The sequence below is a fragment of the Cavia porcellus genome, unplaced genomic scaffold (genome assembly GCF_034190915.1).
Source record: "Cavia porcellus strain 051 isolate PalLab524CR breed Dunkin Hartley unplaced genomic scaffold, mCavPor4.1 scaffold_29, whole genome shotgun sequence".
Lineage (NCBI taxonomy): Eukaryota > Metazoa > Chordata > Mammalia > Rodentia > Caviidae > Cavia > Cavia porcellus.
Window position 1 is genome coordinate 49974765 of NW_026947512.1, and position 72089 is coordinate 50046853.

General features: G+C 35.5%; 1 pseudogene; it reads right to left on the minus strand.

Moving 5' to 3' along the window:
• Nucleotides 1–14982: 14982 nt before the first annotated feature.
• On the minus strand, nt 14983–31321 carry LOC106026428 (olfactory receptor 2J3-like; annotated as a pseudogene).
• Between the last annotated feature and the right edge of the window lie 40768 nt (nt 31322–72089).

Consider the following 72089-nt stretch of genomic DNA (forward strand, 5'->3'; position numbering starts at 1 on the left):
TTTTCTTTTTAAAAAAATTTTTTTTAAAGAGAAAAAAGCAAAACAGAAAAAGGGTAGTAATAATACAGAATTTCAAATAAAACAAACATTTAGAAATCACTAGTTGATAAATTACATACTGTCATCTTAGAAATAGTTGTTCAAGTTACAAATTAAAGCATACAAAGTGGACATTCAAACAGTGAGACTGCAAACAGTTCTGTTCAGTGATCCAACAAAAACTTAGTAATATGGCCATCTATCTTACACATTTAAACATACATGCAGTTATATCCTTTAGAGCACTTTCTTTTCCTCTGTTTTTTACAATAGCAATTACACATTTTGGGTTTTATTACTCTTAAAGTTCTTATTACTTTTTTACACTAGAGACACAATTTGATATTTATAAATATGAATCTTATTTATTTCACTTATGAGAATAGTCTCAGGTTGCCTCCATTTACATACGAAGGCCTTGAGATTATCCTTTTTTATAGCTGAGTAATATTTCCTTGTATAAAAATACAACATCTGACTGGCCTCTCTGCGTGTCTGGAGGACTCTGGATATCTGCGCCCAGACTGCTGGAGTTCCCTCAGGCTTCCAGGTGCAGTGAAGGAGAGAGGTGGGTTTGAGGCTTCCACATCAGCCTCCCCATTCCCGGCTTCATTTGGAGACCTGCTGAGCTCCCCATAGGTGGGCTGGCCCACACTACCAGCCTAGCCCAGCCTGTTTAGCTGCCACGCCTGGCCATAGGCCTGCAGAGGAGGAGCTGGGCAGATCTGGGGTGCCCTCACCGGCCTCTCTGCGTGTCTGGAGGACTCTGGATATCTGCACCCAGACTGCTGGAGTTCCCTCAGGCTTCCAGGTGCAGTGAAGGGGAGAGGTGGGTTTGAGGCTTCCACATCAGCCTCCCCATTCCCGGCTTCATTTGGAGACCTGCTGAGCTCCCCATAGGTGGGCTGGCCCACACTACCAGCCTAGCCCAGCCTGTTTAGCTGCCACGCCTGGCCATTGGTCTGCAGAGGAGGAGCAGGGCAGATTTGGGGTGCCTGCATCGGCCTCTCCATGTGTCTGGAGGACTGTGGATATCTCTGCAACCAGGGAGGGTCCACAGGTTCCTGAAGCACTGCGGCCTGTGGTGAGTACCCTAACCCGGCTGTGATTGAAGAACTGTGGAGCTTCCAAGGGGCAGGTGGGTGCACAGTGTCCCTGAGGCCCAGCTTGTCTGGAACTGCGGAGTTCTGAGCAGGCAGAGGAGGGCCACTGGTTCTGTAGGCCTAATGGCTTGGGGTAGCACGGCGCCAGAGTCTCAGTAGCTCCAAACATAGAAGGGGATTTTCAACAGATCCTGAGGAAGCTTTCAAATAACACTTGAAACACAGAAATATAGGAAAATGACAAAACGAAAGACCAAATTACAACCTCAAACCTCCAGCCCATCTCAAGAAACCCTAGGAGCGATGTATATAGAAGAAAATATATCCCATCCACCTCATATATCGGACACAATAGCCACTGAAATTGACATGCAACTCCAGGAAGCTTTAAAGAAATTCAAACTCGAAATAATCTCCCAGATAAAAGAAGAAATGATAAAAGAAATGAAAGAGATTCTAAATATATCTAAAGAAAACACAGATAAAAAATTGGAGGAACTAAACAAAAAGATAGAATCCCTAGACGAGCAATATAAGAAACAAACAGAATACATAATGCAGATGCACAGAGATATACAGGAAATAAAAAACTCCACTGAAAGTTGTAAAAACCGCCTTAATGAAAGTGAAGATAGAATTTCAGACCTTGAAGACAGAATTGCAGCTAGTGAACAGGAAAGGAAAGATCTTTTGAAAATAACAAGGAACCAGGAAACAACAATTCAACAACTGCAAGACGATGCAAAGAAGAATAACGTAAGAATGATAGGGATTAATGAAAGAGAGGGAGACAACATGAAGGATGTCAGGAGGATATTTAGAGAAGTAATAGCTGAAAATTTCCCAAGCATGAGATCAGAAACTGACATCAGGATCAGTGAAGCATATAGAACTCCAAACAGTCATAACCAAAATAAAACTACACCCAGACATATAATAATCACCATCCCAGAAATCCAACACAAGAATAGATTATTAAAAGCTGTCAGAGAGAAAAGACAAATCACTTATAAAGGAAAACCTATCAGAATCACAGCAGACTTCTCAGCACAAACGATAAAGTCAAGAAGAGCATGGAGTGAAGTATTCCAGATCCTAAAGCAAAATGATTTCCAACCAAGACTGATATATCCTGCAAAACTATCATTCAAAATAGATGGTGCAATACGATACTTCCATGACAAAGAACAGCTGAAGAACTTCATGAACACCAAACCAACCCTGCAAAAAATATTGAAAGACAGTTTAGATACACAAAGGAAAAAACCACTAAGCAAAGCAAATAATTAAACAGAACAGAAAGATAAAGATGCAACAGCAGAGAGATAACATTCCTACAATTAACCAGCATTTAACAGTAATAACCATTAATGTAAATGGTCTCAATGCACCAATCAAAAGAAACAGACTAGCAGAATGGATCAAGAAACAAAATCCAACCATATGCTGTTTACAGGAAACCCATCTAACCCAGAAAGATACTCACAGACTAAAAGTCAAAGGATGGAAAACAATTCTTCATGCAGCAGGAATCCAAAAAAAGGCAGGAGTAGCCATTCTGTTTGCAGACAATGTGAACTTTAAACCAACAATGACCATAAAGGACAAAGAAGGTCACTACATACTCGTAAGGGGAAAACTCCAAGAGGAAGAGATAACTATCTTAAATATATACGCACCAAACTCCAGAGCACCCAGTTATATAAAACAATTATTAACAGAAATGAAAACTCAAATTATCAGTAACACAATTGTAACAGGAGACCTTAATACACCACTGACACCAAGGGACAGATCAACCAGACAGAAAATGAGCAAAGAAATAACAGAACTGAATCACACCTGTGAACAAATGGGTTTGATAGACATATACAGAATGTTCCACCCAACAACATCAGAATACACATTCTTCTCAGCAGTACATGGATCATTTTCTAAAATAGACCATATATTAGCTCACAGAACATATTTAAGCAAATGCAAAAGAGTTGAAATCATCCCTTGCATATTATCGGATCATAGCACTCTGAAATTAGAAATTAATGACAAAGGATACTGCAAAAATTCCGCAAACACATGGAAACTAAATAACACCCTCTTGAGTAATCAGTGGGTCACAGAAGAAATTAAAGAAGAAATTAAACAATACCTAAAAGAAAATGAAAATGCAGATACAACTTACCGGAATCTGTGGGATGCAATGAAAGCCGTTCTGAGAGGAAAATTTATTGCACTGAGATCCCACATCAGGAAAACAGAATGAATACAAATAAATAACTTGATGCTACACCTCAAACAGCTAGAAAAAGAAGAGCAAGTCAAGCCCAAAGCCAAAAGAAGAGAGGAAATTATAAAAATCAGAGCAGAAATCAATGCAATAGAGACTAAGAAAACAATCCAAAGAATCAACGAATCAAAGAGTTGGTTCTTTGAAAGAATAAATAAAATCGATAAGCCCCTAGCCAACCTTATTAAAAAAAGGAAAGAAAAAGCTCAAATTCATGCAATAAGAAATGAAAAAGGAGAAATCACTACAGACCCAATAGAAATACAGAGGATCATCAACACCTATTTCGAAAACCTCTACTCTCAAAAGTTTGATAACACAGAAGAAATAGACAGATTCTTAGAAGCATATGAAGTACCAAAGCTAGATCAAGAGGATATAAAACTGTTGAATAACCCAATCTCTGCTAATGAAATTGAGAATGTAATTGGGTCCTTGCCCACCAAGAAGAGCCCAGGCCCAGATGGATTCACTGCAGAATTCTACAAGAAATATAAAGAAGACCTAATGCCGACACTCCTCAAACTATTCAATGAAATTGAAAGGGAAGCAATCCTTCCTAAGTCATTCCTGGAAGCAAATATTACTCTAGTACCAAAACCTGAGAAAGACCCAACTATAAAAGAGAACTATAGACCGATCTCCCTAATGAACACAGATGCAAAAATCCTCAATAAAATATTGGCAAATAGGATCCAGCAAATCATCAAGAAGATTATACACCATGACCAAGTGGGATTCATCCCAGGAATGCAAGGATGGTTCAACATACGCAAATCAATAAAAGTAATCCACCATATCAATAAAGCCAAAAATAAGAATCACATGATCATCTCTATAGATGCAGAAAAAGCCTTCAATAAGGTCCAACACTTATTCATGATAAGAACTTTACAGAAAATTGGAATAAATGGTCTTTACCTCAATATAATAAAGGCCATTTATGACAAACCAACAGCCAGCATCATACTAAATGGCCAACAATTGAAAGCCTTTACTTTAAAATCGGGTACAAGACAAGGATGTCCTTTATCACCACTCCTATTTAATATAGTACTGGAAGTACTAGCCAGAGCAATTAGGCAAGAAAGAGAAATAAAAGGGGTAAAGATAGGAAAAGAAGAAGTTAAATTATCATTGTTTGCAGATGACATGATACTCTACATAGAAGACCCCCTAAACTCCATTGAAATACTCTTAGATACAATAAATAAATTCAGTAATGTGGCTGGATACAAAATCAATACTCAGAAATCAATGGCATTCCTATACACGAACAACAAAATTACAGAGAGGGAAATAAGAGAAACTGGACTATTCACATTAGCAAGCAAAAAAATGAAATATTTAGGAATTACTCTTACAAAAGAAGTGAAAGACTTATACAGTGAAAATTATAATACACTGAAAAAGGAAATTGAAGATGATCTCAGAAAATGGAAAGACATCCCTTGCTCATGGATAGGAAGAACAAACATTGTGAAAATGGCCATTCTCCAAAAACTGTTATACAGATTCAATGCAATCCCAATAGAAATACCATCAACATACATTATAGATCTAGAGAAATCACTCCTAAATTTCATCTGGAACCAGAAGAGACCTAGAATCGCAAAGGCAATTCTAAGCAGCAAAGACAAAGCAGGAGGCATCACAATCCCTGACTTGAAGTTATACTACAAAGCAACAGTAGTAAAATCAACATGGTATTGGAATCAAAACAGAGCTGAAGATCAGTGGAATAGATTAGAAGATACAACCACAACTACGAACACACTCAACCACCTTATTTTTGATAAAGGAGCCAAGCAGGTTCACTGGAAGAACGACAGTCTCTTTAATAAATGGTGCTGGAAAAACTGGCTCTCCATTTGCCGAAAACTAAAGCTAGACCCATGTCTATCACCATGTACTAAATTAAAATCTAAATGGGTCAAAGATCTGAATATTAAAACAGAAACACTAAATCTATTGGAAGACAAAATAGGTAGAAACCTTGGAGACATAGGAGTAGGTAAAGAATTCATGAACAGGACTCAAACCGCACGGGAAATACTTCCCAGAATCAATAACTGGGACCACTTCTTATTAAAAAGTTTCTGCATGTCAAAAGAAATCTCCAGAATAGTGAAAAGAAAACCCACAAACTGGGAAAAGATTTTAGTGAACTCTCTCTCAGACAAGGGCCTCTTGTCTAAAACATATAAAGAATTAAAGAAACTCAGACCTCCGAAATTCAAAGATCCAATCCAAAAATGGGCATCTGAGATGAATATGCAATTCTCAGATGAAGAAATGCAAATGGCAAATAAATACATGAAAAAATGCTCATCATCATTGGTCATTAGAGAAATGCAAATTAAAACCACACTGAGATACCATCTCACTCCTGAAAGAATGGCCAGGATCAAGAAAACTGACAACAAATGCTGGAGAGGCTGTGGGGAAAAAGGAACTCTCCTGCACTGCTGCTGGGAGTGTAGACTGGTACAGACTTTGTGGAGATCTGTCTGGAGATTTCTCAAAAAGTTGGGACTGGAAATCCCATTTATTCCAGCTATTCCACTTCTAGGCATATTCCCAGAAGAACTGAAAGCATCATACCACAGTGATATATGTGCACCTATGTTTATAGCAGCACAATTTGTAATCGCCAGATCTTGGAAACAACCCAAGTGCCCATCAACTGAGGAATGGATAAAAAAGTTGTGGTATTTCTATACAATGGAGTATTATTCAGCTATAAAGAAGGATCACATTGAGATATTTATCAATAAATGGGCGCAGCTTGAGACCATACTCATTAGTGAAATAAATCAAACTCGCATGTGTGAATACCGAATAGTTTCCCTAATGTAAATAATGATTCAAATATATAAAAATATGTGGTAATCATGATTCCCCATTAGGTGGCCTTGAAGCCTTATAAAGTTTTCACTCATTAATTAGAAAGGCTTTATTCTGGGCTTCTTGATATGAAAATATTTGAAGCTAGAGTATATGAAGTTTTATCCAAATATTTCAAGGAAAAAGACACTATGGTAACTACTATTAAGTCAGGTTATAAGGTGGTGAAGTACTAGGTTGTTGAAACAGTCATGCTGTGACCTCTATTGTTATATTGTTATGTCCTGTTTTATCTCAATCTCCCCCTTATTGTTTCAAAAAAATTATTTAGTCATTTCTTATGTTTGTCTTAATTAAAGAAAAAATTCAAAAAAATTAGGATATATAAATAGTAACTCTTTTCGATTTCCTATTAACTTGTTTTGAAGTCCTGTAGTACTCCCACGATCTTGTTTTGACTGATTAGACTCTGTTCCATTCTATATGATAGTATCAAGTTTGAAGACATAGGCAACTACTTTGAAGACAATAAGATTCACTAAGATACCCATTCTGGTTTGACTATTGTCTGCTTTGGAAGTCCTGTAATGTTTACAATGCCTAAGTTTTATTGGTCTTGTTCTCTACTGTTTTGTCCAACTTTATAATATCTAATAAGATAGACAATTCTTTTTAAGGAAACAAGGGACAACGTTGATAACCATTGTTGATGAACTTGTACTCTGTTCTACACCATGTGCTATGTCTATCCTTGGTATTGACTGACAGCTTTGTTTTGCCATATTTGACTGTATTCTTACCCCCCCCCCCAAAGAAAGTAATAAGCACTAAGGAGTAATAAAATCCAAGATGTGTAAATTTTGTTGTAAAAAAGAGAGGGGGAAAAAAAAGAAAAAGAGCTCTAACGGATATAACAGCAAGTGTGTTTGGGGGTGTTAAATAGCTGACTTTATCAATGTTTTTGGAACATTGAACACAGCTGTTTGCAGTCTCCCTGTTTGAATGTCCACCTTGTGTTCTTTGATACTGTGATTTGAGAAACTATTTTCAAGAAGATAGTGTGTAATCTACTAGCAGGTGATTTCTTACTGTTATGCTTTTTTGTTTTGTTTTGTTTTGTTTTGTTTTGTTTTGTAGTTCTGTATTGCGTGTACCCTTACGCCGCTTTGGTTTGTTTTGTGTTTTTCTCCTTTTCCTCTTAAATAAAAAAAATACAACATCTTTTTCATCCACTCTGTAGTTGATGAGCATTTTGGTTTCCAAGATGTAGCTATTACAAATTGTGCTGCTATGAAGGTGGGTGCGTGTATATCACTGTGACATGACCTTTTCGTTTTTCTGGGAAAATATCCAGGAGGGCAATAGCTGGGTTGAATGGATCTTCCAATCCTAGTCTTCTGAGAAATCTCCATACTGACTTCCATAGTGGTTGCACCAGTCTACACTCCATCAACAGTGGATCAGTGTTCGTTTTTCCCCTCATCCTCACCAACATTTGTTATCAGTTGATTTCTTGAAGGTAGCTATTCTTTCTGGAGTGAGATGAAATATCAATGCTGTTTTAATTTGCATTTCTTGAATGACCAGTGATGGTGAACATTTCTTCATGTATTTATTTGCCATAGAAATGTGTGTTCATCTCTGTCATGGTTTATGTCGGTGGCCCCCAGGCCTCATGCCTTTACATTATGCGTCTGTGATTGGTTCATTGTATAGTACTTGGATTCATGGTGTTAGTGCTACATCTGCATAAGTGGAGCCAGGATGTGATGTAACGGCAGGAAGAAGGTGTGTTTTGCTGTCTTTTGCCCATTTCCTCCTTGCTGTTTGCAGCTGCCATGAACTGCAGTCCAGCCATGCCACCCTGCCTTGGAGTGAACTGAATATGGACTGAAACTTCCCAAAACTGTAAGAAATAAACCTTTCCTTTCCCAACTTTGGGATTCAGGTATTTTGTCTCAGCAATGAGTAAAAAGTAACTAAGATAATCTTAGATGCCCATTTTTGGAAAGGGTCTTTGAATTTGGGGTGTTTGATGTTTTTCAATTCTTTATATGCTCTGGGTATAAGTCCTTTGTCTGAAGGGTTGCTGGCTAAAATTCTTTCCCATCCTATGGATTTTCTTTTCATTCTCATGGTGGTTTCTTTTTAAGTGCAGAAACTTTTTACTAATGTGAGATCCCATCTGTTGGATCTTTGAAGTGTTTACCATGCAGTTTGCATTTTGTTCATGAATTCTCTGCCTACCGTTATGTCTCTAAGACTTCTACCTGTCTTGTCTCCTGGTAGGTTTAGTGTTTCTGTTTTAATATTTAGATCTTTGATCCATTTAGACTTTAGTTTTGTACATGGTGATATGCATTGATCTAGTTTTAGTCTTTGGCATGTGGAAAGCCTATTTTTCCAACACCATTATTAAAGAGGCCATCCTTCTTCCAGTGAACATGTTTGGCCCCTTTGTCAAGTATCAGGTGGCTGAATGTCTTTGCGGTTGTGTTTATATCTTGTAATCTGTTCCATTGATCCTCAGGTCTATTTCTTTGCCATTAACATGCTGCTTTTATCACTGTGGCTTTGTAGTATAGTTTCAAGTCAGGAATTGAGATGCCTCCTGCCTTGTCTTTGTTGCCCAGAATTGCCTTTGCTATTCTAGGTTTCTTCTGTTTCCAAATGAGTTTTAGGAGTGTTTTCTCTAGATCTGTGAGATATGTCAATGGTATTTCAATTGGGATTGCATTAAATCTGTATAACAGTTTTGGGAGTATGGCCATTTTCACAATGTTGGTTCTTCCTTGCCAAGAGCAAGGGATATACTTCCATTTTCTAATATTCTCTTTAATCTCCTTTTTTAGTGTAGCACAATTTTCAGCATATAGTTCTTTTACATTCTTAGGTTGATTCCTAAGTATTTCATTTTTTTAGATGTCATTGTGAAAGGTAATATTTTCATAATTTCTCTCTTGGTGAGTTTTTTTGTCTACAGGAATGCTATTGATTTTTGAGCACTGACTTGTATCCAGCTACACTGCTGAATTTGTTTATTACCTCTAGTAGTCTTTTAATGCAGTTTTTGGGTCTTCTATGTAGAGAATCATGTCATCTGCAAATAGTACTAATTTAACTTCTTCCTTTCCTATCTTTGTTACTTTTATTTCTCTCTCTTGTCTGATTGCCCTGGCTAGTATTTCCAGAACTATATTGAATAGGAGTGGTGACAGTGTACATCCTTGTTTTATTCCTCATTCTAGAGTGAAGGCTTTCAGTTTTTGTCCATTTAGTATAATGTTGAATGTTGGTTTGTCATAGCTGGCCTTTATGAGATTCAGGTAGACACCATGTATTCTGAGTTTCTGAATTTTTTTTTTTATCATGAACAGGTGTTGTACTTTATCAAAAGCTTTTTCTGCATCTATGGAGATGATCATGTGGTTTTTGTTTTGGCTCTGTTGGTGTGGGGTATTAGATTTATTGAGTTGCAGGTGGTAAACCATCCCTGCATTTCTGGAATGAATCCCACTCGGTCATGATGTATAATCTCCTTGATGCTTTGCTGCATTCTATGTGCCAGTATTTTACTGAGAATCTTTGCATCAATGTTCACTAGTGAGATTGGCGTATAGTTCTCCTTTTTGGTTGGGTCTTTCTTTGGTTTTGGTATGAGAGTAATACTTGCCTCCAGGAATGATTTAGGGATGATTGCTTCCTTTTCAATTTCTTTGAAGATTTGAAGGAGTATTGGCATCAAATGTTCTCTAAATGTCTTGTAGAATTCAGCCGTGAATCCAACAGGACCTGGGATTTTTTTTTTGTTAGTAAGTTTTTAATTATGTTTTCAATTTCAATAGCTGATATTGGGTTATTCAAAATTGTTATAACTTCTTGGTTGAGCTTTGGTAGTTCATATGTTTCTAGAAATCTGTCCATTTCCTTTGTGTTTTCCACTCCATGTGAGTTGATATTTTCAAAGTAGGTAGGTATTCATGATCTTTTGAATTTCCATAGGATCTGTAATAATTTCCTCATTTTCAGTCCTTATTGCATGAATTTAGATTTTTTTCTTTATAAGGTTAGTTAGAAGTTTGTCATTTTTGTTTATTCTTTCAAAAAACCAGCTTTTCTGACTCAATTCTTTGTATTGTTTTTTTAGTTTCAATTGCATTGATTTGTGCTCTAATCTTTACAACATCCTCTTTGGTATGAGCTTTGGCTTTAACTTGCTCTTCTTGTTCTAGAAGCTTGAAATGAAGCATTAGGTTGTTAATTTGTTCTCGTTCTGTTTTCTTGACATGACAATTTATTGCTATATATTTCCCTCTTAAGACTATTTTCATTGTATCCCACAGATTGTAGTATGTTGTTTCTGCATTTTAATTGAATTTTAGGTATTGCTTTATTTCTGCTTTAATTTCATCTGTAGCCACTGGCTGTTCAGAAGGTTGTTATTTTTATGTATTTATGCATGCTTTGCAATTTGTTTTGCCATTAATTTCCAATTTTAGTGCAGTATGGTCAGATATTATGCATAAGATAAATTCATTATTTTTGTATTTACTTTAGAATATTTTATGGGGTAGTATATGGTCTATTTTGGAGAATATTCCATGTTCAGCTGAGAAGAATGTATATTCTGATGTGGTTGGGTGGAACATTCTATAAACACCTACTAAGTCCAATTGCTCAAGGGTATGATTCAGTTCTATTATTTCTTTGCTGACTTTTTGTCTAGTTGATACCTTTCTTTGTGAAAATAGGGTATTAAAGTCCCCTATTATAATTGTGTTCTTGTATATTTGGGTTTTCATGTTCATTAGTATTTGTCTTGTATAGTTGGGTTCTCCTGTATTTGGTGCATATATATTTATAATTGTAGTTCTTCTTCTCGGAATTTTTCTACTAATGAGTATGTAGTGACCTTCCTTATCTCTTAATCATTTTAGGTTTGAAGTTCAAATTGTCTGCACATAGAATAGTTACCCCTGCTTTTTTTCTGGGTTCCTGTTGCATGGAATACTGTTTTCCATCCTTTGACTTTTAATTTGTGAGTTTCATTTTGGGTCAGATGTGCTTCTTGCATACAGTACATTGTGGGATCATGTTTCTTGATCCGTTCTGTTACCTATTTCTTTTGATAGGTGAATTGAGGCCATTTACATTTATGGATATAACTGATATGTACTGGCTCGACTTTGCCATGCAATGTTCCAGTTGTTTGCTTTCTGCTCTTCCCCCTTTGTTTAATTGCTTTTCCTACCTGGTGTTTCTTTCTGTTGTTGTTCTGGGGATTATGGTCATTTTTATCTCTATGTAGTATGCCTTTCAACACTCGTTCTGGTGTTGGTATGGTGGACATGAATTTCTTCAGCTGTTCATTGTCATGGAAGTATCTTGTTTCTCCATTAAATTTGAATGAAAATTTTGCTGGGTACATCAATCTAGGTTGAAAGCTGTTTTCTTTTAGGACTGTAAATACCTTATTCCAAGCTCATCTTTACTTGAGGGTTTGTGCTGAAAAGTCTGCCATGATTCTAATGGAATTTCCTTGATAGGTGAGTTGTGTCTTTTCTCTGGCAACTTTTAGTATTTTTTTTTTTTGCATCATGTCTGGGTTCTTAATTATTATATGTCTGGTTGTAGATTTATTCTGGTTGTGATTGTTTGGTGTTCTATATGCCTCACTTATCTCCATATCAGATATCAAGTTTTTTCCCCATGTTTGGGAAATTTTCTGCTATTAATTCTGTAAATACTTTAGTTGTGTCATTCACATTGACTCCTGCATCTTCACTGATGTGTATGAGTCTTATATTGTTTCTCTTGGCATCATCTTGAAGCTGCTGGATTGTCATTTCATGCTACTTTGTTTTTTAAAAAAAAATTCTATCCTTTCATGATTGCTAATTGTGATCCTGTCCTCAAGGTCCAAAATTCTATTCTCAGCTTCATTTAAATGGTTATGTCAGCTTTCAATAGAAATTTTTGTTTCTTGTCTGTCTCTTTGGCTTTGTTTCATGAATTCTGCTTGTTTTTTTATATTTCATCCAAGGTTTCAATCAGTTTCCCATGCTCCTGTACTTTTTAAAAAATTTATTTCTTCTCTAGCTGTGCTGAGCAACTCCTTTACTAAGGTTATCTCTGTCTTTACATGGGATAGTACTTGTAATTTGATTTCCTCTATAGCCTCATGGAGTTGTTTTTTTTTTTTAATTTCACTTCCTACCTTTTGAGATTTCCAGTGGTGGACTAATGGACTAAATGTTTCAGATTGCATTTTGCTTTTTTGTTTTGCCATTTTACCCTTTTGGGTTAATATTTGGTCCTTGAATCCCACTAGTGTCAACTGTTGGTAGTGTGTAATTTGGAGTCCTACTGTAAGGTTGATGTTTGTGCAATTGTTGGATCCCATAATGAAAAGGTGGGCCAGTCACCTGAATTCCCCCTGCAGGGCCTGTTGGGTGAGTCCTATGTTCTTCCTAGGCTTACAAGTCTAGGAGTACTGATGGAAATCAACCCCTAGTTCCTGCTGTTATTATGTCTTCAGGTTGTTCAGAGTCACAAGATCTCCCTGTTTATAGTGTTTGTCTCAGCTTGGACCCTACTGTGTCTCTGGGTGTCCCATAGGCCCTCTGGATTTTCTCCAGGTTGGGGGAAGCCTTGTTGGCACCCTCCTCAACCTACCTGATATTCTCTGTGTAGAGGAACGATTCACTCACCCACTTTCCAAACTTGCCTATGGCCTACTTCTGGAGGGGGCTTCTCTATTGCTCCTGTTTACCCACTGAAGGTGGCAAACTCTATTTCTGTTACAGGGGCAAACTCACCTCACTTATGGAAGTCTGCTGAGTTCTTCTTATGAGTCTCCCCTTGAAACTGCATGGTTAATCCACTGCAGCACAAGGTTATGGAGGGAGATGTGGGAGCTGAAGATCAACAGCAATGCTAGGTCCAGGAGCTGCGGGGGAGGAGGTCCCTGATGGCAGTGGTGGAACTGCGGGGGTGTGCATCACTGGTTGGAGTTCCTAGGTCCTGAGGTGGGTGGCCAGGACTGTGGGACACTTGAGGGGCCCAGTTCTGGCCCAGCCCCATGTGCACAACTGGCTGGAGTTCCTGGGTCCCATGAGGTTGTCTGCAGGGATGACAGGAGTTGCAGGAGAGCTTCGGATCTGGCATGACCCTATGCACACCACTGGCTGGAGTTCCTGGGTTCTACGAGGTCATCTGTGGGAACAGCAGGAGTCGCCCAGGTCTAGCCTGGCACCATGTGTGCCACTGGCTGGAGTTCCTGGGTACCGTGAGGTCATCTGTGGAGATGGTGGGAGTCACAGGAGGGGCCCCTACTCTTGAAATTTGACTAACAAGAAAAATTCAAACATTATTAAGATTTTACTTTATGTTGAATTTTCTTTGGTCATTATTTCACTCCTGTTGATAGCAGTGTCAAATATGAGATGAAATTGAGTTCACTTACCTCAGATGGAGAGAGACAACAAAAAAGATAAGTAGGAAAATATTTTTTAATAAAAATGTTTCTTTATTTGAAAATATGTTAATTGACTTTCATGAGTGTATTTAGTGACCATGAATATTCACACTAGATCAAAAAGAAAAGTAACATTTTTTATATAACAGAATTTATCCTAAGTTATATCCAGCATAGTATTTTCAGATACATTGGCTCATTGATGCTCAGCATTCATTGGTACCAGGAGGTGGATGCTACCAAACACCATGAGCAGAAAAATGAATGCCTGTCAGAAGAGGACAAAAAGCAATCGACTCTAACAGGAACTACCATGAGAGCTTACAACCAAGCAAACCACCAGCATCATGATGAAATATTCCTGTCAAAATAGCTCAGGTACCAATTTGGAGGACTCTCAAAGCAGTCAACTGCAAAGCTATGACTATAAATTTAAGATCTGCTAGCTTCAAGTCACTTTTGGATCCAGCTCTCCACCTGTCTTTCAAAATCCCACAGTCTGTAGGCTGTAGAGGTACTGTATACATCTACCCACTTGCACAAGTTGCCTGTCAGTGTCATCAAGTAGAAGATAGAGACTATCACAAGCTCCCTATCAGATTCCTGCATTATCTTTACTTTCCATCTTCAGATCTCTCATTGCCCTGAAAAAACACAGGAATGGTTGGTACACTGCTGCACAATGCAAAAGAGTTTTTCAATACAAACCAAAAAGTTTTATATAGACAAAATTCCTCACCAGTATTTATGATTAAACAAAGAAGTGTTAGAGAACAGTATCTCAGTTTCTCCTCATCTTTATATAAGAAGCCAAAGATGAAACAAGGGCATTCTGTCTAAAAGTAAATTAAAGAAGCATTTTAGAGATTTTTAAAATCTATCATATCATATTTCTATAGTGAATATAGACTTCTGTTTTATCAGTATTTACACAAATCCTATACCTCATTCTAAATCAAGGAAAGGTTTCAGATTCATTAAAATTATGATATGGAAAAAGTTGCCATAATGTTTTATCTTCCTTTTAAATGGCTGTGTTCTCCTAAAGTGAATGACATTTAGTACCCTATAGTGTTATCTATTTCTATCTAAAGGAAAGATCTATGGCCTTGTGAAAAGATTTACTCTGTTACCGCTGAATGAGTGAGAAGCTGGCTACTGAATAGATGGATGGAGGGTGGAACAGGTGGAGAGATAAACCATTTCACTGTCAACATTATCAGTAGAGGCTACTCTTGTCCTATCAGTCTCTTTACTGCACCTCTTACATCTTTGTTTCTTAGAGTGTAGATTAGAGAGCTGAGGCTGGGTATGACCACATTGTAAAAGAGGGCAATGAACTTGCCTTGTTCTTGAGAACTTTCTGTTAAAGGCTGAAGATATATGCCCATGACTGGGATGAAAAACAGGAACATAACCATAAGGTGAGCTCCACATGATCCAAAGATTTTCTGAAGTCCAGTGGTTGATGGCATCTTCAACACAGCCTGGGTGATAGCATATAAGAGGTCAGGATGACAAGGAGTGGAATTACAACAAAAATAGATCTTGTGACCAGAAGGGTAAGCTCATTAGCATGAATATCCATACAGTATAATCTCAAGAGTGCTGGACTTCATATAAGAAGTGATCTAGTAAGTGATGGTCACATAAGGGTACCCAGAAGATAAAGAGGAAATAAAGTGCTGAGTTAGTAAAGCCACTTATCCAACAGGCCACAGCCAACAGGTGGCACAAATGAGGGTGCATGAGCAAAGTGTAGTGCAAGGGTCTGCACACAGCTACGTAACAGTCATAAGACATTACCACCAACAGGACACACTCTGTAGTTCCAAGGGCCAGGACAAAGTAGAGTTGAATCATGCAACCAGCATAAGAGATGGTCTTCTCCAGACCCCAGAGGTTGACCAGCAACTAGGGGATAGAGCTGGTGGTGTAGCAGAGATCCAAGAAGGAGAGGTTTAAGAGGAATAAGTACATGGTAGTGTGGAGACAGGCATCCAAGAGTGACAGTACAATAATGAACAGGTTGCCTGTCAGTGTCATCAAGTAGAAGATAGAGACTACCATAAAGAGGGCAGCTCCCAGGAGAGGCTGGCTGGAGAGGCCCAGAAAGATGAAGTAACCTTCAGAAGTGGCATTGATGTGGCCAATAATATGGATGTTACTCAAGAAAAAAATTACATCAGCTCAAAAAAGTAAGGATAGTCTCCAAAATTTATACAGATGTTTGTAAAAGATATAAACACTGGTCTTGGAACCCTGTCTTTTTCAAACCTAGGAAGATTTGAGCACTAAGAGAAAATGTTTGACTAATGCACTGGACATCAAAAGAGCCTGCAAGCCCATGATATAAAAAAGTGAATAAATTAACAATGAAATTAATACTGTTCCTTACACTAAATGCATCATAAACTGTAAAGGGAATGATGGAGTTAGACATAAATGAATATAAAATAGTGAATAAAGTTTTGGTGAGAAATTGGTTGTTTATCCAAAATATCTCCCTTGAGTTACTTCCTAATTGCAAGTGGAAAGTAGCAAACTTTACCATTGAAGAACCTAAGGACACAGCCATTGCCACATGGTGGTGAATGTTAACATCCCAGACTTGAGAAAAACCAGCACTGTGTGACTGCTGAGCTGAAGCTCTCCACAGAAATGAGGCCACGTTAGTGCTATTATAACTACAATTCACAGCCTCATTGGAAAAACTTGGAAGCCTGAAACAAATGCAAATGTGACAAGATGGCTTCCTTGTAGGTTTTTAAATTGTTGAGATCCTTGAAACAATGAAGACTGGGGAACTGATCCATACTAATGGGGCAAACCACACAGTATTAAGGGAAGCTATTAAGAAATGATTGAGACATGTAAAGAAACCTGAATATAGATTGTTGATGATCTAACAATATTGTATCCATATTAACTTTTCTGAATTTGATAGCTTTATGGTATATTTAAAACACTGTTCTTATTTTTAAATATAAACACAGAAGTTTTCAAGAGTGACAAAACACAGTGTCTAACTTACTCTGCAGTGCTCTAGAAAAATTATGTATTATAAAAGATGGACAGGCAAGTGGCATGTAGTGCAGAGAGACATGGGGAGATGGAAATTCAGGTGAAAGGCGGGAATGCAATACAGGGAGAAATGTACACTGATGCACATTCTGCATAAAGGGTGAACAGGAGCTCTTTGTACTACTGTTTTGTAACTGATATACAAATTTGAAAATTTTCCATAATAAAATTACCAATATAAAGTATGAGATAATTTTATATTTCATCCAGAGTTTTACATTTTTACTCTTTACTATCAAGTTTTCATTCATCCTACGTTGACATTGTCATAACGGACAACTGAAAAATGCCTGGCCCAGCCACAGAAACCTCAATCTAGGGAACAATCTTTATTCAATATGAGTGAATTCTGTTCTCTTCTTTGCTCTTTCAAACAATTACCTCTTGTAGAAGGGATAAAAATTGCAATCTCAGTTACTTTTCACGTGTGTGAAAAAATCAAGAAAAATCAAATTTGGTAAGTGATTTGAAAATATGTAAGGTGAAATGCATTTAGATTCAATGAGACGTGTTCACAGAAAGATCATTATTTTCTCTTGTGTTTACTAAGTTTTTTTCTATCTAAGAGTGAAATGTAGAGATATTAACAAAAATACACACATTTATATGCCAATCAATTTATAAAAGTTAACAGAATGAAAAGCTGGAAATATGGAAAGAAAATTAATTCTCAAATATGTGCCAACAAAATAGAGTTAGAACAAATTTTAAGAAAAAGATGACAATGTAGTGAAGGAGCCAAGAAGGAAGGAGCTGTGCGGGGACAGACAGAGAAGAGGACCTGGGGCAGACATGGTGGTCATCAGAGCACAGCCTACACCAGAGCCTGAGTGTGGAGTCATGCCACATAGTTCTTGGGGACATTAACTTACTCTCCATGAAAATCTTAATCATCAGTCGTAAATACTACAAATTTTTAATTCCAGAGCTTAGAGAAGCATTCTGGATATTCAATCAAATAATTAAATTGGTTTTATCATTGATGTTTTATTGATGGTGAGTCTTAAAATAACTTTGTGTTTCACAAACTGTTTTGCTTCAGATATTCTTTTTTCTTGTGTGTTTTCAACTTTCCATTGGAAGGATTATATTTCCTTTTGTGATACTGTTACTGTGGCCATGCACAGTGACCCACCAGTTTAATACCCCCTTTCACTGAATTCTTTGCTTCCCTGTGTTTGCAATATCTTCTTCTCCTACCCCCTCACATGGGCAATGCCTTTGACCACACCGCTTCCCAATTAGCAATGGCACAGGAAGAAGTAAAACGGTAGAGAGGCCTGTGCTTTCCTCTTTGGGAGTCTTTTGCTTTTCTATGTTTTGCAAATGTAGCACCTATAAAAGATGGCAGGAGTAGGGAATTGGGTGATATCAGCAAGAGAATTGAACTACTCAGCTTAGCTTCAACACTTTAGGACAGACTTAGGCCCGATAACTTTAAGTACATTAGCAATGTGAACAGTCATTAACCAGGCATTACACAAATGTAGATTGTTTTCTGCAAGTCAGAAGACATCTAGGATAATAATTCCATATATTCTTATACAAGATCTCTCTTGAAATTGATACCTGAACTCAAAACATAACACTTGAGAATAGCAAAGTAGGAATATTCCTTTATTAGAGGTCACTACTAGTTGAAGGATAATGGTAATTTTCCATAAGATGCTAAAAATAATTCTTAGCATGGGAAACAGTAAGTCTTAGGAAATATGGACACAAAGGCTGTCAACCTCAACCATTTATTGTGGTGATTCAGTCAATAAAATAAATTGGCCACTGTGAGGTTCCCTGTGATGGACCTTGGACCATCTTTAGCATTTATAGAAAGAAAACTCAAAAGGATCTGAGATAATGACCAAAACATCACAGCCAAGGAGAAACCAGAAAGTGGTTTATAGATTAATTTCATTCTTACAGAAGAGGGTCAGAAATAAGGTTATCTATGTGGGCCCTGGGTAAATGCTTCTCTTTAAGCTCAGAAGCCAGCATATTGGGGTGGAGTTGTCACTCTTCCTCACCTCTCATCCCTGGCCACAACTTTCTGATTTTGACCATGTTACTCTTTTCACACTCTAACCTGTTGCCTAAACTAAGCTTTTACCCCTCCTTTGCCTTCTGAATCTCCTGTTTGTCCCCACTCACAGGTGGTGTCTTCTTATCTGGCCCACACCCTGTGGGTACATCCTGATGGCTGGGGTGAGTCCCCTTGAAGTCACCAGCCTAACTCTATATTTAATCTGCTATATCCAGTAGGGAATGTCGAGTTTCAAAGCACCTGTGATCATTACCGCTACAGAACAGAGGTCCCAAGTCTGTTAAATGCATTTGTTTGTTGCTGGAATGAGAAGCTCACTGGAGTATTCTGTGTATCAAGGGATGTCCCTTACCTCAGATCAAACAGAGCCTTTGTGGAAACAAAGAAGAATGGGACGTGGTTTTCTTTACTGGGTCCATGGGGAAGGCAAATTCCAAAGTGAGAATTGGTGCCCTTCAAAGACTTGTCCTGGCTACAACTGCTGTCCCAAAAGCCTAATGGAAAACACTGATATAATGAATGTTCCTGCATTATCACTCTGCCCATCAAGGAACAAGATGCTTGGAGAGGAAGACTTCTGTGCTTATACAGAAGGATTTGTCCAGTTATCTGGATATTTCTTTCCCAACTTCCCACTTTACTCTGATTTTGGGGTGGGAGAAGCCATATAAACCATTTTTGTTTTTTTCCTTTTTATTGGTACCGGGGATCGAACTCATGACTGCCTGCTTGCAAGGCAGGGTCTTATGCCGCTGAGCTAAATCCCCAGCCCTTATATAAACCATTTTTGCTTGTTTGCTTTGTGTTTTCTTTTTGTTCCACATGTTACACCTAAAGCCCAAGGCAAATTTATTCATACAGGTATGTTGAAAGTGCACTCTGAAAACTATTCAAAGTATTTATTCAGAAGGTCATTACCAATACCCAAAAAGCCCTCAATGAAACTATTCAATAATTCTAAACATTTTAATCTTCAGTGACTATTGAAGTACACTGAACTGTTTGTTAAAATATGTGAAGTGAACTTAACTGTGATTGCTCAGCCTAACTTCAATAAATGCCTCATTTGTGCAAAAAGTGATGATATGTGTTTATAAATCAATAAACATTTAAAACTACTTGCATTGGTTAAGCTAATGGATTCCATCTATACCAAAGATTATGAAATAAAAATCAGTTGCACCTGGGAATTTAGCTCAGTGGCATAAGCACCTGCCTGACAAGCGTGAGGTCAAGAATTTGATCTCTGGGAGTGGGGAGATATCACTTGTATATGATTACATTTTAAATTTATGAATTCTAAGAAGCTGATCTCTTGCTTTTCTTTCTATTAAGAGAATTAATGGAGAGTGGTCTTTGGCTGCTGGATTCTTGGTTAACAGGAACAGTCGATATATTTATGTTTTCTAGCTTCCACCCATGATGGACATGCTTTTTAGAGTTGGAATAGTACTGCAGAATGGGCAGGTGGGAGGCAAGCTGGGTAAAAGGAAGTTGCATGTGATCATGCACACTATGCACATGTCTAAAATCCCAACAGGTCATCCCACTGACCTGTGAGATTAACCTATGTCAATCAAACTCAAAAAAATTGTTTATTAAAAATATGAAAGAAGTGTATGCATTCTTCACAGCACCTAAACTAAATTCACTTAATTCATGTTACTCCTATTAACAATGTAGTAAATATTAATCTGACTGATATTTGAACAAATAACTCTATCCAATCTCTTTATGTTTTAAAATTTCAATAGCACAAGCTTTCAGTACCTACTCTTTACATTTTTTGCTTGGAGGGGACACATGAACATTACACATATTAAGTCCTTTTTCTTCCCCTTTCCCTGCCTTCTATCCCTTCTTCCTCCATCTCTTGACCCCATTGACATTTGAGAAAACTCCTTTTCCCTACTTCTTATTATCTTTTTTATTTTGCTCTTTATAATTGGATTTCTCATATAAGAGCAACCTTGTGATAATTATGGTTCTATGTTTGATTATTTCATTTTACACTCTCAAAGTTATATACATTTTCCTACAAATGACAGAAGTTTACCCACCTTTATGGAAAACTACTCCATTGTATGTAAACAATTTTCTTTACTATCCATTGTATGTAAACACATTCATCTGTTAGTTAACATATAGATGCTTCCAAGTTTCAACTATTATGAAATAAACACCTATCTTCCTATCTTCAGAATTGTTAATAAAGTATTTATCTCATAATTTTAGTGTGCAAATGTCACAGGTACATTTTATGCCACTTTCACCCACCACTATCTTTTATTTATTTATTTTTAATTTTTAATTTTAAAAAGATTAAGATAAAAGAGGACCTAACAAAACAGATCAGAACAGAACAATTTAAGCAAAATAGTGTTTCACCACAAGACAACCCTACATAACAGTAATTACCACAGTTTCTCTTTCTTTGAAATATGTGAGTATACCTTCATACACTATAGTAAAAACATAACAAAATAGAATAAAGCCATTCAAAAGAATGAAAGTATTATAGGGCATTCAGAATCAACTAACAGAAAACAAACCATGGTTACTATATTATCTCCTTGTCCATAAAAAATTTTGTTTATACTATCACACATAATAGAATCCAATAAGATACAACATGATAGAACCGATAGAGACAGAAGAACAAAAGCATGGTAGGACTTAAAAACATGATAATATTAAATCAGCACTAGCTATTATAATGTCTTGTGTTCTTCAAAATAGCTGGTCATACCATCACAGACAATAAAATCAACCCACAATAAAACCATTCCAACTAATGAATGAAAACATCATAAGCCTTCAAAGCAATATAATGAGGAAACATGATTATCATATAGTTTTATGTATTCTTACTATTTCTTACACTAGGGAAACTGGTAATTTATATATGTGAGTTTGATGTATTTCGCTTATATGAGTATGGTCTAAAACTGCATCGATTTATTTATAAGTATCTCAATGTGATCATTCTTTATAGCTGAGTAGGTCTCCATTGTATGAAAATATCATAACTTTTTTATCCATTCCTCAATTGATGGACACTTCAGGTTGTTTCCAAGATCTGCCTATTATAAATTGGGCTGCTATAAACGTGGGTGTACATATATCACTGTGGTACGATGTTTTCAGTTCTTCTGGGAATATGCCTAGAAGTGGAATAGCTGGATCAAATGGGACTTCCAGTCCCAGGTTTGTATTCCAGTACCATATTAATTTATACAGTTGCTTTGTAGTATAAATTCAAGTCAGGGATTGTGATACCTCCTGCCTTGGCTTTGCTGCTTAGAACTGTCTTTGCTATTCTAGGTCTCTTCTGGTTCCAGATGAATTTTAGGAGTTATTTTTCTAGATCTATAAGGTACATTGATTGCATTTTTATTGGGATTGCATTGAATGTGTATAACAGTTTTGGGAGGATGGTCATTTTCACAATATTTATTCTTCTTATCAATGAACAAGGGATGTCTTTCCATTTTCTGAGGTCCTCTTCAATTTCCTAATTTCCTTTTTCAGTGTATTACATTTTTCCTTATCCAGGTCTTTCACTTCTTTTGTGAGAATAAGTCCTAAATATTTCATTTTTTTTGGTTGCTAGTGTGAAGAGTGTGTCTTCACTTATTTCTCTCTCTGTGATTTTATTGTTAGTGTATAGGAATGCTATTGATTTTTGAGTATTAACTTTGTGTCCAGCTACATTGCTAAATTTATCTATTATGTCTAGGAGACATTCAACAGAGTTTCAAGGATCTTCTGTGTAGAGTATCAAGTCATTCGCAAATAATGATAATTTAACTTATTCTTTTCCTATTTTTACCCCTTTTATTTCTCTCTCTTGTCTAATTGCTCTGGCTAGTGTTTCCAGTATTATATTAAATAGGAGCAGTGATAAGGAACATCCTTGTCTTGTGCCTGATTTTAACATAAAGGTCTTCAGTGTTTGGCCATTCAGTATGATATTGGCTGCTGGTTTGTCATAGATGGCCTATATCATATTGAGGTAAAGACAATGTATTTCAAATTTCTGTAAAGTTCTTATCATGAATGAGTGTTGGATTTACCAAAAGCTTTTTCCGCCTCTGTAGAAATGATCATATGATTCTTATTTTTGGCTTTATTCATATGGTGAATTATGTTTATTCATTTATGTATGTTGAACCATCTCTTCATGCCTGGGGTGAATCCCACATGGTCATGGTGTATATTCTTCTTGGTGATTTGTTGCATCCTGTTTGCCAATACTTTATTGAGGATTATGGTATCTCTGTTCATTATTGAGACTGACCTGTAGTTCTCTCTTTAGTGGGGTCTCTCTCATGTTTTGGTACTAGAGTAATATTTGGTTCCAGGAATGACTTAGGAAGGATTGCTTCCCGTTCAATTTCACTGAAGAGTTTGAGGAGTGTCAGCATTAGGTCTTCTTTGTATTTCTTGTAGAATTCCACAGTGAATCCATCTGGGCCTGGGCTCTTCCTCGTAGGTAAGGGCTTAATTACATTTTCAATGAAATTGACAGCAATTTATTCAGCAGTTTTACATCTTCCTGATGTAGCTTTGGTACTTCATATATTTCTAGGAATCTGTCTATTTTTCTGTATTACCAAACCTATGAGAGTAAAAGTTTTCAAAATAGGTGTTGATGATCTTCTGTATTTCTACAGAGTCTGTAGTGATTTTGCCTTTTTATTCCTTATTTCATGAATTTGATCTTGTTCTTCCCATTTTAAATAAGGTTGACTAGGGGCTTATCAATTTTATTTATTCTTTCAAAAAACCAACTCTTTGATTCATTGATTATTTGGATTGTTTTCTTAGTCTCTATTGCATTGATTCCTGCTCTGATTTTTATAATTTCCTGCCTTCTTTTGGCTTTGGGTTTGACTTGCTCTTCTTCTTCTAGATGTTTGAGGCGTAGCATCAGGTTATTTATTTGTATTCCTTCTTTTCCTGATGTGGGAACTCAGTGCAATACATTTTCCTGAGGACAGCTTTCATTGCATCCCACAGATTTCGATAAATTGTGTTTGTATTTTGGTTTGCTTGTAGGTATTGTTTAATTTCTTCTTTAATTTCCGCTGTGACCCAATTTTCATGTGCGTGTGGGATTTTTGCAGTATCTTTTATCATTAATTTCTAGTTTCATGGCGCTATGATCCGATAACATGCATGGGATAATTTCAACCCTTTTACATTTATTTCAATATGTTCTGTGGGCCAGTACATGGTCTATTTTAGGGAATGTCCCATGTACTACTGAGAAGAATGTGTATGCTGGTGTTGTTGGATGGAACACTCCGTATATGTCTATCAAATGCATTTGTTCACAGATGTGATTCAGTTCTGTTATATCTTTGCAGATTTTCTGTCTGGTTGATCTGTCCTTTGGTGTCAATGGTGTGTTATGGTCTCCTGTTATAATTGTGTTATTGCTAATTTGGTTTTTCATTTCTATTAATGCTTGCTTTATATAAGTGGGTGCTCTGGAATTTGGTGCATATATATTTAAGATTGTTATCTCTTCCTTTTGGAGTTTTCCCCTCACCAGTATGTAATGACCCTTTTTATCTCTTCTGTTTGTTCTTGGATTGAAGTTCATATTGTCTGCAAACAGAATAGCTACCTCCCACATTTTTTTGTCCCTGCTGCATGAAGTATTGTTTTTCATCCTTTGACTTTTGGTCTCTGAGTATCCTTTTAGGTTAGATGGGTTTCTTTTAGACAGGATATGGTTGGATGTTGTTTCTTGATCCATTCTGCAAGTCTGTTTCTTTTTTAAAATTTTATTTAAAGGAGTAAAAATACAAAACAGTATAAGGGTACAAGTAATACAGAATTTCAAAAAACCAGTTCGAAATAACTAGGTAATAGATTACATATTGTCATCTTAGAAATAGTTGTTCAAGTTAGAGGATTAAAGCATACAAAGTGGACATTCAAACAGTGAGACTGCAAACAGTTGTCTTCAATGATCTAACAAAAACTTAGTAATATGGTTATATATCTTAAAACACCTAAACACACTTGCAGTTGCATCCTTTGGAGCACTTTTTCCCCTCTCTTTTTTACAACAACATTTACACATTTTGATTTTTATTACTCCCATAGTCCTTATTACTTTTTTTTTTGGAAAGAATAAAACTAAATATGACAAAACAAAGCAGTCAGTCAAAACAAAGGATGGACTATTACATGATGTAAAAACAGAATACCAGAGGGGTGTATGATTTAGCTCAGCAGCATAAGTACCTGCCTTGGAAGCAGGCAGTCGTGGGTTCGATCCCTGGTACCAATAAAAAGGAAAAATACAAAAAAAAAAGTAAAACAGAATACTAGGCAATCAACAATGGTTACTATAGTGCCTCTTACTACCTTAAAAAGAATTGCCTATATCATTAGGTATAACAAAATTGAACAAAACAGTACAGAACAAAACAATAAAACCTAATCTCTGGAGACATTACTGAACTTCAAAAGAAGATAATGGTCAAACCAGAATGGGTGTGATAGTGACTCTTATTGCCTTCAAAGTAGTTGCCTGTACCCTCAAATTTGATACTATCAAACAGAACAGAACAAAGTAAAATTAGTCAAAACATGATGGTGAGAGCTATACAGGGCTTCAAATCAAGTTAATAGGAAATCAAAAAATTTACTATAATATATCCTACTAATTTTTTTGATTTTTTCCCTTAATTAAAAAAAATAATAAAATATAATTTTTTTTAAAAAAGGGGGAGATTGAGATAAAAGAAGGCATAACAACATAACAACACAGGTCAAAGCATAACAATTTCAGCAACCTAGTGCTTCACCATAGGATAACCTGACTTAATAGTAGTTACCATAGTGTCTCTTTCTTTGAAATGTCTGAGTATAAATTTGTGTACTATGGCATCAAACATATCAAGGCAGTGTGAAACCATTCAAGAGGATGAAAGTATTACAGGGTATTTAGAACCAGCTAATGGAAAGCGAACAATGGTTTCTATACTATCTCTTTGCCTATAAAAATTTTTGTTTATACTATCACATATAATAAAATCCAGTAAGATACAACATGATAAAACCAATGGAGACAGAAGAACAACAGTTTGGGGGGACTTCAAAACAATATGATATTAAGTCAGCACTAGCTATTATGATGTCTTCTTTTCTTCAAAATATTTGTTCGTATCATCATAGACAATAATATCAAACAGCCCATAATAAAACCATTTTAATTAATGAGTTAAAACTTTATAAGTCTTCAAAGCCACATAATGAGGAATCATAATTACCACATACTTTTATATATTTGAATCATTTCTTACAATAGGGAAACTATTCAGTATTCATACATGTGAGGTTGATTTATTTCACTTATGAGTATGGTCTCAAGCTGTGTCCATTTTTTATAAGCATCTAAATGTGATCCTTCTTTATAGCTGAGTAGTACTCCATTGTATAAAAATACCACAACTTTTTTATCCATTCCTCAGTTGATGGACATTTAGGTTGTTTCCAATTCCACAATTATAAATTGTGCTGCTATAAACATGGGCTCACATATATCACTGTGGTATGATGCTTTCAGTTCTTCTAGGAATATGCCTACAAATGGGATTGCAGGAGCAAATGAGACTTCAAATCCCAGATTTTTGAGGCATCTCCAAACTGACCTCCACAATGGTTGCACCAGTCTACACTCCCACCAACAGTGTAGGAGAGTTCCTTTTTCCCCACAGCCTCTCCAGCATTTGTTGTTGTTGGTTTTCTTGATCCTGGCCATGCTTTCAGGAGTGAGATGGAATCTCAGTGTGGTTTCAATTTGCATTTGTCTAATGACTAATGATGATGAACATTTTTTCATGTATTTATTTGCAAATTGTATTTCTTCATCTAAGAAGTGTGTATTCACCTCAGATTTCCATTTTTGGATTGGATCTTTGAATTTTGGGGTCTTATTTTTTTAATTGTTTATATCTTTTAGACAGAAGTCCTCTGTCTGAGGGAGGGTTCACCAAGACTTTTTTCCAGTTTGTGGATTTTCTTTTCACTATTCACGAGATTTCTTTTGATGTGCAGAAATTTTTTAATAAGACATGGTCCCAGTTATTGATTCTTAGAAGTATTTCCCATGCGGTTTGAGTCCTGTTCATGAATTTTCTACCTACCACTATGTCTTCAAGGTTTCTATCCAATTTGTCTTCCAATAGATTTAGTGTTTCTGTTTTAATATTCAGAACTTTGATCCATTTAGATTTTAATTTAGTACATGGTGATAGGCATGGGTTTAGTCTTAGGTTTTGCCATATGGAGAGCCAGTTTTTCCAACACCATTTATTAAAGAGACTGTCATTCTTCCAGGGAACCTGTTTGGCTCCTTTATCGAAGATAAGGTAGTTGAGTGTGTTTGTAGTTGTGGTTGTATCTTGTAATCTATTCCACTGATCATGGCTCTGTTTTGATTTCAGTACCATGTTGATTTTTCTACAGTTGCTTTATAGTATAACTTCAAGTCAGGGATTGTGATGCCTCCTGCCTTGCCTTTGCTGCTTAGAACTGTCTTTGGTATTCTAGGTCTTTTCTCTCTCCAGATGAATTTTAGGAGTGATTTCTCTAGATCTATGACATACGTTTGTGGTATATTTATTGGAATTGCATTGAATCTGTATAAGAGTTTTTTGAGAATGGCCTTTTTCACAATATTTATTCTTCCTATCCATGAGCAAGGGATGTCTTTCGATTTTCTGAGATAATCTTCAATTTATTTTTATTTATTTTTACTATAATTTTTGCTATATAGGTCTTTCATTTCTTTTGTAAGAGTAATTCCTAGATATTTCATTTATTTTTGTTGCTAGTGTGAAGGGTGTGGCTTCTCTTATTTCTCTCTCTGTGATTTTGTTAATTTATAGGAATGTTATTGATTTTGAGTATTGATTGTGTATCCAGCTATATTACTGAATTCATTTATTATATCCAAGAGTCTTTCAATAGGGTTTAGGGGGTCTTCTATGTAGAGTATCATGTCATCTGCAAATTATGATAATTTAACTTCTTTTTCTGTTTTTATGCATTTTATTTCTCTCTCTTGTCTAATTGCTCTGGCTAGTATTTCCAGTACTATATTAAATAGGAGCAGTGACAGGGGACATCCTTGTATTGTGCCTGATTTTAAAGTAACAGCCTTCAATTTTTGGCCATTTAGTATGATACTGGCTATTGGTTTGTCCTAGGTGGTCTTTATTATATTGAGGTAAAGACCATTTATTCCAATTTTCTGCAAATTTCTTATCATGAATCAATGTTGAAACTTATCAAAAGCTTTTTCTGCATCTATAGAAATGACAATGTGATTCTTCCTTTTGGCTTTATTCATGTGGTGGTTTACATTTATTGATTTATGTATGTTGAGCCCTCATTGCATGCCTGGAATGAATCCCACTTGGTCATGATGTGTAATCTTCTTGAAGATTTGTGACATCCTATTTACCAAAATTTTATTGAAGATTTTTGCATCTGAGTTCATTAGGGAGATTTGTCTATAGTTCTCTTTTTTCATTGGGTCTTTCTGAGCTTTTGGTACTAGAGTAATATTTGTTTCCAGGAATGGCTTAGGAAGGATTGCTTCCCGTTCAATTTCACTGAAGAGTTTGAGGAGTGTCAGCATTAGGTCTTCTTTGTATTTCTTGTAGAATTCCACAGTGAATCCATCTGGGCCTGGGCTCTTCCTCGTAGGTAAGGGCTTAATTACATTTTCAATGAAATTGACAGCAATTTATTCAGCAGTTTTACATCTTCCTGATGTAGCTTTGGTACTTCATATATTTCTAGGAATCTGTCTATTTTTCTGTATTACCAAACCTATGAGAGTAAAAGTTTTCAAAATAGGTGTTGATGATCTTCTGTATTTCTACAGAGTCTATAGTGATTTTGCCTTTTTATTCCTTATTTCATGAATTTGATCTTGTTCTTCCCATTTTAAATAAGGTTGACTAGGGGCTTATCAATTTTATTTATTCTTTCAAAAAACCAACTCTTTGATTCATTGATTATTTGGATTGTTTTCTTAGTCTCTATTGCATTGATTCCTGCTCTGATTTTTATAATTTCCTGCCTTCTTTTGGCTTTGGGCTTGACTTGCTCTTCTTCTTCTAGATGTTTGAGGCGTAGCATCAGGTTATTTATTTGTATTCCTTCTTTTCCTGATGTGGGAACTCAGTGCAATACATTTTCCTGAGGACAGCTTTCATTGCATCCCACAGATTTCGATAAATTGTGTTTGTATTTTGGTTTGCTTGTAGGTATTGTTTAATTTCTTCTTTAATTTCCGCTGTGACCCAATTTCCATGTGCGTGTGGGATTTTTGCAGTATCTTTTATCATTAATTTCTAGTTTCATGGCGCTATGATCCGATAACATGCATGGGATAATTTCAACCCTTTTACATTTATTTCAATATGTTCTGTGGGCCAGTACATGGTCTATTTTAGGGAATGTCCCATGTACTACTGAGAAGAATGTGTATGCTGGTGTTGTTGGATGGAACACTCCGTATATGTCTATCAAATGCATTTGTTCACAGATGTGATTCAGTTCTGTTATATCTTTGCAGATTTTCTGTCTGGTTGATCTGTCCTTTGGTGTCAATGGTGTGTTATGGTGTTATGGTCTCCTGTTATAATTGTGTTATTGCTAATTTGGTTTTTCATTTCTATTAATGCTTGCTTTATATAAGTGGGTGCTCTGGAATTTGGTGCATATATATTTAAGATTGTTATCTCTTCCTTTTGGAGTTTTCTCCTTACAGTATATAATGACCTTCTTTATCTCTTCTGTTTGTTCTTGGATTGAAGTTCACATTGTCTGCAAACAGAATAGCTTCCCCCCACTTTTATTTTTTTAGTTCCTGTTGCATGAAGTATTTTTTTTCCATCCTTTGACTTTCAGCCTCTGAGTATCCTTTTAGGTTAGATGCGTTTCTTCTAAACCACATATGGTTGGATGTTGTTTCTTTATCCATTCTGCCTGTCTGTTTCTTTAAGTTGGTGCATTGAAACCATTTCCATTAATGGTTATAAATGTTATGTATTGGTTTATTGTTGACATGTTATCTTTCTGCTGTTGCAACTTTGTCTTTGCATTCTGTTTAATTGTCTGCTTTGCTTAGTGGTTTTTCCTAAGTGAATCTAAACTGTCTTTCAGTATTCTTTGCAGGGTTGGCTTGGTGATCATGAAGTTCTTCAGCTGTTCTTTGTCATGGAAGTATCTCATTTCTCCGTCCATTTTGAAGGGCCGTTTTGTAGGGTATATTAGTGTAGGGTGGAAATTCTTTTCCTTTAGGATCAGAAATACTTCCCTCCATGCTCTTCTTGACTTTGTTGTTTGTGCTGAGTAGTCTACTGTGTTTCTAATAGGTTTTCCTTTATAGGTGATCTGCCTTTCCTCTCTGACATCTTTTAATATTCTATTCTTATGTTGGATATCTGAGATGGTGATTATTATGTCTGCATGTAGTTTTATTTTGGTCATGGCTATTTGGATTTCTATATGCTTCACTGATCCTGATGTCAGTTTCCATTCTCATGCTTGAAACATTTTCAGTTATTACTTCTCTAAATATCCTCTTAACATCCTTTATGTTGTCCCCTTCTTTTTTATTTATCCTTATCAATCTTTTGTTGTTTTTTGAATCATCTTGCAGCTGTTGAGTTGATATTTCCTGATTCCTTGTTATTTTTAAAGATCTTTCCTTTGCTGTTCGCTAGCTGTAATGTTGTCTTGAAGATCTGAAATTCTATCTTCACTTTTATTGAGGTTGTTTTTTGCAACTTTCAATGGAATTTTTGATTTCCTGTATATCTTTTTGCCTCTGATTTATGTATTCTATTTGTTTCTTATTTTTTTGTTCATCCAGGGATTCTTTTTGTTTAGTTCCTCCAATTTTTTTTATCTGTGTCTTCTTTAGATATGCTCAACATCTCTTTCATTTCTTTTATCATTTCTTCATTTACCTGGGAGATTATTTCTAGTTTGAATTCCTTTAAAGCTTCCCGGAGTTGCTTGTTTATATCTGTTGCTATTATGTCCAATATTTCAGGTGTATGGCATATATTTTCTTCTATGTACGTAGCTTGTATGTTTTCTTGGGTAGGGCTGTAGGCTTGAGATTGTATTTTGGTCTTTTATTTTTATCATTTGCCTATATTTCTGCATTTCAAGTGTTATTCTAAGGCTCCCCCAGGGCCTTTTGGAAAGCCTCTTCTATGCCCTCAGCTTTGGGACTGTGGCCACCCATTTGCAATGATTGCGACAGGACCCTGGATGTGAGATAGGAAGGTCCAAGCTCTGAGGCTCCAGTCGAGCATGACAGGAACACGTAAAGTTCCTTGGCTGATGGCAGCAATGATCACAAACTCCAGTGCTCGGGAAGGTGCAGGGACACTCATCTCATGCTGCCCAGTTTCCAGAATTGAGGACGCAGGCAGTCCCAAATCTCCAGAGCTGGCCGACCATGGCAGGAAGCCTGGAAGTTGGTGCAGGTAGGCTCAACATTTGCTGAGCTGGTCCAGTGCAGCAAGAAGCCATTAAGTTCCCTGGCCAGTAGGAGCAAGGATGTTAAACTCCCAGGGCTCAGGTGGTGGTGCAGGGACATCACCCCAGGATCCCCAGTCTACAGAATTGAGTGCACTGGCAGGCCCAAATCCCCAGTTGGCCAAGCATGGCAGGAAGCTGGGGGGGTGGTGCAGGCAGGCTAAAGACCTGTTGAGCTGGTCCAGTGCAGCAGGAAGCTGTGAGTACCCTGGCCAGGGGGAGCAAGGATGTTAAACTCCCAGGGGTCAGGGGATGGTACAGGGACACTTACCCCAGACCACCCAGTCTCCATAACTGAGGGTGCCAACAGGTCCAAATCCCCCAGTTGGCCGAGCAAGGCATGAAGCCGGGAAGTTGGTGCATACCGGCCCAAGATCTGCTGAGCTGGTTCAGTGCAGCAGGAAGCCATGAAGTTCCCTGGCCAGTTGGAGCAAGGATGTTAAACTCCAGAGGTTCAGGGGATGGTGAAGGGACACTGACCGCAGGCCTCCCAGTCTCCAGAATTTGATGTGGTATTTTTATACAATGGAGTACTACTCAGCCATAAAGAATAATCACTTTGAGATATTTATAAATAATTGGACACAGCTTGAGACCATACTCATAAGTGAAATAAGTCAAACTCACATGTGTAAATACCAAATAGTTTCCCTATTGTAAGAAATGGTAAGAATACATAAAAGTATATGGGAGTCATGATTTCCCATTATATTGCTTTGAAGTCTTATAATGTTTTAATTCATTAGTTGGAGTGGTTTTATTCTGGGTTGTTTGATTTTTTTGTCTGTGATGGTATGAACAGCTATTTTGCAGAAAACAAGAAATTATAATAGCTAGTGCTGATTTAATATTATCATGTTTTTAAGTCCCACCAAGCTTTTGTCTTTCTGTCTTGATCATTTTTATCATGTTGTATCTTATTGGATTTTATCACATGTGATAGTATAAACAAAAATTTTGTGGACAAAAAGCTAATATAGTAACCACTGTTCATTTAGTGTTAGTTGATTCTGAATATCCTGTAATACTTTCATTCTCTTGAGTGATTTTACACTGTCTTTTTATGTTTGATACTATAGTGTATGGAAGTATATTCAAATATTTCAGGGAAAGAGACACTATGGTAACTACTGTTATGTCAGGTTATCTTGTGGTGAAACACTGTTGTATTGCTTAAACTGCTCTGTTCTGACTTGATTTGTTATGTCCTCTTTTATCTTAATCTTTTGTTAAAATAAAAATCAATTAGAGGACTAAAACAAAAATATAGAATCCCTGGGTGAACAATATAAGAAACAAACAATATATAAAGCATATTCTAAGAGATATACAGGAAATCAAAAATTCCATTAAAAGTTCTAAAAACCACTGCAATGAAAGTGAAGATAGAATTTCAGACCTTGAAGACAAGATTGCAGCTAGTGAACAGGAAAGGAAAGATCTTTTAAAAATAACAAGGAATAAGGAAATAACAATTCAACAGCTGCAAGATGATGCAAAGAAAAACAACAAAAGATTGATAGGGGTAAATGAAGAAGGGGATAAAACAAATGATATCAAGATGTTATTTAAAGAGCAAATAGCTGAAAATTCCCAAACATGAGAATAGAAATTGACATATGGATTAGTGAAGCATATAGAACTCCAAATAGCCATAACCAAATAAAACCACACCCATATATACAACAATCGCCATCCCAGAAATCCAACAGAAGAGCAAAATAGTAAAAGCTGTTAGAGACAAAACACAGATAACCTATAAAGGAAAACCTATCAGAATCACAGCAGACTTCTCAGCACAAACAATAAAGAAGAGCAGCGAGTGAAATATTTCTGATGTTAAAGGAAAACGATTTCCGACCTAGACAGATGTACCCTGCAAAACTGTCCTTCAAAATGGATAGAGAAATAAGATACCTCCATGACAAAGAACAGCTGAAGAACTTCGTGATCACCAAGCCAACCCTGCAAAGAATACTGAAAGACAGTTTAGATTCACTTAGGAAAACCACTAAGCAGACAATTAAACAGAATGGAAAGATAAAGATGCAATAGCAGAAAGATAACATGTCAACAATAAACCAATATATAACATTTATAACCATTAATGGAAATGGTTTCAATGCACCAACTTAAAGAAACAGACAGGCAGAATGGATAAAGAAACAACATCCAACCATATACAGTTTAGAAGAAATTCATCTAACCTAAAAGGATACTCAGAGACCGAAAGTCAAAGGATGGAAAAAGTACTTCATGCAACAGGAACCAAAAAAAAAAAAAGTGTGTGTGTGGGGGTACCTATTCTGTTTGCAGAAAATGTGAACTTCAATCCAAGAATGAACAGAAGAGATAAAGAAGGTCATTACATACTGGTGAGGGGAAAACTCCAAGAGGAAGAGATAACAATCTTAAATATATATGCGCCAAATTTCAGAGCACCCACTTATATAAAGCAAGCATTAATAGAAATGAAAAACCAAATTAGCAATAACACAATTATAACAGGAGACCATAACACACCATTGACACCAAAGGACAGATCAACCAGACAGAAAATCTGCAAAGATATAACAGAACTGAATCACATCTGTGAACAAATGCATTTGATAGACACATACAGAGTGTTCCATCCAACAACACCAGCATACACATTCTTCTCAGTAGTACATGGGACATTCCCTAAAATAGACCATGTACTGGCCCACAGAACATATTGAAATAAATGTAAAAGGGTTGAAATTATCCCATGCATGTTATCGGATCATAGCACCATGAAACTAGAAATTAATGATAAAAGATACTGCAAAAATCCCACAAGCGCATAGAAATTGAATAACACACTCTTGAGTAATCAGTCGGTCACAGGGGAAATTAAAGAAGAAATTATACAATACCTACAAGCAAATGAAAGTACAAATACTTACCGGAATCTGTGGAATGCAATGAAAGCTGTTCTCACAGGAAAATGTATTGCACTGAGTTCCCACATCAGGAAAAGAAGGAATACAAATAAATAACCTGATGCTACACCTCAAACATCTAGAAGAAGAAGAGCAAGTCAAGCCCAAAGCCAAAAGAAGGCAGGAAATTATAAAAATCAGAGCAGGAATCAATGCAATAGAGACTAAGAAAACAATCCAAATAATCAATGAATCAAAGAGTTGGTTTTTTGAAAGAATAAATAAAATTGATAAGCCCCTAGCTAACTTTATTTAAAATGGAAAGAACAAGATCAAATTCATGAAATAAGGAATAAAAAGGCAAAATCACTATAGACTCTGTAGAAATACAGAAGATCATCAACACCTATTTTGAAAACCTCTACTCTCATAGGTTTGGTAATACAGAAGAAATAGATAGATTCCTAGAAATATATGAAGTACCAAAGGTACATCAGGAAGATGTAAAACTGCTGAATAAATTGCTGTCAATTTCATTGAAAATGTAATTAAGCCCTTACCTACGAGGAAGAGCCCAGGCCCAGACGGATTCACTGTGGAATTCTACAAGAAATACAAAGAAGACTTAATGTTGACACTCATCAAACTCTTCAATGAAATTGAAAGGGAAACAATGCTTCCTAAGTCATTCCTGGAAGCAAATATTTCTCTAGTACCAAAACATGACAGAGACCCAACTAAAAGAAGAACTACAGGCCTGTCTTCATAATGAACACAGATACCATAATCCTAAATAAAATATTGGCAAATAGGATGCCACAAATCATCAAGAAGAGTATACACCCTGACCAAGTAGGATTCACCCCAGGCATGAAGAGATGGTTCAACATATGTAAATGAGTAAATGTAATTCACCATATCAATAAAGCCAAAAATAAGAATCACATGATCATTTCTATAGATGCATAAAAAGCTTCTGATAAGTCCAACAATAATTTATAATAAGAACCTTACAGAAATTTGGAATAGACGGTTTTTACCTCAATATGGTAAAAGCTATCTGTGACAAACCAATAGCCAGCCTCATATTAAATAGCCAAAAACTGAAAGTCTTTACCCTAAAATCAGGAACAAGATGTCCCTTATCACCACTCCTATTCAACATTGTAATGTAAATACTAGCTAGAGCAATTAGAATGAGAGAGAAATTAAAGAAATAAAGATATAAAAAGAGGAAGTTAGATTATCATTATTTCCAGATGACCTGAACCTCTACATAGAAGATCCCCGAAACTCTTTTGAATGACTCCTAGACATAATACATAAATTCAGCAATGTAGCTGGACACAAAGTTAATACTCAATTATCAATAGCATTCTTATGCACTAAAAACAAAATCACTGAGAGAAAAATAAGTGAAATCAGTCCCGTCACACTAGCATCCAAAAAAATGAAATACCTGGGGATGAATCTCACTAAAGAAGTGAAAAATCTGTACAGAGGAAATTGTAACACCCTGAGAAAAGAAATTAAAGAGGACCTCAGAATAAGGGAAGACATCCCTTGTTCATGTCTAGGAAGAATAAACATTATGAAATTGATCATTCTTCTAAAACTGTTGTAGAGATTCAATGCAATCCCAATGGTAATACCACTAACATACCTCATAGATCTAGAGAAATCACTCCTAAAATTCATCTGGAACCAGAATAGACCTAGAATACCAAAGGCAATTAAAAGCAGCAAAGGCAAGGCTGGAGGCATTACAATCCCTGACTTGAAGTTGTACTACAAAGCTACTGTAATAAAATCGACATGGCACTGGGAATAAAAACAGATCTGAAGATAAATGGAATAGATTAGAATATACAACGACAACTACAAACACCCTCAACCACCTTATCATTGATAAAGGGGCCAAACATGTTCACTGGAAGAACAACAGTCTCTTTAATAAATGGTGCTGGGTAAACTGGCTCTCCATATGCTGAAAATTGGAACTAGACCGAACACTATCACCATGTGCTAAACTAAAATCTAAGTGGATCAAAACTCTAAATATTAAAACAGGAACACTAAATCTGTTTGAAGATAAATTAGATAAAAATCTTGAAGACATAAGGTTAGCAGAATCAAACCATACAGGAAATACTCCCCAAAATCAATAACTTGGATCACATATTATTAGAGTTTCTGTATGTCGAAAGAAATCTCCATCATAGTGAACAGAAAACCCACAAGCTGGGAAGAAGTCTTAGTGAACTGTCCCTCAGACAAAGGAGTTTTGTTTAAAACATATAAAGAATTAAAAAAAAAATTCAGACCTCCGAAATTCAAAGACCCAATCCAAAAAGAGGCATCTGAGATGAATACACAGTTCTCAGATGAAGAACAAATGGCAAATAAATACATGAAAAAATATTCATCGTCATTACTCATGCAAGTGAAAATAACAGTGAGATTCCATCTCACTCCTGAAAGAATGGCCAGGATCAAGATAACTATCAACAACAAATGCTGAGGGTTGTGGGGAAAAGGAACTCTTCTGCACTGTTGGTGGTGTGTAGACTGGTGCAACCACAGTTGAGGTCAGGCTGGAGATTCCTCAAAAACTAGGATCAGAAGTGCCACTTGACCCAGCTACTCCACTTCTAGACATATTATCGGAAGAACTGAAAACATCATACTACAGTGATATATGTGCACCCATGTTTATAGCAGCCCAATTTGTAATAGCCAGATTGGAAACAATCTAAGTGTCCATCAACTGAGGAATGGATTAAAAGTTGTGGTATTTTTATACAATTGAGTACTACTCAGCTATAAAGAATGATCACATTCAGATATTTATAAATAAATGGACACAACTTGAGACCATACTCATAAATGAAGTAAATGAAACTCATATGTATAAATACTGTATATTCTCCCTAGTATAAGAAATGGTAAGAGTACATAAGAGTTTATAGTCATCATGATTCTCCATTACATTGCTTTGAAACTTTATAATGTTTTCATTAATTAGTTGCAACAGTTTTATTCTGTTTTGTTTGATTTTATCTTTGATTTTATCTTCGATAGTATGAATAGCTATTGAAGAAAGCAAGACATTATGGCACCCATTGCAGATTTAATATCATCTTGCTTTGAAGTCCTACCCTGTTTTATGCTTCTGTTTCCTTTGGTTTTTTCATGTTGTATCTTATTGGATGTTAATATGTGTAACAGTATAAACACATTTTCTATGGAAAATGAGATAATATTGTAGCCATTGTTCATTTTCTGTTATTTGGTTCTGAATGCCCTGTAATACTTTCATTCTCTTGAATAGTTTTATACTATTTTGTTATGTTTGGTACTATAGTGTGTAAAGGTAAGCTCAACTATTTCAAAGAAAGAGACATTATGGTAGCTACTGTTAATATTGGGTTGTCTTGTTGGAAGTACTGCGTTGCTTCCATCATTCTGTTCTTATCTGCTTTGTTCTGTCCTCTTTTGTCTTAATTTCTTTAAAATTAAGGCAAAATGGTAAATAGTCATCTTTTCCTTTTTCATGTGCATAAAAGATGTCCCTTTTCTAATATACAAAATGTGATTGCTGTATAATAATTTTTAAGTTTAACTTATAAGCTTCAAGAATAAAAAATTTAAATAAAGAAGAGCCATGTCCTATTTTCAGTGATGATTGCATAGGTGACTAGACAGGTGACATAAGTGGATTGGCAACTCCTTTTCCTAAGACCCAGGGCAGAATTTCCCATCATTTGTTGCCTTCCATTTGAAGAGGGGATCTCCTTCACAGCACAGCCAGAGAAGTGCTCTAGTTCACCTTTTTTGCTATGCCTTCTTCCAATGAACAGAAATCATAGTTTACTACAAATCTATTCCTCCTTTTTAAAACATTTCTGTAACAATAACTTATAAATGCTTTATGGAAACAAAGGTCACAAGTTGACAGAAAAGATGAAATTGTATGCCAATTCAAGAGTGGAAAGGCTGGTAATATTTTGTCTTCCACTCTCTTTAGACAGCTTCCATCTGCCATGGAGTGGATCAACCTGTGGGATGCCCTGAGGACATTATGAAGTAGAAACAAGAAAAGGATGTCCAATTATTTCTTTTTGCACAGAGAGTTAGCTCAGTGTCAAAGTCTCAATCATTGGAAGATGTTCAAGCTTTACATGTTGCTTTTTACATTGCAGATATGGGTAACTCAATATCAAAGTCTCTTACACCTTTAGAATGCAGTCTGAATCACTGGAAGATGTTTGACACTTACATGTTGAAAAAGAACTATTGTGATATTTCTTTGCATGTGTGCATGGCCTACTGCCCCATACAGGCAAAGTGGAATGCAAAAGAAATATCAGTTATGATGATATGTTACAACTAGAGGTATATTGTAAAAAAGAAAAAATGGTCAGAAATGTCTTAGACTTTCTTTATCCTAAGAAATGCTCCTTATTTATGTTTTAAACATAAACACAGATGTTATCCACAGGAAAACCAGGCTCCTCAGGTTCCTAAGGCATTTACTGCCCTGGAGTATGAGACTGCTCCTCCTTAAACATGGGAACCTGAGGACATGAAAGCCTTCACCAAAATCACATCCACCATGACTGAACCTAAGGTTTTCTCTACTTGCCCTTCTCATTTTAAAGACGGGTCTTCTAGATTAGCTGTAATTCAGGCCTCTACAAGGACATACCCATCCTTACCTGAGTTTACACAAACTCCTCAAGGACAATATTTTTACACGAAGTAAACGAACAATTTGGAACTTCCAAAATTCATGTGCCTTTTTCTCTCAGTGACTTTAAACAGGTAAAATTAGATGTCAAAAAATTTCAGATCATCGTAATAAGTAAATTGAGGTCCTTAGATGACTTAATGCAGACCGATGAGCTAGAATGGAAAGATGTAATTTTACTCTTAAATCAAAGATTCACTTTTAGAGAAAGAAAAACAGCATTACAAGTTGCTATTGCATTTGTAGATGAGTGTCATGTTGTTAATTTCAGAAAGCCAGGAAATAAATAGGGAACTACCAATTCCCTCTGGATCCCAAGTAGTCCTTATTCAAAACCCATACTAGCCTAGCAAAGAGATGGGAGATTGAAATACAAAACATTTCCAGACATGTATTCTTGAAGGTCTAAAAAGAATAAGGACTAAAATATTCAATTAGTTTGAATTAACAGCTATTCAACAACAACAACAAAAAAGACATACACCTCTGTTTTCTTAGATCTTTTATTAGAGGGACTGATGAAATGTATTCCCTAGATTCTGATTCAATAGAGGGGCAAATTATTATTGTTTGAAAGAAATTTAGCAATGGATGTTATATTGCATATTTTTCTCTTTTTTCTTTCAAAGAAAGAATAGAAAAGCAGAAAAGAAGGGTAGCATAATACTGAATTAAAAATTACGATCTTAAAATCATTACTTGATACATTACTCATTATCATCTTAAAAAATAGTTGCCAAAGTCACAAAATCAAAGCATAAATAGTGGCTAGACACTCAATCATTGACAGTGCAAACCCTTCTGTTCAATGTTCCAACAGAGATTCAGTAATATGGTCATCTGTATTGCACACTACACATACCATTATACTCTTTGGAACACTTTCCTTCCATTTACTTTCACTGTATTTATTATACTTTTTAGATGCCATTATTCTGTCAGTTTTTATTATTTTTTACACTAGAAAGACAATGCAATATTTACTAATGTGAGTCTTATTTATTTTACTAATGAGGATATTTTCAAGTTGCCTTCATATAGCTAAAAAGGCCTCAAGATCATCCTTTTTTAGCTGAGTAGTGTTCCATTGTATAAAAATACAACATCTTTTTTATCCACTCTGAAGTTGATGAGCATTTTGGTTGTTTCCAAGATTTAGCTATTATAAATTGTGTTGCTATGAATATGGGTGCACATATATCACTGTGACATGACATTTTCAGGTTTTCTGGGAAAATACCCAGGAGTGGAATAGCTGGATTGAATGGAATTTCCAATCCTAGTTTTGTGAGGAATCTCCACACTGATTTGCACAGTGATTGCACCAGTCTGCACTCCTAGCAACAGTGGAGCAGTGTTCCTTTCCCCCCACATCCTCACCAACATTTGTTATCAGTTGTTTTCATGATGGTAGCCATTCTTTCTAGGGTGAGATGAAATCTCAATGCTGTTTTAATTTGTATTTCTTGAATGACCAGTGATGGTGAACATTTCTTCATGTATTTATTTGCCCTTTGTATATCTTCATCTGAGAAATGTGTGTTCATCTCTGATTCCCATTTTTGGAGAGGGTCTTTGAATTTGGGGGGCTTGATGTTTTTCAGTTCTTTATACAATCTGGATATAAGTCATTTATCTGAGGGATTGTTGGCTAAAATTCTTTCCCATCCTGTGGGTTTTCTTTTCACTCTGTTGGTGGTTTCTTTTGAAGTGCAGAAACTTTTCAATAATATGAAATCCCAGTTGTTGATACTTTGAATTGTTTTCCATGCAGTTTGCATTTTATTCATGAATTCTCTGCCTACCCCTGTGTCTCCAAGACTTCTACCTACCTTGTCTTGCAGTAGATTTGGTGTTTATATTTTAATATTTAGGTCTTTGATCCATTTAGACTTTAGTTTTTTACATGGTGATATGCATGGGTCTAGTTTCAGTTTTTGTCATGTGAAAAGCATATTTTTCCAAAACCATTTATTAAAGAGACTATCCTTCTTCCAGTGAACATGTTTTATCTCTTTGTCAAATATCAGGTGGTTGAATGTCCTTGTAGTTGTGTTTGTATCTTGTAATTTGTTCCATTGATCCTGAGGTCTATTTCTTTGCCAATACCATGCTGCTTTTATTACTGTGGCTTTGTAGTATAGTTTCAAGTCAGGAATTGAGATGCCTTCTGCCTTGCCTTTGTTTCTCAGAATTGCCTTTGATATTTTAGGTTTCTTCTGTTTCCAAATGAGTTTTAGGAGTGTTTTCTCTAGATCTGTGAGATATGTCAATGGTACTTTGATTGGGATTGCATTAAATCTGTATAACAGTTTTGGGAGTATGGCCATTTTCACAATGTTGGTTCTTCCTAGCCAAGAGCAAGAAATATCCTTCCATTTTCTAATATCCTCTTCAATCTCATTTTTTAGAGTAGTATAATTTTCAGCATATTGTTCTTTTACATTGTTGGTTAGGTTGATTCCGAAGTATCTGATTTTTTAAGATGTTATTGTGAAAGATGATATTTCTATAATTTCTCTCTCAGTGAATTTTTGTTTGTGTACAGGAATGCTATTGATTTTTGTGTGTTGACTTTGTATCCAGCTGCACTGCTGAATATTAACTGTAGTATTCTTTTAATACAGTTTTTTGGGTGTTCTATGCAGAGTATAACATCATCTGCAAATAATGATAATTTACTTCTTCCTTTCCTATCTTTATTCCTTTTATTTCTCTCTCTTGTCTGATTGCCCTTGCTAGTATTTCCAGAACTATATTGAATAGGAGTGGTGACAGTGTATATCCTTGTTTTATTCATGTTGAATGTTGGTTTGTCATAGCTGGCCTTTATGAGATTAAGGTAGGCACCATGTATTCTGAGTTTCTGAAGATTTTTTTTTATCATGAACAGGTTTTGGACTATATCTAAAGCTTTTTCTGCATCTATGGAGATGATCATATGATTTTATTTTTGGCTCTGTTGATGTGGTATATTACATTTATTGATTTATGTATTTTGAACCACCCTGCATTCTTTGGAATAAATCCCACTTGGTCATGATGTACAATCTCCTTGATGCTTTGCTGTATTCTATTTGCCAGTATTTTATTGAGAATCTTTGCATCAATGTTCATTAGTGAGATTGGCCTATGGTTCTCCTTTTTTGGCCTTTCTCTGATTTTGGTATGAGAGTAATACTTGCCTCCAGGACTGATTAAGGGAGGATTGCTTCCTTTTCAATTTCATTGAAGAGTTTAAGGAGTATAGACATTAAATGTCTCTAAATTTCTTGTAGAATTCAGCTGTGAATCCAACAGGATGTGGGATTTTTTTGTTGGTAAGTTTTAAATTATGTTTTTGATTTCATTAGCTGATATTGGGTTATTAAAAATTGTTAAATCTTCTTGATAAGCTTTGGTAGCTCATAAGTTCCTAGAAATCTGTCCATTTCCTCTGTGTTTTCCACCTTATGTGAATAAAGATTTTCAAAATAGGTGTTCATGATCTTTTGAATTTGTGCTAATCTTTACAATTTCCTCTCTTGTATGAGCTTTGGGTTTGACTTGTTCTTCCTTTTCTAGGAACTTGAGATATAGCATTAGTTTATTTATTTGTGCTCATTCCATTTTATTGATGTGACTATTTACTGCTATATATTTTCCTCTTAGGACTGTTTGCATTGTGTCCCATAGGTTACAATATGTTGTGTCTGCATTTTCATTGTATTGTAGCTATTGTTTTATTTCTTCTTTAATTTCATCTGTAACCCACTGATTATTAAGAAAGTTATCATTTAATTTCCATGTATCTATGCAGGTTTTGCCATTGATTTCCAATTTTAGTGCATTATGGACAGATATTATGCATGGGATAATTTCACTCCCTCTGCATTTACTTAAGCATGTTTTTTTAAACTTAAAAAAATATATATAAGGGGGGAGATTAAGATGGAAGAGGACATAACAACACAGGTCAGAAAAGAACAGTTTAAAACAGAACAAGCATAGTGTTTCACTACAGGATAACCGGACATAACAGTAGTTACCATTGTGTCCCTTTCTTGTGTCTCTTGAAATATTTGAGCATGACTTCGTTTACTATCAAACACAACAAGACAGTGTAAAACCATTCCAGAGGGTAAAAGTATTACAGGATATTTAGGACCAACTAACAGAAACAATGATTTCTATATTATCTCCTTGACTATAAAAGTTTTGTTTATACTATCACATATAATAAAATACAATGAGATACAACATGATAAAACCGATGGAGATAGAAGAACACAAGCTTTGATGGGACTTCAAAACAAACTGATATTAAATCAGCATTAGGTATTATGTCTTTTTTTCTTCAAAATAGCTGTTCATACCATCACAGACAATAAAGTCAAACACCCCAGAATAAAACCAATCCAATTAATGAATGAAAACATGGGGCTTCAAAACAATGTAATGGGGAATCATGATCAACACATAGTTTTATGTGTTCTTATCATTTCTTACACTAAGGAAACCATTTGGTATTTATACATGTGAATTTGATTTATTTTGCTTATGAATATGGTCTCAAGCTGCACCCACTTATTTATATCTCAATGTGATCATTCTTTATATACTTCATTGTATAAAAATACCACAACTTTTTTATCCATTCCTCAGTTGATGGACACTTAGGTTGTTTCCAAGACTGGCTATTACAAATTGTGTTGCTATAAACATGGGTGCACATATAAACCTGGGTGTGATGTTTTCAGTTCTTTTGGGAATATGCCTAGAAGTAGAATAGCTTGGTTGAATGGGACTTCCAATCCCAGCTTTTAGAGAAATCTTCAGACTGACCACCAACAGTGCAGGAGAGTTCCTTTCCCCCCACAGCCTCTCCAGCATTTGTTCTGTTCTGACCTGTGTTGTTCTTGATCTTGGCCATTCTTTCAGAAGTGAGATGGAATTTCAGTGTGGTTTTAACTTGCATTTCTCTAAGGAGTAATGATGATGAACATTTTTTCACATATTTATTTGCCATTTGTATTTCTTCCTCTGAGAATTGTGTATTCATCTCAGATGCCCATTTTTGGATTGGATCTTTGAATTTTGGGAGTCTGATTTTTAAAATTTTTTATGTTTTAGACAATGCTGGAAATATAGATGTGCACTATGTAAGCTTTCAGGAGCACTTTTATTCTTTTTAAACAATTTTCTAGATATTCTGATAATACAATTTTGAGGGATTTCTTGATTTTTAAATATTTCTAAAATAAACATTTAATAACTTCTAATAATCTCTTTAGATGTATTTTGCAACATAATGGTTAGTGCATGCATATACTGGTAAATGTTAGTTTAATAAATTTAAAGTTTTCATTCAAATCATATTTCTAAACAAATTCCTCTAGGTGCATTCTGCATATTAATCTGAAAATGGAGATTATCATAAAATTTATTTAGCAACATAAAGTAGTAAAAATATGAACCTACAATTTTTATTAAAATCCATATATAAAAATTTTTAACTCTTCAGTTCAGGTAAGATGGATCACTGTGCTCTTCATCTCACAGCTGATTCCACTGTGTCCTTTCATGGTACTCATCTGGATCCCAATTACATACCTGACTTTTGGTACTTAAATATTGAGATTTACTTATTTGGGTCTAATGGTCCTGTTTAATTCATACTTTATGTGACTCAATGCTTTTATATCTTTTTTCACTAGTTTTCCAAGTTTTTATACTTAATTTTTAAAAAATTCACTACTGTTTTGCTGTTCTATTTTGGAAAGTATTATTTTATACTGTAGAGATATTCACAATGAGTTTTGTATTGTTTTGATTTTTTTGAGACAGAATCACATTATGTAGTTCATGCTGGCCTTCAACTCATGATATAGCCCAGGCTAGACTCAAACTAATGGCAATTATCCTGTCTCTCAGCCTCCTGAGTGCTGGGATGACAGGTATGTACCACTATGTCTGGTTTTAACGTTATTAATAATATACACAGTGATTTACTGCACAAATAAGGCAAACCAATAGTTCCTACAATGGATTTTTAAAATATACAGAGCCCTAAGCAAGGAGCAAAAACTTTAATAAATGTCAGTACTATTTCAAATCTCTAGGAGATGAGAGGTTCATTTTTTGGAAAAAATTGTTCCTCATACTGGCAAAAAATTTGTAACTTCACTCTTTTCCTTGTTTCCTTTGTTTCTAGTTCACTTTTACTTTAGTAAAATTATTTTTGTTGATTCTTTGTTATTTCTGCTGAAATTGGAGTTCTTTTCAAAAAGTTGTTGCCTATGCCTCTGACTTCAAAAGTTTAATCCCTATTATGTCCCTGTAGAATATGTTTTAATATTTAGATATTTGGCACATTATTATTTTGGTTTAGTTAATTATGAGAGACATGAATCTAGATCTAATCTTCAGCATGTGGATAGCCAGTTTTCCTACATCATTTACAAAAGAGGTTCTTTTCCTTCTAGCTAATGTTTTAGCTTCTCTCAAAAATCTGGTGGTTGAATGTGTTTTGGGTAGGTTCTGCATCCACTGATCCATATGCCTATTTTTATGCCAATTTCATGTTATTTATGCCACTGTGACTTTAAAACGTAACTTGAAATCTGGGATTGTAATGCGACCTACTTTGCTCTTGTTACTGGGATTGGTTCACTGTTGGGTCTCTTCTGGTCCCAAATGAGTCTCAGAATTTTTTAAAAAACTTATAAGGAATGGTATTCATAGTTTAACTGGGATTGCATTGAATCTTCCATATAATTCCAAAGAAACTCAAATTTTGATATTAAATTGCATTAATTCAAAATGCAATATTGAACTTAACTGATCAAGATGGAAAATGGAATAACCAGTTGAGAGTACTGCATTGCTTTTTTCCTTTAACATTTTCCTTTATCCAGGTTTTTTTGTAGGATAATTGACAAATAGAATTATATATATTTATGGTAGCAATGTGACATTTTGATCTAGGCATCTATCATGTAATGATTCCCACCATCATGTTAATTATTAGCACATCAATTCATGTCACCTCTGTGTGTGTGATGAGAATGTTTAAGATCTACTGCAAAATTTTCACTCTTCTGCCAACATCTCTCCATTTGCTTCACTGTTGACCTCACCACTATTATTACATCAACCATTTCTATGAATTCACCAGCTTGAGAGCCTCCATAGAGGTTCATTCTTTTTCTTCTTCTTTTTTGTTTTTGATACTGGAGATCAAACTCATGAACGTGCACTTACCAAGCAAGCACTTGAACCACTGAGCTAAATCCCCAGCCTGAGGTGAATTCTGTAAACTGGACAGCACTTTAATATTTGAAGTTCATTTGTCATTAGATATAATAAATAAGGTCATTTAATAAATATTTTATGTCACTTAAATATTTTATTGACAAAACATGGACAAAATTGAGACATGCAATATGATGACTTTGTAGAATATGTAATGTGTTCTCAACAACACAATAAAATTAATACTATTATATCCAATTCAAGTAAAATAAGTTCATAGTGTCAGCCACAGTCATCATGTTGAACATTAGATTCTCTACACATTGGCATGACTTGTGTATACCTGCCTATAAATTTTAAATAATTTCTAAACTACTAACAGTCCCTAACACAATATAAATTTGAAAATAATTCTTTATGAAGTACACTGTAGTGTTTTTCTTGTATTGCTTTTTGTAGCCATGTATTTATTTGTTCTGTGAACCATTTTGCTCCATATTTTGATAAACACATGAGTGTGAAACATGGCTTCCTGGAAATGTACAATAGCTTTCACAGAATCATGGTTTTCATTAATAGTGTTTGAAGAACGTAATAAGTACACTTTTCTTATGGAATTGGCATATTTATATATATTTTTAACTTCCTCTCTCCCTACTATATCCTACTACTTTTTATTACCAGATCTCATTCTGGCCTTCAAAATTCTTATTCCTTAATTCTTATCATATTTCTTTTATTTTGCTCTTTAAATTACCATCATTTGGGTTTTTAATGTAAGAGAAACTGTCTAGTACTTAAGGTTCTGCATCAGATTTACTTCATTCAACTTTACAGTCTTCAGGTACATCTATTTTCCTAGTGAATCAAGATTAGCCTCAACATGCCGTTAGTACTCCACTGTGTATATATACCACATTTTCACATTCATTCACCTATGATGGATACATCCATGAATATAAAGAATTGAAACCATTCTGAAAATCATTATGGAGATTCCTCAGAATACTTAAAGGAGGAAGTACATGTCCTTTAGCTATAATTCTTCTGATATTTCCCCTAAATAGATAAAGACACCATATCATAGTGATCCATGTGTGCTTGTGTTTATGGCAGTACTATTCATAAATATCTGAGCAGTCTATTTGTACAAGAGCAAATTAACAAAGTCACTTAAATACATTGTTTCTCTTAATCCCCCTTTTGCAAAGTCAAGCAGAGACATGGAAATGGCACCCAATTTTTGAGGTAGATTTACTTATATCAAGGGAAATTATCAAAACAATTCCCAAACTGTCAAGCTCTGAAGGCTCAGAAAGGGAGGTGTTCATGGAATTTCAAAGGGGAATACATTGAATTTCAAGATGTAGAGTACTTGGCTGTCTTTGATTGGTTCTTACAATATGCATTTCAGTGACCATCTATGCATCACAGTATTTTCTGGGGGACAAAAAATGTGTGCATTTTCTCTTCTGAGTGAACACTAGAAGAGATGTTCAGGTACATTTTTAGCAGTTATCTAGGAGTGTTTATCTAATTCTGGAATGGTGGAACCAAAAGAAGTGTTCTAAAACTTGAAGAGGTAGTTAGCATATACCTTTGTTATAGGTGTGTGCAAGAATATGTAGAGGTTTAGCTGGCCTTTTAGCTAAAATGTGTGAAGCTAGCTATAGGTTGTTTCTCTAGTGTTATGTTTTATTTTCACAACTTTATAGAGTTTGCAACCTGTGTGCCATTTGTAGTTTTTATTTAGTTATCTCTGGTACAAATGCAGGCCCGTTGTTGCTGCCAGTTGTTAAGCATAGGCCTGTTATCACAGAAGAACTCTACAAATTTTTGTTCTCTCTTAAGTGTGAGTAGGTAATCTTTTATTTATTTATTTATTTATTTTTTTGTCTTTTTCATTTTTATCGGTACCGGGGATCGAACTGTGAGTAGGTAATCTTTTGGGCCAATTTGCGTAAGTGAGCACTAAGTTGATCCAATATGCTTGAATGGGTGGAGGTCTGGTCTAGTGACACAGATTCTGATGCCTGAGATTGCAGAATATATGATGGGAGCAGGCCTAGCTCTGATTACAAATTTTGTGGCCAATATTGATGCTTAAGTCAGTTGCATGTCCACAAGAGTATGAGGAGCACAGTTTTGTTGTCATTGGTGAAAGATTTCTAAACAGCAGCAGGCAGCAGTAGCAGGATAGCTTTGGCCAGAATAACTTTGTTCATGTTAACCATAGCATGGCTACCTTGTCAAACTCCATTCATAACAGAGCTATTTCCTTCCATAAACTGAGAGTTCTCGGCATCTGCCAAGGTGTTCATTTTTAGGTGCAGCATAGCTTGTGGAATCAGGACAATTAGGGCTTGGCATCAGGTGAGCTTTTCAGCTTTCTTGAACAGGACAGTGGATATTAGAGCTTGAAGACGAAGAAGGAGGACTGTTTCACAGGTAGGCCACTTGAACCTTCCAGCGGCTGAGAGTGTGAGTAACATCTTTGTACCTCTCAGGCAGTTTCTGCCAGATACTACCACAGTGGGGCCGCTTGGCAGTTTGGCAGCTTAATCAGTAGTGTGGTAATATTTTGGGCTGGTAAACCAGCAAGGTCAGTCACGGGGGCTTCTCCAAAAGATGACAAACAAGCTTTTGAATCTCTAGGAAGTTAACCTTTGAGGTCAGAACTAGGGTCTTTCCATTTAAAGTCAAATAGGAGATGACTGAAAAGAGCCATCTAAAGCAAAGGAAGGTATTATTTTTTTTTATTTATTTAAGAGGAAAAAGAGAAAAACACAAAACAAACCAAAGCGGCGTAAGGGTACACGCAATACAGAACTACAAAACAAAACAAAACAAAACAAAAAAACATAACAGTAAGAAATTACCTGCTAGTAGATTACACACTATCTTCTTGAAAATAGTTCCTCAAATCGCAGTATCAAAGAACACAAGGTGGACATTCAAACAGGGAGACTGCAAACAGCTGTGTTCAATGTTCCAAAAACATTGATAAAGTCAGCTATTTAACACCCCCAAACACACTTGCTGTTATATCCGTTAGAGCTCTTTTTCTTTTTCTTTTTTTTTTCCCTCTCTTTTTTACAACAAAATTTACACTTCTTGGATTTTATTACTCCTTAGTGCTTATTACTTTCTTTGGGGGGGGGAGAATACAGTCAAATATGGCAAAACAAAGCTGTCAGTCAATACCAAGGATAGACATAGCACATGGTGTAGAACAGAGTACAAGTTCATCAACAATGGTTATCAACGTTGTCCCTTGTTTCCTTAAAAAGAATTGTCTATCTTATTAGATATTATAAAGTTGGACAAAACAGTAGAGAACAAGACCAATAAAATTTAGGCATTGTAAACATTACAGGACTTCCAAAGAAGACAATGGTCAAACCAGAATGGGTATCTTAGTGAATCTTATTGTCTTCAAAGTAGTTGCCTATGTCTTCAAACTTGATACTATCATATAGAATGGAACAGAGTCTAATCAGTCAAAACAAGATCGTGGGAGTACTACAGGACTTCAAAACAAGTTAATAGGAAATCGAAAAGAGTTACTATTTATATATCCTAATTTTTTTGAATTTTTTCTTTAATTAAGACAAACATAAGAAATGACTAAATAATTTTTTTTGAAACAATAAGGGGGAGATTGAGATAAAACAGGACATAACAATATAACAATAGAGGTCACAGCATGACTGTTTCAACAACCTAGTACTTCACCACCTTATAACCTGACTTAATAGTAGTTACCATAGTGTCTTTTTCCTTGAAATATTTGGATAAAACTTCATATACTCTAGCTTCAAATATTTTCATATCAAGAAGCCCAGAATAAAGCCTTTCTAATTAATGAGTGAAAACTTTATAAGGCTTCAAGGCCACCTAATGGGGAATCATGATTACCACATATTTTTATATATTTGAATCATTATTTACATTAGGGAAACTATTCGGTATTCACACATGCGAGATTGATTTATTTCACTAATGAGTATGGTCTCAAGCTGCTCCCATTTATTGATAAATATCTCAATGTGATCCTTCTTTATAGCTGAATAATACTCCATTGTATAGAAATACCACAACTTTTTTATCCATTCAGCAAAGGAAGGTATTATTTAGGTTCAGGCAAGTGTACCTTTAGGCTGTGAATGACAGGCAATGTATATGGAGGGTAATACAGGGCATCAGCAGCTCAAAGTTTTTGGACTGGTTGTCCAGACCAGGAAGGTGTATTTTGCAGTTTGACAGTCCATACTGCTTGTTTAGTGGACCATAATGAAGCTAAAAGGAAGAGAGAAACAGATTGTCCCAGAAAAATGATGCTGGTGGCTTGCCCAAATCTATTATTAGAGCCTCCCTGAAAGAGTGAGAAAATTTTAACCCAATGTTACAATTGAGTCCTACTGAGCTCTCTTTTGTCTCAAAATCTTTCCAGTTACAAGGACCTGTAAGAGCACTTCACAAGCAGAGTAAGGTATCATTTAAACCTAGACATGTAAACCAAGTGGAATCTGGAGGTAACAATTCAAAATTGGTGTATGAGTCAAGAACTGCAGAGTACAAGGAAAAGGAAGGAACATGTTTGGTGTCAGACCCAGAGGCCAATCTTGGTTTATACCTCTAGAAGAAGAAATTTCAGAATTTCATTATGGTTATCTAGCTCATGATAATGCAGACACCACTTTCTTTTCATGGAAGGTGCAGAGTGAAATGAGAGTGAGCCTGACTATCTTGGTGTCCGGAGTTTATGCTTGGTGACATGTCATCCCAGGAGAATGGGTGAGAAGCAATAGTCCTTGTTGCCTCAGTCATGGTAAATTTTTGAGAGAGAAAACATTTTTTCAAGTATTTTTTAATTTTAAAAACAAGAAAAGGATAAAAATGTTGACAAAGAATTTCAAAACAATCAATTAACCCTAATTAATATATTGTGAACTGTTATCTTCAAAGTAGTTGCTTAGATTATAAGATATAGGCATGAAAATACCATCAAATAAGCTAACATTGAAAAAACAAACTGTTCCTTTTTATGAAATAACAGAAATTAGAAGTACAGTTATTTGAAAGTACAGTTTTGTTCCACTGTCTACAAGAAAACCACAGGTTTGCACCTTAAATTTGAAATGGCCATGGACACACAATGACCCAACCAGAAAGAGCTCAGCCTGTCCTATCTGTTTTAGGCTTATAGGGTAAGGAGAGGTTTAGGCTGATGGGGGCCTGGATAGTCAGATTTCATTGTCTTCCAGATGGTGAGAGCATTTAGCTTTTGTGTCCATAACCTTGTAACTCAGAGTCAGTGGGTATGATTGTCTATCAGACTGGGTATTGTTATAGAGGTCAGATGCTTTTCTTTTTTCAGTTTCTTGAATCATAGTGGTTAATGGGCTTTTTGTATGCCTTCTTTTATGTCTTTGAGAAATGCTTGACTGATTTTATGTTTCTATGTTGGATGACTTATGGGAATACCTATCCAACTCATTTTTCAGAAGTGACAATCTAACTTTTTTTCAGTCAAAATGTGGAACACAGAAGTAATGGCTGACAGCCATCTGAAGCAGGTGATAGATGCTGAGATCTGATTAGCATAGGCACATATCATGGGGTAGAGTCTTTGTGGCTGCATGCAGGCAATGGCTGATCTAACTGACACTGGTTCAATTGCCTGTAAGAAGATGAGCCAGGAATGGGGGTTGAAGCTGTAGGCACTACTAGCAATTGCGGTGCTTTTTTTTTTTTCTTTGAGATATATGAATCAGCTTGGTTTCATTTTAACTCCATAGAACGTTCTATCCTGCACTTAAAAAATGTCACTTTTGACTAATTAATTGCCATTTCTGGCTTACTGTGCATCTGTGTTGTGTACCATTGATCAATGGTGCAACATACAAATGGCAGGTGCCCATCAGAAAGAGACCACTCAAATGCCTGTCTGGCTGTGCCTCTCACAGGAACTTAGGCATGGCTTAGCTAAAGAGTCCTTTGTTATGTATGGGGATTGACATGGAATCACATATGAGAGCCCCATCAGCCACCATGACCAGTGTTGGTACACATGTGGATTGGTCTATAGTTTACACTAGGTGTTTCAGTTACTCTCACATCTATTTAGCAGGTTCCTACTCAGAGGTGAAATATTCCAACCCCTTCCCTCGAGGCGGTCCTGACTAATGAGAGGTGATCAAGCTATCATTTCTTTGAGCTGACCAGGACTGATGGATAGACTAACTGGGATGCAGTTAGGCAGACTTACAAACAATATCCTAATGCCTTTTGGGTCTTACGTAATATGTTCAGTAAGGAGTTAGGAATCCTCCAGATCTCTGAGTGGACTTAATTTACATCAATCAGCACTTATCATTTCCAAAATATCAAGTGACCAAATTACAATCATTAAAATATTCAGAACAAGAATATAAGCAACCATATATTAATATGCTGAATAAACAGATGGAAGATTATCCATCATCTAGCTGACATATGTATTTATATTGTATGTAAATCATTAAGAAAAAAATTTTGCATAAATCCTTCCCAAGGCACATTTCACATCTTCGTTCTTTAAGCTACAGACTTAAGGGATTCAACATTGAAATAACAAGACTGTAAAATATGAAGCCACATTGTCACTTTCAAAGGAGTGACTGGACGTGGGATAGACATACATAAATATCAAAGTCCCATAAAAAAAACTGTGACTTTTCCATCTAGCTTTTTTTGGGATAGAGACAGCGTCATGTTCAATAACTTTCATTCATTATCACCTGATAGGCTTTTGTGCATTCCATGGTAGTGTAAATAAGATACATTCAAATTTTAAACTTTGTTCAAATCTGAAGTCCACTTACATGTATAGGTGTAACCAGCAGATGTAAATTACTGGATTTGAGTTTACTCACCAAAGATCATTGCCTGGGTCTAGGAATATATTTTGTTCACAAATGAGATATGGGCTGTTATTTGATTCACTGATTAAAGACAAGTAAGCTGGCCCAAAATACTATATTACTGTCAATTTAAAGCCCAGGATATATATGTTGCTTAAATTGTTCTGTTCTGACCTGTGTTTTTAATTTTTAGAAATATTAATAAGATAGATTTATAGATAAATAACTTGAAAGTGTTTAAAAATTTGAGGCAACAGTAAATTTTTGAGAGTTTCATGTATGGATTATAATTATATGATTCTTTGGATTTTTCAACTATATAATGTCAATGTAATAATGATATTTATAAATCATTAAAATAGTGACATATCATAATTCAATAATGTAAATACTTAAAAAGTATATAGAAATATCTCAGGCAAAACCTTAACAAAAATTTATGCAAATAAATCATGACATATGATTACATGATAGATATCTTAAGAAAACATCACTGTAGGTATAATTTGCTTTTATATAACAAAACATCTGAATATATATTAGTGTAAATTATCAACACTGTATTTCAGTTTGTAGTATATAAAAGGGCTGTCTGTGTTAATAATGTAAGTTAATTAAAACTCAGTGGGTACACACAGTGGGTATATCCTTGTAGATTATTTGGTAGGTGAGACTGAGGATTAAATGATTCATGTAACTCTATCTATTAGCTGTCCATAGCTATTATCTATCTGTATATTTATCCATATATCCCATAAGTCTTTGTCATGACTAAAAATGTTTTTAGCTCAATACATTTTAAAATAAAGAAAAAGGAGTAAAGGAAAGACACACAGTAAATATTACAATGAAAATTGCTATGATGATATATCTGTGTGCCTTCTAAGCAAAAACAGAAACATAATTTACTACATCAAATGTAGAGTATCTGTAAATACCATGTAAATGAGTATAAATAATACATATAAAGGAAAAGCTTCCTTCTCTTACCCACCTCAATGCGTATACCTATCCCTAGTTGGAAATATGATGATGTTCATCACATTCTTAGAGAATTGTTTTCCATTATAGTATAAATCTAACTTCAGTGTTTTTTGTTGTGTTGTATTTTACTTTGTGGACATAAAAATTTAAGAAACTAAACTATGCATGATAAATATCATTTTATAAAAATGAAAGATGGAAGCATTTCATGAATTTTGAATTTTCTCATAAAGAAGCTTTTCTCATATGTCTGTTTTTATTAATAATTGGTATTACTTTTCAAAGCAAAGAGACTGATCTCTACAGTGAGCTTAGCAAGGGGTCACAACTGCCAAATACTAACTACATAAATGGTTAAAGGCTGTAGCTATCAAACTGTTGCCAGTGCTGCACCTCCAGACAAGGAACCCCCATCAGAGTGTGACTGTTCTACTTGGTTAAGAGCAAAGTTAAATGTTGATTCATGGCTTTCAGTCTTGCAGTCTGCAGCCTCTAGATTTGGTTTCTTTTTAATCTCTCTGAAATATCATGCATCAGTCTTCTCTCCAGACACTGCCTGTATCTCCCATGCCTGGTCCTTTCTCCTTCACTCTGTAGGGTTAGTATTATTTTACATGTGCAGACATTTTGCAAACAATATTGTCTTTCATTTAATAGCATTTCACTCCAATCAAATTAAACATAAAAACTAAAAGAAGTGACACCTTAATGTTTTAGTTTCAAAGCAGTGGGAATCCAATCTATACAAATGCATGAAAGTTTAATATTTCCACCTTTCATGCAATTGTATAGTTTTGGGATAATATCAATAATTTGCTCTGCATGCATATATCAATAGAAACATAGGAGAACAGAGAACCCTTTTATCTGCTTTCCACATGTTGTATTTCCCTGTGAAAAGAATACTTTTGATCATTATCTATCTTCTGCTAAAAATTTTTGTGGTATTATTTCTTTAAGAATTAAATAAATGTCCTTTTCTAAAGATGTGATTTAAATTGACAAAACACTTTAAAAATAAGGCATTATCTTTAATATTTGAAGGAAAGATACCTTACATAAGGGGGTACTGAGTCTCAGCCCTTTTCAATAGATGAATTTCCCATACCTCCACCACTTGATAACAGTATTTATAAGCCTCTTACATTTGATTTCTAATTTGTGTTTCTTTAAAACTTACTCTTCAGAATTTATATGTGTTATTATGGGAGATAAGATGGTAAAAAAATATTTATACTGAAACTAAGGGAATTGCTGACAATGTATGACCAGATTTTTAAACAGCAGTGTTTTGTCTTTTGTGATGACATGGGATTCCTTAAAGGAAGACAGCCATATATTCATATGATTGTCAACGACCAGCCCAGGGTCCTGAAGAATCTCTTCAGAGAAACCTTCACATCCTTGTTCTTCAGGCTGTAAATCACAAGGTTCAGCACTGGCATCAGACAACTGAAGCCATTTTTGTCAGTCCAAGGAGTGTTTGGTCCTGGGCTGCACCTACATGAAGAGCAGAGTTCCATAGAACACAGAGACAGCCGTCATGTGAGAGGCATGCGTGGAGAAGGCCTTCTGTCATCACTCTGCAGAATGTATCTTGAAAATGGCAAGGACAGGGTGATTAGCTTAGTGGTGTAAGTGCCTGCTTGGCAAACGTGAGGTGATGAGTTTGATATTCTGTACCAAAATACAAACAAATAAAGAAACAAAAAATATGTGTATAGAAAAAAGAAAATGACAAGGACAATGTTGAAGTTGAATTAAGATATTAGAACAATGATCATGGAGAAAAACAAGTTTGTCCTAGAGAAGATGAACCCTGCTGTCTCTGGAATGTAGATATCCAAACAGGACAATGTTAGGGGACACTGTCACAGTAAAAATGGTTGAATATGTTGGCAAAACAATAAGAAATAGAGAATATGCAAGGTGTTACTACAAGGACTCTGAAAAGGCCGTGGTGATAGATGAGAGACACCAGCAGCAAGCAGGGCCTCTGGGACACCACCACTGTGTAGAGCAGGGCAATGCAGATGGCCATGTAGTGGTCATAGGCTATCATAGCCATATGAAGATCTCAATCACCATGAAAACCACTAATCCTCCCAGCTGGTTTGCTGCAGGCATAGTACAAATTGGTTTTATTATCTGCTAAGAAGTTGCACATCACTTTAGGGGCAATGACAGTGGTGTTGCTGAAGCTAATGACAGCCAGGTGTCAAAGGAAGAAGTCGATGGGAGTTTTCAGTTGGGAGTCCACACTAGTGAAGGTGATGGTAGCCAGATTCCCCACTGTGGTCAGCACATAGATGCCCAGGAAGATGAGGAAGAGGGAAAGCTGCAGCTCCGGGCTGTCAGAGATGCCCATGAGAATGAATCCAGGCACAACCCTGGTGTGATTGTCAGGTGTGATGATGTGTTCATCTTTAATGAAAATGGAACAATAGAAATAGACAATCTGATTATTTGTGATTAGACACTGTGTTTTTAAATGTCTCATTCAATGTTAGCCTAGTTCAGCTAACACTTCAAATCTCAAAACTTATTTGTTCGTCTTTTCATCATTTCATAAACTTCAAATGAAAAACTCACTAGACATAATTGAGTTTCTTATAATTGTTTGGGTAAATTATTTATTCATTGTTGAATATAGTTTTTATTAATGAATCAATATTTTGGACTTCCAGGAGAACATGGCGGACAAATAGCAGCAGCTACGGAGGCTCTCTGAGAAACCCAGCTTAGAATCCAGGAATGGTGCGGAGTGAGGAATCCTAAGAAAGAGGAGATATACCTTGCTGACCCAAGAATGAATTGGGCTGAGAGAAACCAACTGGGAATGCAATCCTGGTGCTATAACAGGAACAGATAAAGCCTCATCGTGGAAGCTGGAGCCTGCACCATTGGAAGCCACGACTTGGGTTTCCTGCCACTGCTGCAGTATCTGAATCAGCTCGGCAGGGAGAGAGAAGTATGAAAGCTCTGAGAATGGGAATCAGTGAACGGACTTGAGAGAGGGGTGGGTGGGGAGCCATGCATCAACCTGTGGTGAGTGAGGGAAACTGGGACTCTTCCACAATCTAGGAGGCTCCAACAGAGGACATTCTGGGACTGGGCAGACTTGCTGGAACAGGGAGCTGTAGTCACATATCAGTCACATATCCCCCTCTCAAGCAGGACTGGTGAGCAGAACCTAGCCTACGTGAACCTCCTGGGTGAGACCCAGTAGGCTAGCACCACCCAGGTCCCAGTGCCTGGAGGTGCACCCTAGCGGTGAAGCCTTTGGTAGGTTGACCTGGAGGGGTGGGCCCCGCATAGGCTGCCTGGTCTGTAACTCCCTGGTGCGCTGTGATGGGCGGGAACACCTAGCCGGTGCAATTCAAACAGACTGTGGCCAACAGGGAAGGAAGCTGGGCCTCCTATATACACTTGTATATAAGGAACAAAGAATATGGGAAGAGGGAGCAACAAGAAAGGCTCCTCGGCCCCCAATCCTGAGAAATAGGCAATAGCAGACACAGCACCAATAGACATAAAGCACTATCTCCAGAGCCTCATAGACGAGTTCAGGAATGAAGTTATTAATGACCTGAAGCAAGACAAAAGCAGAATAGTTAGAGAAATGCTAAGCACCACCCAAGAAAAACAAATGGTGGAATGGAAGAACAGAAAAGAAGGGGAGAATTGTTTGATGGAGAAAATAGAGAAAACATAGAATACATGAAGCAGGTTCAAAGAGATTACCAAGAAACTAAAAACTCTATCAAAAACTGGCATAACAGATGAAAGAAACTAAGGATAGATTATCTGAACTGGAGGGCAGATTTGTAAGATGGGAACATGAAATGAAAAACTTTTTATTTTTTATTTATTTTTTTTTTTGTAAGATTTTTTTTTGGTCTTTTTCGTTTTTATCGGTACCAGGGATCGAACTCACGACTGCCTGCTTGCAAGGCAGGTGCTTATGCCGCTGAGCTAAATCCCCAGCCCCTATGAAAAACTTTTTAAAAATAACAAAAAAACAAACAGCAATAATACAAAGACTAGAAGATGATAAGAGGGTTTATAACTTAAGAATTAAGAACATAAAAGAAGAGGTAAGGACACAAACAAATGAACTACAAAAGCTACTCACAGAAATAATCCAGGAGAATTTTCCTAATTTAGCAAAAGGTAAAGTACTCAGATGTATGAAGCATCCAGGATCCCAGCCACCTACAACCCAAACAGAGCTACACCCAGAGCTACAATCAAAATACCAGAAATCCAATGTAAGAACAGAATATTAAAAGCTGTCAGAGACAAGAAAAAGATCACTTACAAGGGAACACCCATCAGAATTACAGCAGACTTCTCAGCACAAACCATCAAATCACAAAGAGCATGGGGGGAAATAATTCAAGCTTTGAAAGATAATAACCTCCAGCCAAGTTTGATATATCCTGCACAACTATCCCTGGAAATTGATGGAAAAGCAAGGTGCTTCCAGGATAAAGAGGAACTAGGGGAATATGCAACCATCAATTCAACTCTACAGAGAATACTGCAGGATATTCGAAAAAAGAAAAATGCGAAGATTCCAGAAATAGTGGCACAGAGGCCACAATGAATGGAGCAGAAAGCAAAATGAAGAAGAAAAACTGACAATTAATGACAGAAAAAGAGCTCAACAGAAACGAGGCAGAGAAGATTGTGTCCAGTTAGGGTTAGGGTTAAATTTTTCATCTATTAAAATACATATAAATATTTAAACACAAAAACTGGACACATGTTTATGTGTAACAAAATAAAACATGAACAAAATCTAAAGTATTTTTTGCTTGATTTAATGCAAAAGTACTTTATTCAGCCTATCACACATGCGTTATGAGTTGGTCTAGCTATGCTGCACCAGCTCTTCATAGTATCTTGCTGTCTGTCTTTGTGTCTAAGAAGGACTTCATGTTCTATAAGCAGGTTACTTTTAATGCAAGATGCTGTGATGTTACATAGATTTAGGAAAGTTTTACCTCTATGGTTACCATTCAGAAGTCACTCAACACATTGTTCATTCTGACACATTATCCTTAAATTGACAATCAAGAGCATCATCAGTGCCAATAATTATGAACTTTTCATTATGAATTTATTTATTTACCTTAGGGAAGGGACAGTCCTTGAATTGATTTAATATTTTTATCTAAGTGGTGTCTCTAATGAAACACACAGATAGCAAAGCCAGCATTGCTTTTCATTCCAGCAGACATAAACAACAGAAATAGTTTCCTCTTAACTTTATTTTTTCCAAGCTCTTGCTTGAATTTTTATCTTTATAAGAGCTGCATAATTTTCTAAACCATTTTCTCAAAATAATTTTTGAGCAGATTTTGAAAGTCTAACAATACAATAGCATTCCAGTAACTAAAACTGCAAAAATTATATTCTTTGTTAATCATTTTATTGCCCTCTTTATTTTTTAACTTTATCCCAAATGAGAAAGGTGAAAACATAAATTAATTCTTAAGTTTTGAATTTATTTCAAGATCATATTTCATTGGTCTCTAACTTGCAAATTGATGTGTGTTTGTGTGTGTGTGTTCTAGACTGGTGATTGAGGAGAGTGCTCAATAAGAAAATATCACCACTAATTTCTCTTACTCAGCCCTCAGAATTTGTCTTATTTTCTCTTATGCATATGTTGTGCTTGGGAACAACACTGAATCTTCATATGTCACTCAGTGTCTCTAAAGACTCACAAGCCCATCTTTGGGTTTTGCACACTGGGAAATTCAAAAATCAAAAAGAGATAAAAACCTCTTCTATATCAACTTTCAGTAATTTTGCTACCCTTCTTGAGAAACACAGAATCATATCTAATCATATCTTATGGGGATACTTAAGTGAATTCTATCTGGCAAAATCTCCTGTAAAACTTCTGCAGGTGCTAAATCAGATATCACTAGTGTGGTAAGTAAGTAAAAAGATTTTCTAGTCATAAATATTAAATATGCATCCATCTTTCTACTTCAAGGCATAAATTTACAAAATCATTGTAACACACAGTGCAGTTGACACTACTAAAAGTGATAAAAACTGAACTGAAGCATGAATAAGAACACTATAATGGCATGTGCTGGAAACTGTCTTTCTACAGATGAAGGGACAAGGGGAAATATCTATGCACATGTGTTCTCTATCGTGGCCTAAAGTGTATTAAAGTTAGTCTGAAAGACTAGTTTATCTAGAACTGCATTCTCATACCTGATATGTCCCAAAGCGATATGGGGAAGGGTGAAGAAGTAAATGATTCAGTGGGTCCACAATGCCTATTCAGCAGCTATCTAAGATCATGCACATGTCTGAGTTTTATCATGACAGGAGCTTATATGATAGAGATTCTCATTGCAACTTGTACATGCACAGTCAGATGGGAAACAGGAGAAGTAGAGTATATACAAACATCTTAACCCAATATCTGTCCCTCCAACACTCTAAAACTAAAGTTAGACAAAATGTATGCAGTTTTTTTAGATGTTTTAATTTCTATTTTAAAATTCTTAAAAATTACCTCAGTCCAGTGAAGATAGTACATTCCTGTTCAAGTCCAGCCTGGGAAACTTAGCAGTGCAACAAGACCCTGCTGCCAAAAAAACAAAAATAAGAGGACTTGAACAGAGATATATGTCTACTAATGTTTATAGCAGCAGAATTCATAAGACCTAAACTCTGCAAGAAGCCTGTGGACCCATCAACAGACTGCTAGATAAATAAAATGTGTCAATATATAATTGAATACTACTTGAGTGTAAAAAAAGACAAATTTGGAACATTTGTAGGAAAATCGATGCACTTTGAAATACAATGCTGAATGAAATAAACCAGATACACAGGATTAAATATCATATAGTGTATGTCATTTGAATCAGGAAAAATACAAGCATAGAGATCAACAGAAGATGGATATAAGGAGACAAGGAGACGGGTCTCTTACAAGCAAGAAGAGCAAGGGTGAGGGAAGAGGGAAATGTAAGAGGAAGTCAGTAGACTAATTATATGCACAATCAGCAATCTAATAACCTCAGTAAATGTGAACCTTACATGTAATGAAAATGAGCTACGATTATCACTATCAATTAGAATGAAAGAGAACAAGAGACATTATGGTAGCCACTGGTGATTTTCCTCCTGTCTGATTTTGAAGGCAGCTAATGCTTTCATGATTTTGTTTTTATCAATTTTATGTTGTTTTGGTTTGTTTGAATTCACTCTGTGTGAAGACATGGACAACTATTTTAGGGAGAATAGGAGACACTGTGGTAGCTACAGTTGATTTCCTGTTGTCTTACTTTGAAATCCTGTGCTGTTTGCATTGTTTGTTATGATCTGCTTTGTCATGTTTTCTTTTGTTTTGTTTTATTCTCTTTAAAATAAAAAACATTAATATGGGGGAAAGAGGACTAAGGAGAGGAGGCAGGGGGACAGGTAGAGAAGGGGATTGTGAAGAGGAAGCAAGTTGTATAGTGCACATGAACATTCTCACCAAGAGGATGGTGAAATGCATGCACTACAAACATATACTGATTTAAAAAAGAGAAAGGATAGAAGGAAGGAAGGAGGGATGGAGGGAGGGAAGGAAAAGAGGAAGGGAGGAAAAAAACAGAGGTGGCAAAAGAGAGAGGATGTAGTTGAGTGCAAGGTTCTAGTTTCCCCAGTTCTAAAAACAAAATCATATACATTTGTATGAAACATGATTTTCCCTAGATGCATTTTACTTATGTTAGAAATGTACTTACTTGTAGGTGAAAATTCAAATGTTTTACAGGTAAGAACATGGAGGACATAAAGAAATGTGAGCAAGTTAGAGAAAAGACAAAGGAAATAGTTTAGCACAGTGTTTGTTCACAAAACTCTCTTTGAAATAAGATAATCTACACAACAAAGAATAACATTTGGTACTTTCAGTTAGATTCCACTACAATGAAAATATAAAAGTACACTAAAATGAAGCAGACATGGATTTATGATTTGAAGCCTTACTGCACAGAAAATCTGCAAGAATTTCTTCCACATATAGTATTGTGTAAATTGCAGAAAAACAATGTGAATAACCAGTAACTGTATCAGAATATCCTGAAGGCACTGAAGATTTAAATGAACAGCACTGATGCAGGTGGGCAGCCTCTTGGGATGAGGCTCTCAGGCTTTTGGAAAACACTGTGCACAACAGCATTTCCTGCATGAATAAAGGAAATCTAAATGCTGTGCTTTCTATTGAGGATTCTAGGATAACAGTCTCTCAGGGCACCATCAGCAAACAAGATCAGACGATTTCACTGTGTTGTGTACAAACTGACTACATGTACATTGCACTGTGCTCAGTGGAAACATTTCTTATGGGACTGTAGCTACATCCACCCTCCCCACCTACTGCATACTCCCTGTATTCAACACAAGCATATGCCTCAGATTGGAAGCTTGTAGAAAAATCTTGAGTAAACAAGAAGTGATCTCAATCATTATTTCTTGCTTTCATGTTTAAAAACTTACTATATTTTGTTGGTTTTTCCATTTATTTTTGGTACATGTTAGACATATATAATGATTACATTCATCATAGGAAAATTTTACCTGCACGTGCCATGTCTTGCTTCTGGAGATTGCATATTAATTCTGAAGGACAATTTGTTATGTACAGTGACTCCATGCTTGCATGTGTGTATATGTGTGTGCATTCATTTTACATCCCAGCAACCCCCTCTGTATTTATATAAAACTATTACCATCATCATCTTAAAGAAATATGCATACTCTCATGCTCACTGCAGCATAATTAGAAGTGCTAATATCTGCTTGATTCTTCCTTGTGAGAATAATTTTTCTCTATGTTTTTTACTCAAAACAACTACTCAGAGGTGACAAAACACAGTTCCTTAACTACTGCCATGCTTTCATTTTCTTAGGAATTTTTTTTTAATTTTTTCATATCAAAAAATTCATCAATATGTTGAAACAATCTAAATACTTCTTCATGGATGAATGGGTGAATACAATCCATATAAATATTAGGATTTTGTTCAGCATTGAAAAATTGCAACCTGACACATAAGCTTAAATGTCATATGGTTTCTATTTTACAAGAACCCCAAAGTATAAATAAAGAGCAAAATAAAGGATAGATAGATCGTAGGAAGTGGGAGACAGCTCTTTTTCAGATGGGAAGGGGATCAAGAGATGAGGGAGGGGTAGAAAAGGGGACAGAGAAGGGAATTAAGTTGGGTTCTGTACACGGATCAGCTCCACACAAGGAATGTGAACACATGCTAATAAATACAGTATGCCCTGCAAGCATATGTTAATAAAATCACCAAGAAGAATATCCTGTGATATGCAGTGACCAGAGTGAACCTGGAGAAGATCATGCTAAATGAAGCAATCCAGTCAGAGAAAGAATGTTGCAGTATTTCACCTGTGGGAAGTGTGTGAAATACACAGGCTTATCCACACAGAGAGTGAGTGGTGATTCCAGAAGCACTGGATGGGGGAGTTGCTAATAAACAGACGAGAGCTCCAGACCATAAACACAGAAGAGCTTTTAGAGAATCATGGGAAAAACATTGCTCCTGAGTTAATGGTATTGTGTTACCTATGTAAATAATTTATGAAAGCGTATCATGGATTCAGCACAGTAAAGTATGGTTTTGGAAAATCAATGAAGAATCCATACATAAAATAGCAGGGAAGAATTTTAGAAACATGCAAATTTAGTGTAGTGAGACAGCAAAGGTCAACTTTACTATGAATCCTTCACAAGAAATGTTGGGGATAGGAAAACACATTAAGGTGGTAAATAGATTTCCAGGGCTTGGAGGAAGAAAAGTGCAGAGAGAATTAATCAAGAGATACTCTGTGTTGATAGAATGTTCTAGAGGTGAATGAAGGTTGTGACTGCACAACATTGTGAATGTAATAATTGTCATTTAAATGCTGTCTTGGAAATTATTTCATCATGTGAACTTTTATCTCAATAAATTAATATAAAATGAACTTATATATGCTTTTATGTTTGTGTTTCTGTATCTTTTTGGTAAAGTGCCTAAATTCACATTTTGCTCTTATTTGTATGCCTTCTTAATAACAAAATTGTCTATTATATGCATAAAATGATTATCTTTTTCGTTAATTTATGACAGCTGTGGGGTCATAGAAGTTATACATTTGGAGTATTCACAACAGTACCTTCACACATATTCTTCACCTTATATATGTGTGCTGTGCATATGTGTTTATGTGAGCACACGGCCCTGAGTCTGTATACTTGAACAGTGAATGGAGCCTGTTAATTTAAATGTCTGGCAAAAATGACAAATGCCATTTTGTAGTTTCTCAAACTACAATATTCTTGGGTTTCATAATGAAGTTTACATAGACGCACAACAAAATTTATGTATTCACATCTGTCTTTGATTCATTTTACCATAAATTCATCTATAAGGAATTGAAACTGTGCAATCCTCCTCTTCCAATGCATTATATTTCTCACCCTGTGGAGCTCTCTGTGTTATTAGAACTGAGCTTCATCTGCCATTGTCTTTCACATCCAAGTGACGATTTAGGACCATAAATTCCTTCACCTGTCATGAACCATAGACTCAATTTATAATTAATATTTAAAATAAAAATGTGCAATATGTTAGCCAATGACATATTCTGTACAATTCCTCCCCACCTTGGTTGTTGACTTTGGTCTCACCCTGGTAATTCACCTATCTGGATATTATTTTACAAATATATAACATTTTAGAAATTTCCTGGCCATTTCTCAAGGTTTTTTTACAGCTAGGTCCTCATGGTTTCTTTTATACATCTTTATTGTTAATTCAAAGTCACCACATTTTATATTTTGTGAGCATGTCTTCTGTGTATTTCTAGTAGAATTCTGCAGTGAATCCGTCTGGGCCTGGGCTCTTCTTTGTAGATAAGGATTTAATTATATTATCGATTTCATTAATAGAGATTGGGTTATTCAGCCATTTTACATCTTCTTGATCTATCTTTGGTATTTAATATGTTTCTAGGAATCTGTCTATTTCTTGTGGGCTATCAAACCAATGAGAGGAGAGGTTTTCAAAATAGGTGTTGATGATGTTCTGTATTTCTACAGAGTTTGTAGTGATTTCAACTTTTTCATTCCTTTTTGGATGAATTTGAGCTTTTTCTTCCCTTTTTAAAATAAGGTTGGCTAAGGGCTAATCAATTTTATTTATTCTTTCAAAGAACCAACTCTTTGATTCATTGATTCTTTGGATTGTTTTCTTAGTCTCTCTTGCATTAATTTCTGCTCTGATTTTTATAATTTCCTCACTTCTTTTGGCTTCAGGCTTGACTTGCTCTTCTTTTTCTAGTTGTTTGAGGTGTAACATCAGGTTACTTGTTTGTATTTGTTTTGTTTTCCTGATGTGATTACTCAGTGCAATAAATTTCCCTCTAAGGACAGCTTTCACTGCATTCCATAGTTTCTGGTAAGTTGTATTTGTATTTTCATTTCCTTGTATGTATTGCTTAATTTCTTCTTTAATTTCACCTGTGACCCACTCATTACTCAAGAGTATGTTATTCAGTTTCCACGTGTTTGTGGGATTTTTGCAGTATCTTTTATCATTAATTTCTAATTTCATGGTGCTATGATCCAATAACATACATGGGATAATTTCAACCCTTTTGCCTTTATTTAAATATGTTCTGTGGGCTAATATATGATCTATTTTAGAGAATGTCCCATGTACTGCTGAGAAGAATGTGTATTCTGAGCTTGTTGGGTGGAATACTCTCTATATATCTATCAAATACATTTGTTCATATGTGTGATTCATTTCTGTTATTTCCTTGCTGATTTTCTGTCTGGTTGATCTGTCCCTTGGTGTCAACGGTGTGTTCAGGTCTTCTGTTATAATTGTGTTACTGATAACTTAGTTTTTCATTTCTGCTAATACTTCCTTTATAAAACCTGCTGCTCTTAAATTTGGTGCATGTATATTTATCTCTTCCTTTTGAAGTTTTCCCCTAACCAGTATGTAATGACCTTTTTTATCTCTTCTGATCATTATTGGTTTAAATTCACATTGTTTGCAAACAGAATAGCTAGGCCCACTTTGGGCGGGGGGGGGGCTCCTGTTGCATGAAGTATTGTTTTCCATCCTTTGAATTTCATTCTGTGAGTATTCTTTTGGGTTAGATGGGTTTCTTGTAGACAGCATATGGTTGGATTTTGTTTCTTGATTCATTCTGCCAGTCTGTTTCTTTTAATTGGTATATTGAGACCATTTACATGAAAGGTTATAACTTTTATATGTTGGTTTATCATTGACATTTTATCTTTCTGCTGTTGGATCTTTATCTTTCAGTTCAGTTTTATTGTCTGCTTTGCTTAGTGAATTTTCCTAAGTGTATCTAAACTGTCTTTCAGTATTCTTTGCAGGGTTGGCTTGGCAATCATGAAGTTCTTCAGCTATTTTTTGTCATGGAATATCTTATTTCTCCATCAATTTTAAAGGACAGTTTTTCAGGTTACAACAGTCTTGGTTGGAAATCATTTTCCTTTAGGATCTGAAATACTTCACTCCATTCTCTTCTTGACTTTATTGTTTGTGCTAAAAAGTCTGATGTAATTCTGGTAGGTTTTCCTTTATGGTGATCTGTGTTTTCTCTCTGACAGGTTTTAATATTATATTCATATTTTGGATTTCTGGGATGGTGATTATTATCTGTCTGGGTGTAGTTTTATTTTGGTTATGACTATTTGGAGTTCTATATGCTTCACTGATCCTGATGTCAGTTTCCATTCTCATGTTTGGGTAATTTTCAGCTATTTCTTCTCTAAATACCCTCTTGACATCCTTTATGTTGTCCCCTTATTTTTCATTTATCCCTATCAATCGTGTGTTTTTTTCTTTGCATCACATTGCAGCTATTGAATTGTTATTTCCTGATTCCTTGTTATTTTTAAAAGATCTTTCCTTTTCTGTTCACTAGCTGCAATCCTGTCTTCAAGGTCTGAAATTCTATCTTCACTTTCATTGAGGTGGTTTTTACAACTGTCAATGGAATTCTTGATTTCCTGTGTATCTCTTTGCATTTGCTCTATGCATTCTGTTTGTTTCTTATATTGTTCATCCTGGGATTCTACCTTCTTGTTTAGTTCCTCCAATTTTTTAACTGTGTCTTCTTTAGATATGTTAAGCATCTCTTTTATTACTTTTATCATTTCTTCTTTTACCTGGGAGATTATTTCTAGTTTCAATTCCTTTAAAGCTTCCTGGAGTTTTTTTTATTTCAGTTGCTATTATTTCAGATATTTCAAGTGTATGGTATATATTTTCTTCTATGTACATACCTCCTAAGTTTTCTTGGGATAGACTGGAGGTTTGAGATTGCATTTTGGTCTTTCACTTTGTCATTTTCCGATTTATCTGTGCTTCAAGTGTTGTTCCAAGGCTTCCCCCAGATGTTCTGAAAATTGTTTCCTGTGCTCTAGGCTCCTGGGACTGAATGGGAGTTGCTGAGCCTGGTCCAGTTAGGCTCTCAGGCCTTTCCGTGCCACCTTCAGTGTTTCAGGTAGCTTGGCAGTCACATAGCCACTGTGGATGGTGGGTTAATGCTCTACTCCGACAAAGACCAATGCCATGGAACTCACTTCACCTTCTCTCAAATCCTGTAATTGAAGAAGGTCACTGGGCATAATATAGTTGGTCCACAAAACCTCCCAAGGCTAGTCTAGTGTGCCTAGGATCTGGACAGGTCCTTGAGCTCCAGAAGATATGATCTTAAAGTTTCCTGGGGCTCAGGGTCACACGCAAATTTTCCTCGGCCACCACTGAGTTTCCCAGTTTGGGAAAAGATCACTGGGCATGACCTGGGCAGGTCTGAAATCTTCCAAGTGCAGCCCAGTGTGGCTGGGCTCTGGGAAGGTCCTTGAGCTTCAGAAGAGATGATCTTAAAGTCTCTCCAGGGCTTGGCATTGCATGCGGGCTTACCCTAGCCAACTGAGTTTCCTGGTTTGGGAGAAGGTCACTGGGTTTGTTCTGGGCAGGCTTGGAACCTGCCAAGTGCAGCCTAGTGTGGTTGGGCTCTGGGTGTGTTCTTGAGCTCTGGAAGAGATGTTCTTAAAGTCTATGCAGTACTCAGGATGGCACAGACTCACTTCAGCAGCCAGCTGAGTTTCCTGGCTTGGAGAAGCTATATGGTGCTTTTAAAATAGCTTTTACTTGCAAATAACCCCTTTTAAAAAATGTATCATTAATTCAGATGGTTCCACTGAATTTTAGAATTCCAGTAGATATTTATATAGGTGTTTAACTAATTTTTTATGAACCCACATTAGTAAGTTGTGAATTTATTTTTAATTCAAAAATCATATTTTTAAAAATATCGTATTTCCATAGTACCTCTTTTCATGCATCTTGATTCTGGTCCAAATGAGCTTCCTCCTTCACTAGAGTTAAATGCAGCCTGTTTGCCCTTTACAGCAAAGTTCTCAGGTAAATTCATGTACACATAAAAATATGATAAAATTTCTACATTTATAAAATCATTTCAATATATTACTCAAGGTTTTATTATGCAAATTGCCTTTTCTCTCTTGTCCACTCATGATTTTTCTTTTAGTTGGAAATTATTGTGATATAAACTTGTCAGATATTTACAAATTGTTCCCTAAAATTTGTCCTACTTTTATATTTACACCAAATTAAGAAACATTTTCATTTTTCCCATTGCTTACTATCACTTTGAAATTAGCAGGTGTTAAATTTATATCAATTTGGGGACTATATGAGTGCTTGGTATCATTTTATAATCAAAGCTGCTGATGGATGTTAAAGTAAAATAAATACATTACCCGTAATAGGATTCTATCTTTATGAACTTTCTATGTATTCCTTACCCAATTCTTATGGACTAGGAATCTTTTTCTAATTAATTCAGTAGAGGTATAATAATATTTATCTTGTTGATTTGTTCTATTAATATAGTTCTTATCAACATGATGCAAATTTAAAATTATAAAGCATAAAAATTCATTATTCTTTCTAATTTGAGTAGCATTTAAGAAATATTTTCATATAAATGATTCAAGGAAAACTTAAACATATATTCCATGTATTATATATATATATATATATATATATATATATATATATATTTCATATATGGATATTATATATAGTATAGTCCATATATAAATATTGAATATTATATATTCCATATAAAATATTCCACATAGATAAAAATATTCTTTATATTTTCTGAGTATAAGCTATACTGTTTGAGTCCCTACTATTGCTGGTTATCAATGACCAAGAGTAAAGAAATTCTGCTAACTTTAATATCCTGATATTTCCTCATTATTCTATGAACTTTACTTTTAGTGCTTTTTGTTGTAATTCCATACTTGCAAAATTAGCTCTTGTCTCTAGACTGTGGCTAGTTTCTTTCACTATGTTTGTGACTTTTTTCATTGTGCAGATTTAAAAATATTTCAAGGATATATCACATTTTGCTATTTTCATTTATATTTAAAGATGTTTCTCATGTTTAAGCATAAACATGGACATCTAAACATCAGCATATATATGCACGGGCACACATACACACCTTTATGTGTGCCTGGCAGACACACAGATGATGGGAATCAGATACAACAATCTAATTTCCTCCTTTGGAGGAAGGCATCATGGCAATAACATGGGAATGAACCTTCTAAACAAGGCAGAGACTTCACAGTCAGAATATAAGGGAGGGAGGCAGTGCCACATATGTACTTGTGATATGTAATTTAAACTTTGAAGTCTGAATTCAGGGAAATGGCAATTGCTTACATTATGTTTTCTAAGAAGATTTTTCTGTTAGAGTTATAGATTAAGCCCAACTCATGAGAACAAAATAGTTCTTGCAGTATAGAAAATATAAATAAAAAAAGAAAAGAGAAGGAAGACAAAACATTATCAGTCTTAGGAAGTTGATTTTTATTATGAGTATAGTCAAAGTTTTGTCATTGATGCACACTGGGATATAAATTTTGTGTATCTGCTGAGAATTCATGTTCATGAACATGGTGTTTAATTTGAAATCAAATACAAAATTCTGACTTAAGCTTAATATATTAATGTTTTCACATATTACTGGTTCCATCAAGTAAATCCTCATTTGGAAATTTCACTAATATGATGCTTTTGTCTGTCCTTGATATTTAGGTAGTGCTAAATATATTGTGCAATCATTTTCTTCTTGTTGGAACATGACAACAGACATCTACAATGAAAACGAGGAAAAGAGTTTTATGGCCATGTTTCAGCCCATATTTTGTTGGTTCCACAGGTGACATGCAAAGTGAAAGGAGCTGCATAGAGGAAAGCTTCACATGTTATAGTGATCAGGAATCCAGACAAGACAGGAGCCAGGAAGTGCTTCTAGGTCATGACCCAGGAAACTTCCTCTAATCAAACCCCACCTCTTACACAGATGTCAGCTACAAGGCTCTCATATTTCCATCACTTTTTAACAGTCTATTTCTTCAGGCATGAAGCTCTGGAGGGACAGCTGGTTCAATTCTTTTTAATTTATTTTTTTATTTAAGGAGAAAAAGAAAAATACAGAAAAAGGGTACAAGTAATACAAAATTTAAAAAAGAAACAGTAAGAAATCAGTAGTTAATAGATTACATATTCTCATCTTAGAAATAGTTGTTCAACTTACAAAACTGAAGCATATAAAGTGGACTTTCAAACATTGAGAGTGCAAACAGTTTTGTTCAATGATCCAAAAAAACTCAGTAATATGGTTATCTATCTTATACACTTAAACATATATGCAGTTATAACCTTTAGAGCACTTTCTTTTCTTTTCTTTTGTACAATGACAATTACACATTTTGAGTTTTATTACTTTCACAGTTATTATTACTTGTTTTGAAGAGAGTAAAACCAACGTGACATATCAGAACAGAGTCAGTCAAATCAAAAGGATGGACATAATAGATAATGAAAAGACAGAATATAAGGTGATCAACAATGGTTACCATACTGTCTCTTGCTATTTTAAGAAGAATTGCCAGTTATAATAAAATTGAACAAAACAGTAAAGAATAAAACCAAAGCATTGGAGACATTACAGGGCTTTAAAAGAAAATAATAGTCAACCAAAATGGGCGTCACAATGATTCTTATTTTCTTCACAGTTTTGCCTATACTTTTGAACTTGGTACTATCAAGCAAAGCTGAATAGGGGAAAATCAGTCAAAACAAGATGGCGAGGGAAATACAGGATTTCAAATCAAGTTAATAGGAAATCAAAGTAGGGTACTATAATGTATCCTGCTATTTTTTATTTATTTTTCTCTTAATTAAAAAGATAAAAAGAAAAAAGTAAATAATTTTAAAAAGGGGGATTGAGATAAAAGAAGGCATAACAACAGAACAGTGCAGGTCAAAATATAACCATTTAAGCAAAATAGTGTTTCACCACAAGATATCCTGACATAAAAATAGTTACCATAGTGTCTCTTTCCTTAAAATCTTTGAGTATAACTTTGTATACTGTAGCACCAAACATATCAAGACACTATAAAACCATTCAAGAAAATGACATTATTACAGGGTATTTAGAACCAAGTATCAGAAAATGAACAATGGTTTCTGTATAATCTCCTTGTCTATAAAAGTTTTTACTTATATTATCATATATAATAAAATCCAATAAGATACAACCTATTAATACCGATGGAGACAGAAGAATACAAGTTTGATGGGACTTCAAAACAAGATGATACTAAATCATCACTAGCTATTATGATGTCTTGTTTTCTCCAAAATAGCTG